Here is a 72089-nt window from a genome sequence, read left to right as displayed (position 1 = left end):
TGACATCCAGTATGTGGACAGAAAGGCAATCAAAGGGCAAGCTATAGCAGATCACCTAGCTGATGCACCTCTAGTAGATGCATATCCTTTGCTCACAGAATTTCCAGATGAGCATATCTGCCTAATTGAAGAACAGCCCCCATGGAAGCTTTATTTTGATGGCTCATACACCTCTCATGGATCAGGGGTAGGAATATTATTAGTTACACCTCAAGGAGATTACATTCCAAAAGCCTTCAAGCTACAATTCCCTAGCACCAACAATATAGCAGAATATGAAGCTCTTGTAGCAAGATTAAAGATAGCTACAGAATGGAATATCACCGAGTTACAAGTCTTTGGTGATTCCCAACTCATCATCAAACAAGTCTTAAATGAATATCAAACCAAAGATGAAAAGCTATTACCCTACAAAGAGCTAATTGATCATATGACCCAGCATTTTACAAAGCTTCAGTTTACACAAGTGCCACGAATGCAAAATAAAGCAGCAGACGCCATGGCCACTATCGGCTCGCTCTTGGAAATTCCCCAAGATACTACACAGTATGAATTTTTAGTTGAGCAGCTCCTCACACCCGCTTATGTGAATGAGGATTCAAACCGTGTTTGTATCTTGGTTGGTCCCCAATCCCCTTGGTACCATGAAATTCACACTTACCTTAACAATGGTATCATATCCCCTCACCTCACACGCACCCAACGCCAGAACCTTATTCGAAAATCATCCCTCTATGTTATCATAGCCAATACCCTATATCGTCGAGGTTATCACGATACTCTCTCCTGATGTTTAGATGAAAATGAGGCCGCGATGGAATTAAAAGAAGTACATTCTGGACTTTGCGGTGCCCACACGAGTGGTATTGTCCTAGCACGACAAATCCTTAGAGCAGGCTACTATTGGCCTACCATTGAAGAAGACTCTTGTGACTTTGTCAGAAAGTGTCTCCCATGTCAGCAGCATGCAAATCTTGTGCACGCTCCAGCACAAGATCTACAACCTATTGCACCACCTTGGCCTTTTGCTTGTTGGGGTCTTGATCTAGTTGGAACTATCACACCTCTCTCATCTAATGGACATAAATGGATAATAACAGCTACAGACTATTTCACTAAGTGGGTGGAAGCAGTCCCCCTAGTCTCAACTACAGGAGTTCAAGTCTCCAAGTTCATCTTGTACCACATTGTTTGCCGCTTCGGCATCCCATCCACCATCTTCACTGAGCACGGAGGTAACTTTGAAAATCTCAACATGGAAGAATTATGCACTTCCCTCCGCATCCATCACCGCTTTTCTAGCCCATATTTCCCACAAGGTAACGGCCAGGCAGAGGCAACTAATAAAACCCTCCTCAAAATCCTAAAGAAAGTTGTCAATGATTCCAGCCGTGATTGGCACCTTCAAATAAATCCGGCTCTATGTGCCTATCGAACTTCCTTTCGTACATCCACAGGCACAACTCCATACTCCCTAGTCTATGGTGCCAAAGCGGTATTACCTATAGAAGTTGAACTTCCCTCACTACGCATATCTTTGCGAGGGAAAATCTCAGATGAAGAATACAGAGTAGCTCAACTCACCCAGCTAGATCTCTTAGACAAGAAGAGACAACGAGCCTATGACCATCTCACAGTCTATCAAACTCGTCTCAAAAGGAATTTCAACAAGAAGGTGCTCCCACGACACTTTCAGCCAGGTGACATGGTCCTCAAAGAAAATATGAAAGTCCAAGCAGATCGAGAAAAGAAAGGCAAGTTTGAACCTACATGGCTTGGTCCCTATGTGGTTACTGCCTCCTTTGGCTCCGGAGCCTATCAATTATCTACACCAGAAGGAGAACTCTTGAATGATCCCACTAACATCATTCATCTCAAGAAGTTCTATGCTTGAAGATCTTTGGTATACCCAGCTTTTAAAAAATACAAAAAAAAAATAGTAAAGAGAAATAAGCGTCCAATGGTAAAAACTTGGCAATTCAAGCGCCTTGGATAGGTACCTTGGTGAAAACCTGGTAATTCAGGCGCCTTGTGTGCTAAAGACTAATCCATTATCTATCACTATCCTATCCCTCATCCATCCACCCACCATCTCATAAAACACCTGCTTATTCCCTTGGTGTTCCAATCAAATATCCAAAATCTGATGGAGCTTGTCAATACCTCTTGTACAGCTTGTAAATCTTGTACCAAAGCTTGTATTATACCTTATAAATCTTGTACCATACCTTGTATATATCTGAATCTTGTCCAAAGCTTGTACCATATTCCATCTTGTAAATAATCTTGTATCCTAGCCTGTATCCTATCACATGCACACACAGAATCACATTTTTCTTAAGCTTTTCACAAACCATCTACCTATCCACCTATCAACTATTATAGACATCCCATCCTTCACAAATATTTTTATCTCACAAAAAACCAAAACATGAACAAACTTGTACATTTGTAACATATCTTGGTCTGTCAGCTTGTACATCCTCTTTAGCTTAGTATCATTGTATCTATCCGACTTTCGTGTTAGTTCATCCTTAGTCAACATCTTGCACACCTCGCACACTTTGGTTAGATATTCCAATGCATCCTTTAGCTAGATCTCCTGTCACCAAAGTGTTATCCTTCTTAGTTCAGCTTGCCAGACACATCACTCATCCAGATCCATCAGCTTAGGTGCTCTCTGATAGATCCTTGCAGGATATAGTTTTCCTCAAGTCTGATCTTGGTCCGTTAGTACCTCGTCCTACCCATCTCGTTGGCAAACAGTTCTCTTTTGGATTTTCACTTTCTTTTGATTTGGGATCTTCCCTTTTGGGTCTTGAAATATCTTTTCCAAGCAATCTCCTTGTTCCCTCCTCAAGGTTGCCACGATCTTCCATATCATGGTATGCTGCGAATGGGGCAATTAGAGCGTAAGGTCTTGATCAGGTCTTTTGCTTATTTTCTTTTTTTGCTTGTGGGTTACCTAGTGTCATTTCCACGCTGCTTCTTCTGGGATTCATGTGTGATACTAGGGAAATCCTTGTGTGTTTGTTTTGAGTCAGTTTGTCAATCCTCTGGACGATTGGTAAAAAGGCTTTGATATTCTTGGTAACCCTTTCAATTAACCAACAGTCCTATAGCAAATCTAGTGCTCAACTACATGGTGGTACTTTTCTTTGAAGTATCCCCCTGCTCAAAAAGCTTCAATGGATTCCCTTCATCTCCATTATCCCCCATCTATATCCTACATCTGTCGCTCCTACCCCAGCTTATGCATCAGTATCTCTTTGAATCACTCCTCACGCTTAGCTTTAGGGATCCACAATCCTAGTCTTTGGGATCCACCAATCAAATCAATCCACCAAGTCTCATCTTTCGAGATCCACAATCCTAGTCCTAGGGATCTCCGAAACCCATCTTCTGCCAGTCTGACTCTTTGAAATCCTGTTGCATCAGCTTTATCATTCTATCATCCATCTCCCTACCATGGATTCCTTTTCTAGCGCTCTGCTCCTCCATCTCCCCCCCCCAATCCTGGAAAGTCTTAAACTTGCTTTACTATTGTGCCTCTGATTTTCCTTTATCATTCTCCTGTAGTGAGAGTTTGAGCTAATTCAGCCCCTTCTCTTCGCCAACCTGCGTCTCAGCTCGTCTCAATTTCTTGTACTTTTCAAGAAGTCGTCGAGCCTCATTTCTCTCCCCGCCGCCTTCTTGAGGGGGCATCATCTAAGTCTAGTCTCTCCTCTTCTTATTCGAGACTGGGGCAACCTTGTTGCTAAAACATCTTCCTCATGTCATCTTCATTCGAACTTCTTTGAAATAGTGTTATTTCAACACTATGTCAAAGAGGGGCAAAATGTAGACACCTAAATTTGATTACACTGCTTTGGTAATCTAATTTAGCCATCTCTAAAGGCATCATTAATTAAATTCTTATTTAATTAATCCTTTGCCATCCCTAGTTGATTAATTTAATTAATCATCTATAGTCCTAATTGATAAATCAAATAATCTATTATTTATCAATTAAATCCTTTTCTCCTATCTAATTCCAAAAATCCCCATTTATTAAATAAATCTATTTGATAAATGAAATCCTCAAATTCAAAAACCCCTAACCTATCTCTAATCTTCCATTTAGTCTAATCCACCCCATCCACCCATACTAACCAAGCTTAGCCACTAACTCACCCACCCTCATTAATGCCATCCACTTGCACATCTCTAACATCCCTAATCTAATCCTAAACCCAAGCCTAATCCACCCCCTAATGTTGTCACATTCCTTAAACAAGTTTAAGACTTTCCTAATCCAAACCAAAGTCTCCCCTCAAAAAGCCCAACCACTAAGTCATGAGTGCTCTTACAAAACATAAAAGACTCTTACAAGCCCACTCATGACTCTTACACCCATCTTCCACACTCTTCCCTCTTCCACACTCATTCCTCTTACATCCCTCTTACATACTCAACCCCACTCATCATGCCTTTAACCAACCCTTTACCCTACCCTCTCACACTCATCCTCCTTGTGACAAGTGTCACCTTCCCATTGGTGCTAAACAAGCACAATCCATGTGCTCCCCTTTGAGTGCATCTTAGCCCTCCTTAAGCCTTCATCCATCCTTGCATCTAAGCCCTCCATCCCTCTACCCCTTAGCCTATAAATTGAATCCCATCCCAAGCCATTTCATCAACAATCTTTGAGCTAAAGTTACCATGCTATTTTGAGAACCAAAGCCATCAATCTTACCCTTATAATGCCAAATTGAGAGCTCACAAAGCTACCAATTTTCCATTACCCATCTCCATTGAAGCAGCTTTTGAGCATCTTGAGCATACATCCACAGCAAAAGGACACATCTACAGAATCAAGAAAGCATGGAGTGTTTTCTCTTGTGAGGTTTGCACTTCTTGTTTGCTTTCTTTGTCTAAGCATATATGTGAATTTAGTTTTTTGGTTTGTGAATGTTTACTTTATTTGTTAATGTTCTTTGCACACTAAAATTTTTGTTCTACATTTTGGCACGCCCGGTGGGACCCCACTATGGGTCATTTAATCATCTATTTTCATCTATATGTCATTTTTTTTAACCATCTAATGTTTGTTGTTGTTTGAGTGTGTTGTGAGGGTGTTTTGCTTATTTTTACAGGTTAAAGAACGCACTTAGGAAGAACAAATACCATCTTTAAAAAAAAATTGGGTTTTCCAACTTTTTTCGCGCAGTTTTGGCGTCTGCAACCTGTTCTATCTGCGAAAATCCGCGTCTGCGCAAATCAACGTCTCCGCCACCGCCAATCCAAATCGTCGTCTGCGAAAATCCACATCTGTGCAAATCGACGTCTCTGCTTGTCACCTGTTTTCTGTGCCGCAAATCTGTTCTGTCGTCTTTGAATACTAGCGTCTCTGTATTTCAACGTCTTCGTATTTTGGCGTCTCTACTTGATAGACTGTCGTCTCTGCCTGCTTATGTTGCATTTTTGTTTTAAAATCTTTATTTCTGCACTTTGTAGCTAAAAAAAAAAAATGAGTATAAATCAAAATTTGACTTTTAGTGGTTCCGTAGGATTTAGACCATTTTAAGCATTTTTACGCGTAGAAAAAACATCAAAAAAAGTTTTAAAAAAATTTCTCATAGTTAAGCTCTCATCTTTGAAAATTTTGGCTAACTAACTAAATTGTTTTTTTTCTTGTCTCATTGCAGGTTGGAGCACATATGGAATCATTAACCATTTTTCTTGCAGGTTTTCATGTTGCTAAAAAATGAACTTGAATGTTTAACCATTTGTCTTTGAATGCATGTTGCTAAAAAAATGAACTTGAATGGTTAAACACATTTTCCATTGAATGAATGTTGCTCAAAACACACTCTTGAATGTCATGGATTAAAATCAACTTTCCTTGGAATGCATGCTTAAAACAACAAATCCAATCTTGAATGCCAAGGATCAATTAACCATTGCAATATCAAACACTTCATTTGGAGCTTCTAAAATTGAACAAAACAAATCTCTTTTTCACATGCAATCTAGGTAAAGTTTGATTTTTGGACATTTAAGAAACTTTGTTAAATTAAAATACAAATTTAAAAAAATCAATTTGAGTAGTTCCTTGGACTCACCTCTTTTCTAATCACCCATCAAATATTAACCATTGGTTGCAATCTCAGCGCCATTTATGGGGATGGGTCTACTTGAAAAATGTGTTAAATGTTCCACAATCTAACTCACTCACTTGGTCTTTGAACGTTTGCTTTAACTTTATCAAAATTCTTAAATGGCCAAAACTCTAGATTAAATCGATCACACTTAAAGTTTGGGCACTAAAATTGAACAACAACTGACGTGGAGAGCCTCCGGGCGCGCGCTTGAAATCGAATCTCACACACTTTTGCTTTGGGCTTAAAAAAAACTCACACTCAATCTTGAATGCCTTAAAGAAAATTAATCGATACTTGACGTGGAGGGCCTACGGGCACGCGAGTTTTCTTTTGTTAACCTTAACTCTTCTTATTGTTTGCATTCTTCGATCGATTTACTTTTGTTTGCGCTTCAAGTTGGAATTGAACATTGTCTCTTAAACATGAGTGCTTGCAAAGTCTAGATTAGCACACATAAGAGTCAGTTGGTAAAAGAACAATCGTGTTTTTTAGCCCAAGGTCATCCAAGTCTTCTCTCCCCTTTTCGTCTTTCGAGGCCATCTTGGGTGCATAAGATTAGGATCCAAAACCTTGTTTCTTTTTAGGAGGCTTGCTTGGGGATTTCATCACCCCTTGGACGACCTCAACTCCAGCGTTCCGGTGGAGTATAAGAATCGGGAGGTGAATCGAAAGACACCTCTCTTGGGATCAAGATTTTGTCATTCAGGCTAAGCCTCAAAGAACTTTATACCCTTGAGAAGTGAAAGAGGAGAAGTGGGTTACCGCTCCTCTCGGCTGTGTGACATCCTTTTGGTCTCATCTACGGATTTGGGCCTCACGTACCTTGCGTATATCGAGGACTCCCTAGCTAAACCAATTGTCAGCCTTGCAGAAAACCATCTAAGATGTTAATGTGTTTGGAGTGACTGATCGAAACATTTGTAGAACATACACACTCCTCGGCGTAGGTATCACATTCTGAGAACCACAAACTTCTATCTGGGTGTTCCTATCTATTGCTTGTCTTTATTTATTGAATGAATGTTTGCCAAACTTGATCAATCCTAGCTTAGGGCACACTTAGCGTAGTCACTGCCTATTTTAGAAGTTGAACAGGTTGAAGCAAAACAACCAGAATCTCCCAAAGCCAAGCAAATTCAGGAATTTATGTCGGAACAGCCCAAACCCAAACAGAAGTTTCACAAAGTCAAACTCAAGCCATCTCTAGCATACCAAGAACTTTCAGCCAAGAGAAAAGAAATAACACCAAGCCCACGAATTGCCAGACTCCACAAAGCAGAAGACAAAGCTACCGACGAAGCACTTCAAGAGGCCTGGTTAGAGCGCACCATCAAATTTAGCCAACATCCAGGAGTTAATACTGCTTATGCCTTACCAACTAGGCATGATTTCTATGATTAGACACCCTTGTTTCTCCACATCTTCTTGGATAAGCTTCACTTTAGAGTCATCTTTGTAGAAAAGCCAGCCATCTTAGGTTATCCCCTTAAGCATTATTAGCTCATCCATCTCATTTAAAATCAAACCGTCTAGCCAGCAATCGAAAATCTACACATCTAAGCTTTCAAAATTGTTGTCACCTTGCTAAAAGTTTTCCATTCCTAAAATCTTCCAAATCCACCAATCTCACCAAGGTTATCCCTTTGACAGAGCTTTGTCTAGGGTAATCTAGCTTTGTCACTTGTTATCCCTCATCACCTTTAGCTAAAGGTTGGGATCCGCAAGTGGTCAATCTTGTGTTCTTCCTAAAGGATCATCAGTCTATCCTTAAGTTGACACGATCACCACCAAGCTTGCACATAGGAAAACAGACCTTTTCTGCTTTGACAACATATCTTTGAAGTTAGAATCCCCAACCCAATCCTCCTTAGGTTTTGTCATATAGCTTTGCCTCAACCTAGGAAATCATTTGCATAGAAAAGCCTTCCCCCTTTTGCATCCATCAGCATTATTGCATCTCATCCCTAGGAGCATTTTTCATGCCACCCATCACTCGCTTAGCCAAGAAGAAAGAAACAATGGAGGCCTATCATTTGGATCGAACAGCCTCACCCCCCTTGAGCACTCAGCCATCCTTCAACCCAGAGCAAGCTATGTCATCACCTACTGACATTGAAGCTTTCATGAACCAACCAGGAAATGCAGTATTGGTAAACGCCATTATAGACAAAAACAAAGAGACAATCATGGCTAATTTTCGAAGGGACAATGTAGGAACCTTTGACTTTGGAAGACCCCCTCCATTATCAGATCCATCTCACCCGTTGTTTGGGCAGCTACCACCACCCATAGGCTCTTATGATCCAAATTATCCTCAATATATTCCAAAAGAAGAGCCTCCAGCCAATCCATATGACCCAATAGACCCAAACATACCATCATCCACCCAAGTTGAAATCTCCATGCCGCAAGCCAACCCAGCCACCACCACTCCATCCTTGGTTCATACCTCTCCGCTCCAAACCCCCTTTACCCAAAACACCTCACCGTTCACCCCCTTCACTATTGCTGCTGCTCCCCAACCCAGCCTTCCAAATCCACCTATCTCCCAAATCAGTGCTAGCATGTTTGGCCAACCTCAACAATATACAACAGGGATGCCACCCATGGGGCCAAGTAATCAACTTTTCATTGCCCCCAGCTTGTTCACCACAGCCCAAAGCACAATCCCATCATTTCCATTAGGTCTTGGGAGCTCAATACCACCAGCCACAAATCCACAAGCTACTACCTTCACTCCACAAAGCTATCAAATCCCACAAGCTACTGCGAATCTTCTACCAAGCTCCCAAGTGACCCCAGCTCCCGCCACCACTATACCAAGCTTCCAAATCCAGCCACCAAGCTATCAAACCCCATCAATTCCATTCCCAAGCTTTCAATTCCCACCAGCTCCACCACCAACTAATCCATTACCTCCTATTACCAACTACTTTTCAATGCCACTTCTAGGAGGTAATCCACCACCCCAGCCAACCACCAATTATTTGCAGATACCATCCCAAATGGGGGCACAACCCACATATATTGGTCAAACCCCACAAGCCCCCCGATCCTTTCCTCAAGCCTCACAACCATCTTGTACCTTACCTCCACAAAGCAATCCATTTATCCCACAGCCAGCTTATGTTCCTCAATCCCAACCTCAAATCCCATATCAACAGCAAGCCTCGCAGCACATGCAGCAATATGCGCCACCTCCCCCTCAACAACCTGTCATCCACCATGCAGCTGCCCAAACAATGTACAATCCCTATCAGCAAATCCCTCATAACCATCCATATTCAATGGCCCCATCCAGCACATACCTACCTCAAGGCACTCCTACATTGGGGGCACCCCAGCCATCACCTATCAATTCAGAATGGGAGCAAATGAAGACAGCTCTGAAAGCCATCCAAGAAGGGAATGATCCAAAGACATTCAAGTTTGAGAATGTGTGTCCTTACCCATTTGACAGAGCCATTACCATGACACCATTTCCCAAACACTTTGAGGTACCTAAATTTGACAAATTCAAAGGAAAAGGAGACCCTGTCACACATATCAAAGAATTTTACATGCACTGCCAGGACGTGGCATACAATGATGTCTTCCTCTTGCGCCTTTTTCCCAAAAGCTTGGCTGGACCAGCTCTTGAATGGTTTTATAGGTTCCCCTATGGCACAATTAAAAACTTTGCTGAATTATCTGAGGCATTTGTAGCCCAATATGCCCATCTTGTTGAAACAGAGCTATCAATAGTTGATCTTGTCCACACCAAGCAAAAAGGTGGAGAAAGCCTTACCGAATACCTGCAAAGATGGCAAACCCTTACCACCCGCATATCCTGCACCTTGCCAGAACGCCATGTGGTGAAAATGTTTATTGATAATGCACATCCCAGCTTGGCTCACCACATGACCATGAACTGTTTGCAGACCTATAAGGATATCAAAGAGAAAGGAATGATCCTTGAGCAAGGACTCATCAAAGATGGTGTGGTAAAAATTTACAAAGAGGCCAACCAAAATCAATCACATTCCAATGACAGGTCTAGGTATTGGAACAAAAACAAGCATGTTGCAATAGATGGGGTTACTGACACCAAACATGTGAATATTGTTGGTCCTTCTCAAAACCAGTCTAACCCACCATATCAAACAAACAACCAACAAGCTATCAATTACCAACAACGAAATAACCAAAGCTATCAAAACCACAATACAAGACCCAACTTTCAAGGGTCTAACAATCAAGCTAATGCCATCAATGTAGCTGCAGGGCAAAAGCCCAGATTCCAACCTACACCTAGAAACTATACACCCCTTGGTGAGCCATTGGATGTTATTTTTGAGAAATTGGCTAAGGAAAACCTCATCAAATTTCCTCCTACCCAGCAAATTGATCCAAGCCAATCCAAAGCTGCATGGTACAAGGACAATGAGTATTGCAAGTTCCATAGGGTAAACGGTCACACCACCCTCAGATGCATGAAACTGAAAGACTATGTGCAGGACCTCATTGATCAGAAGGAAATCATTGTTGGTGCCCAAACCTCTCCCAATGCAGGCTTACAGATTTATCAAAATGCTTTTCCTGCACACAACAACCGAAATCCTGGAAAAGCACCTATCCAAAACAACACCAACAACCGCCAGCCAAACCAACAGCATGGGAAGAACAATGACCACACTTCATCCTATATAGACTATGGTAACCTTATCGGTTGTATATCTGAGAAAGAGCCTTCTGTCAATGTTATCAATATCTGAGGACCAGACAATGAGTGTGCGGTCACCACTCGAAGAGCCCGATTTAGCATCGCAAGCCCACCAGTTTCATCAACACCATCAGCTCCATCAAAAAGCCGATACAATATCTTGGAACACCTTGGGAACATGCCAGCCCAAATATCCATTTTAGACCTTCTCCGCACTAGCCCTGTGTACAAAGACATCCTTGACAATGCTCTCATAGAATCCCGTGTCCCTTCTAATATCAATGCTACTAATTTTCGTAATCTTGTTGGACACCTTTCATCCTCATGTGCCCTATCTTTCAAACCCACCGACATACCCGCGATTGAGCCAGATCACACCCTTCCGCTTCATATAGCCATCATGGTATCCAATTTTTTCGTGAAAAGAGTAATGATAGATAATGGATCAGCCTTGAACATTTGCACCCTAAAATTCATAAAACAAGCTGGGTATACTGAGGCAGATATGATCAGTGAGGTTATCACCATCAAAGCTTATGACAACTTGGAAAGGACCACAGAAGGGACTATTTTGCTACCAATCAAGGTTGGGCCAGTCATCCAAGAGACAGTTTTCCATGTTGTTGATCTAAACCTACCATTTAACATCCTCCTCGGTCACCCATGGATTCATGCTATGAAGGCCATTCCATCCACCTACTATCAGTGCATCAAATTTCCGCATCAGAGCACTGAGGTAACCATCCATGCTGATCCAGAACCCTATGCTTACTGCAATGCGGTTGAAGCTTCATATACAAACCATTGCCCTGGAATAGACATCGACACATCCATCGCCAGCTCATCCCACACTTTTAATGACGCAGAAACCATCCTCGCCTCCACCCTATCTACCGTAAAGATCAACAAAAAAGGTTGTGGAGAATATAGTCTGTCAGATGCATTTGCTGTCGGAGCAATCCCACTTGATCCACATACCCATGGACGACCGACATATCACAAAGATAGGGAGATTCCACCTCCTCAATACAAACAGTTTGGCCCAACCACCTTTGTGTCCTCAAAAACCATTCTTCATGAAGAGCTCACTCCAGATATCAACAATTGGTTACATAAGGATGCACCTCCAAAAAATCAAGCACGCCTTGATCACTTCAGCCAAAAGTATCCCCAACAACATAAGCTCATCACTGAAAAATGGAACTATCAAGGAGGTGGACTAGGACCAGAAGAAAGGGGCATGCAATGCCCCATTGAAGCACATAATTGGGAAACGAAGTCAGGACTTGGCTTTGGCATACCCACAACTGGGGGCACCAACGTGAACTATCACGCTTTTTCGAACATCCACCGCGACCTTGTCAAAATCGAAGACATTCCTGAAGAAGTTGAAAAGAGAGCCTACGACGATATCCCAGACCAAATCTTCCTAGGAGACTCTGTTCTCCGAAAACTATCCATCCATCTCATTGACCTACCACTTGCTCATCCACAACACATAGATTGGGACCAACCAAGTGTCATACGTATTGATGAGTTCGCATCAGAGGAAGTGCTTCTAAGATTCATGGGAGCCGAAACTCCTCATAAGAAGACTAAGCCAGATTCTGCCTACATCTACAAGCTAGATCCCAAGGGGTATTTTGGAGAAAATCCCCAACCTAGTTTCGATACACCCAAAACTGGAACTAAGGTAAATCTGGGACTAGCTAAGGCAGTGAAGAGAACCCCTCAGCAAGAAAATCTAGAGCGACAAACAGAACATGAGGATTTAGTATTGCCTCCTCAAGATAATCAACTAGAGGTGTCTTCTATTCTAATAGAGGATACTAGAGAAGTCAACATTGGTTCTTCAGAGATCCCTAGAATTGTTCACACTGCCGCATCCCTATCACAAGACCAAGCTGACCTCCTCTTTGAGGTTTTACGAGAGAACATTGGCCGATTTGCATGGTCATATCAGGACATGCCAGGACTTGATCCAAAGCTTGTAGTTCATCATCTTGCAGTCGATCCAAAGATCAAGCCCGTAAGACAAAAGCTTAGAAAAATGCACCCCAAAGTGGCCTTACTAGTCAAAGCTAAACTAGAAAGAATGTTAGCTGCTAAGGTTATCCGACCTATCGACTACTCAAAATGGATCTCCAACATGGTCCCTGTCACTAAGCCTTCTGGTGACATCAGAATCTGCACTGATTTTAGAGATCTTAACAAAGCTTGTCCAAAGGATGATTTTCCCTTGCCCAACATAGATATGATTGTAGATCTTACAGCTAGACATGAAATTCTGTCCCTTATGGATGGATTTTCTGGGTATAATCAGATCAAGATTGCAGAAGAGGACCAGCATAAGACAGCATTCACTCCAACTTGGGGAACCTTTTGCTACACCATGATGCCTTTTGGCCTAAAGAATGCTGGGGCTACTTATCAAAGAGCTATGACAGCCATTTTTCATGATCTTATCCATAGCATTTTGGAGGATTAAGTGGATGATATCCTAGTCAAATCTCACACCTTCATGGATCATCTTGCTGACCTGGAGAAAGTCTTTGATAGGTTGGCCCAATATCATCTCATGCTAAATCCCAAGAAGTGTGTCTTTGGGGTCACATCTGGCAAGCTTCTAGGCTTCATAGTTTCTAAACGAGGTATAGAGATCGACCCCAAAAAGGTCAAGGCTATCTTAAACATGCCTCCTCCCCAGACACTGCGACAGCTTCGCTTTCTTCAAGGAAAACTTCAATCTGTCCGGCGCTTCATCTCCCAACTTGCAGATAAGTGTACACCATTTCCACACTTGCTAAAGAAGAATGAGAACTTCAAGTGGGATCTTTTATGTCAGCGCAGCTTCGATCAGCTCAAGCAGTATCTCACCAATCCCCCTATCTTGGTTCCACCAGTTCCTGGTCGTCCCTTGATCTTGTATATATCAGCAACACCTACTGCTCTAGGGGCACTTCTAGCACAACATGATGATTATAGCAGAGAGAGAGCCATCTACTATATCAGTAGAACCCTAGTTGGTTATGAACTCAATTACACTCCTATGGAAAAAGCTTGTTTGGCAATTGTTTTCTCAACTCAAAAGCTTCGCCACTACATGCTAAGTCATACCATCCAACTAGTCTCCAAGATTGACCCTCTCAAGTATATGCTCTCCAGAACAGCACTTACAGGCTGTTTGGCCAAATGGGTTATGCTACTAAGTGAGTTTGACATCCAGTATGTGGACAGAAAGGCAATCAAAGGGCAAGCTATAGCAGATCACCTAGCTGATGCACCTCTAGTAGATGCACCTATAGAAGTTGAACTTCCCTCACTACGCATATCTTTGCGAGGGCAAATCTCAGATGAAGAATACAAAGTAGCTCGACTCACCCAGCTAGATCTCTTAGACGAGAAGAGACAACAAGCCTATGACCATCTCACAGTCTATCAAACTCGTCTCAAAAGGAATTTCAACAAGAAGGTGCTCCCACGACACTTTTAGCCAGGTGACATGGTCCTCAAAGAAAATATGAAAGTCCAAGCAGATCGAGAAAAGAAAGGCAAGTTTGAACCTACATGGCTTGGTCCCTATGTGGTTATTGCCTCCTTTGGCTCCGGAGCCTATCAATTATCTACACCAGAAGGAGAACTCTTGAATGATCCCACTAACATCATTCATCTCAAGAAGTTCTATGCTTGAAGATCCTTGGTATACCCAGCTTTTGAAAAATACAAAAAAAAAATCGTAAAGATAAATAAGCGTCCAATGGTAAAAACTTGGCAATTCAAGCTCCTTGGATAGGTACCTTGGTGAAAACCTGGTAATTCAGGCGCCCTGTGTGCTAAAGACTAATCCATTATCTATCACTATCTTATCCCTCATCCATCCACCCACCATCCCATAAAACACCTGCTTGTTCCCTTAGTGTTCCAATCAAATATCCAAAATCTGATGGAGCTTGTCAATACCTCCTGTACAGCTTGTAAATCTTGTACCAAAGCTTGTATTATACCTTGTAAATCTTGTACCATACCTTGTATATATCTGAATCTTGTCCAAAGCTTGTACCATATTCCAGCTTGTAAATAATCTTGTATCCTAGCCTGTATCCTATCACATGCACACACAGAATCCCATTTTCCTTAAGCTTTTCACAAACCATCTACCTATCCACCTATCAACTATTATAGACATCCCATCCTTCACAAACATTTTCATCTCACAAAAAACCAAAACATGAACAAACTTGTACATTTGTAACATATCTTGGTCTGTCAGCTTGTACATCCTCTTTAGCTTAGTATCATTGTATCTATCCGACTTTCGTGTTAGTTCATCCTTGGTCAACATCTTGCACACATCGCACACTTTGGTTAGATATTCCAATGCATCCTTTAGCTAGATCTCCTGTCACCAAAGTGTTATCCTTCTTAGTTCAGTTTGCTAGACGCATCACTCATCCAGATCCATCAGCTTAGGTGCTCTCTGATAGATCTTTGCAGGATATAGCTTTCCTCATGTCTGATCTTGGTCTGTTAGTACCTCGTCCTACCCATCTCATTGGCAAACAGTTCTCTTTTGGATTTTTGCTTTCTTTTGATTTGGGATCTTCCCTTTTGGGTCTTGAAATATCTTTTCCAAGCAATCTCCTTGTTCCCTCCTCAAGGTTGCCACGATCTTCCATATCATGGTATGCTGCGAATGGGGCAATTAGAGCGTAAGGTCTTGATCAGGTCTTTTGCTTGTTTTCTTTTTCTTCTTGTGGGTTACCTAGTGTCGTTTCCACGCTGCTTCTTCTGGGATTCATGTGTGATACTGGGGCAATCCTTGTGTGTTTGTTTTGAGTCAGTTCGTTAGTCCTCTGGACGGTTGGTAAAAAGGCCTTGATGTTCTTGGTAACCCTGGCAATTAACCAACAGTCCTATAGCAAATCTAGTGCTCAACTACATGGTGGTACTTCTCTTTGAAGTATCCCCCCGCTCAAAAAGCTTCAATGGATTCCCTTCATCTCCATTATCCCCCATCCATATCCTACATCTGTTGCTCCTACCCCAGCTTATGCATCAGTATCTCTTTGAATCACTCCTCACGCTTAGCTTTAGGGATCCACAATCCTAGTCTTAGGGATCCACCAATCAAATCAATCCACCAAGCCTCATCTTTCGAGATCCACAATCCTAGTCCTAGGGATCTCCGAAACCCATCTTCCGCCAGTCTGACTCTTTGAAATCCTGTTGCATCAGCTTTATCATTCTATCATCCATCTTCGTACCATGGATTCCTTTTCTAGCGCTCCACTCCTCCATCTCCCCCCCCCCCCCCCCCCAATCCTGGAAAGTCTTAAGCTTGCTTTACTATTGTGCCTCTAATTTCCCTTTATCATTCTCCCGTAGTGAGAGTTTGAGCTAATTCAGCCCCTTCTCTTCGCCAACCTGCGTCTTAGCTCGTCTCAATTTCTTGTACTTTTCAAGAAGTCGTCGAGCCTCATTTCTCTCCCTGCCGCCTTCTTGAGGGGGCATCATCTAAGTCTAGTCTCTCCTCTTCTTATCCGAGACTGGGGCAACCTTGTTGCTAAAACATCTTCCTTGTGTCATCTTCATTCGAACTTCTTTGAAATAGTGTTGTTTCAACACTATGTCAAAGAGGGGCAAAATGTAGACACCTAAATTTTATTACACTACTTTGGTAATCTAATTTAGCCATCTCTAAAGGCATCATTAATTAAATTCTTATTTAATTAATCTTTTGCCATCCCTAGTTGATTAATTTAATTAATCATCTATAGTCCTAATTGATAAATCAAATAATCTATTATTTATCAATTAAATCCTTTTCTCCTATCTAATTCCAAAAATCCCCATTTATTAAATAAATCTATTTGATAAATGAAATCCTCAAATTCAAAAATTCCTAACCTATCTCTAATCCTCCATTTAGCCTAATCCACCCCATCCACCCATACTAACCAAGCTTAGCCACTAACTCACCCACCCTCATTAATGCCATCCACTTGCACATCTCTAACATCCCTAATCTAATCCTAAACCCAAGCCTAATCCACCCCCTAATGTTGTCACATTCCTTAAACAAGTTTAAGACTTTCCTAATCCAAACCAAAGTCTCCCCTCAAAAAGCTCAACCACTAAGTCATGAGTGCTCTTACAAAACATAAAAGACTCTTACAAGCCCACTCATGACTCTTACACCCATCTTCCACACTCTTCCCTCTTTCACACTCATTCCTCTTACATCCCTCTTACATACTCAACCCCACTCATCATGCCTTTAACCAACCCTTTACCCTACCCTCTCACACTCATTCTCCTTGTGACAAGTGTCACCTTCCCATTGGTGCTAAACAAGCACAATCCATGTGCTCCCCTTTGAGTGCATCTTAGCCCTTCTTAAGCCTTCATCCATCCTTGCATCTAAGCCCTCCATCCCTCTACCCCTTAGCCTATAAATTGAATCCCATCCCAAGCCATTTCATCAACAATCTTTGAGCTAAAGTTACCATGCTATTTTGAGAACCAAAGTCATCAATCTTACCCTTATAATGCCAAATTGAGAGCTCACAAAGCTACCAATTTGCCATTACCCATCTCCATTAAAGCAGCTGTTGAGCATCTTGAGCATAGATCCACAGCAAAAGGACACATCTACAGAATCAAGAAAGCATGGAGTGTTTTCTCTTGTGAGGTTTTCACTTCTTGTTTGCTTTCTTTGTCTAAGCATATATGTGAATTTAGTTTTTTGGTTTGTGAATGTTTACTTTATTTGTTAATGTTCTTTGCACACTAAAATTCTTTTTCTACAAATACCAGATAAACAAAGAAGATCTAACCCTAAGAAAGATTACAAAATCTGTGTTTATAGTGTAAGCATAACTTAGATAGCTTCAACCCTAAGATAAAACTCAATAGTTGCATTCAGATTTGCAGAGAATAATTATTGCAAAAATTGGAAAAGATCTTATCACAGTGCAAATTCATATGCGAGTAGATCACTTATCCACCAAATAATCTCTGGGAGGACATGAACAGCAGCCTTGAACTGAGTAGATGGATCAACAGATAGCGATGGAGTGTTCCTTTGCATTTATCAGGCTTGGGGAACGATGAAAGTGGTTGTAGGAGGTCGAAGAGATTGGATCTATCATCAAAGAGTTGCTTCCTTTGTCATCAACTTTCCAAATGAGATAGAAAAGCATAGGTGAACCGTATTGAACTATCCCCCTGTACTTTTCTAGCTCCCTGATTGGTCAGGAACTCCTTGTCCAACTTGGCAGGTGAAGCTCCTTATATATTTTGGTCAACACTAAAACTCATGATCCTATGAGTGTCAACTGTGGTCAAAACCCTTCATGTCACATTTTCTTCATAACCCTGACTTCTACAATCTTATGATCGCCTATACCTCATAGCATCGAGCCCATCCTTCATTCTCTTTACAATCCATTGACAACAACAAGTCCTACAATCTCTTGATAGAACGATGGAATGATAACACCCTTGGTGTAAGGTCGCGGTGCCATTATTCTCCCCTTGCGATCTCATGGACATGATTGATTTGACCTTTATGATCTTACGATTGTAGTCCATCATGATATCGACATCCATGGAAATAACCCTTGTGATCCTATGATAAAGGTTTAACTGTCTTTTGTCATGACCTTAGTAGGTATCCTTGCTTGTGCTTGTGACCTCATGAATCTAAGATCATACAACCAACCTTCCTCTTTGTAGCATCGGCAACCTAGGAAGTCAACCCCACAATCCTACAATCGTTGACTTTCATGGTGTCGAAACACATATCATTTTGTCTCGCAATCCTATGAGGTCTCTGATATCATGACAACTCACCACTATGCCAATCCTCTACTTTGCATCCTTGGAAGACGTCCTTGCGGCACCTACAATCTTATTTTGTTTACTGTCGTAACATCGGGCAAGACCTTTCTTTGGCTTATGATCCCTTAACTATTTGCAATGTCACGACAACCTGACCACTTGACCAACAAGAGCCTCATAGCATCTTATCACTACTTGATTCACCCGACGATCCTCCGATACATGAGCTATCGTACGATCAACACCATACCATTTTGTCGTGGCTCCGAGACTTGAAATATAACATGAAATTGAATCCTATGATGATTGGGCGGGTTTAATTATTTTGAATTCAATCCTTGGTAAGAGGGCACTTTTGGCCAACAACACCCTAATTAGCTTAGGAACTAGAAAAAAAGTAAGCATGAAAAAATACAGAAAAGAAGAGAGAAACATAGGAGAAGATGATGAAAGTGTAGATATTGGATACAATACAGTGATGCAAGCTATCAAAACAAGAACTAACAAGCTATCAGTATAGAGGCAGTACAAGCAAGCTATCGAAAGGACAGATAGTGATTAAAGTAGCATACCTATCAAACAAAAGAAAGGAAAACTACAGGTCAATTTCTTGTTGTTTTACCTTACATGTTAATCAACAAGATTGTAAAATCCTTTTGCAAGGTGGTCTTTAAGAAGACTTAGAAGTTATTATTTTGCACATTATTTGTAAATCCCTTAATTGGCTGAACATTGTTAAAGTGATATTAAATCTCTTAACAAAGTAGTATTTAATAGGATTGTGGATACTCTTGGAGGGTATTAGACACTTCTAACATAGTGTAGTCATTCAAAAGATGAAACTATTGTATATTTGTAATCAAGCACCTTTTTACTTCAATGAAGAGTTGTAGGCATCATCCCCACCGTAGTTTTTCCCTCTAACAAATGATATTTTGCGATACCAAAGTCAATGTGTTTTAAGTTTTTGTTTTATTTTTTTTATCTCATTGCTGAGATTCAACTATCGATATCTTAGATTACAAAGGATACTATCAATGAAATATATTATGTTAACTATCGATTAAAGTGAAGGTGTTTAAAAAGTGAATTATTTAAGGTATTGACACTTAAAATCATCCCTAAAGACTATATTAATTTATTAATATTGGCTGTGACATTGTAATTAATTATTAATTAATTAATTATATTGCTCACATTATTCTACTTATTTAATTAAATTATTTTAATTAAATGAGTTCATTCTCCTAAGTATTTAAATTTAATTTAAATACTCCTAGCCTTAATGTGTTAAATTAATTTAACACATGATCCTCCATCATCCCCTTTTTTAAATAAATGTTGTTTATTTAATTCTCACATCCTATTAATTCCTCTAAACCCAAGATTAAATTAAATTTTATTTAATTTAATCTTAAGCCTAGCTTATAACCATCATTTTTATCCTCTTAAGCCTACTTCTTCTCTAATCCCACTTAATCAGCTTAATCTCCTTCTTAATCCCCCTCATTAGCCTAAGAGTGTGCTCACACATGTACGAGATGGCATGCCTACACACTCCCCTTTGCACTCTTGTCTCCCACTCTTCTTCTCAAGTTTGCTCACACATGTGTGAGCAAACTTTGAATTCTTGACCATTTGCATGGCTTGCATGTCACCTTATGTGGCATCTACATGGATGCCACCTCACCAAGCCCTCCCTGAAGCCTATAAATAGAGGCCTTGTCTCAAGCATTTGCATCTCTCATTATTGCATTGTTATCATGTTGGTTTGAGATTTGAGTTTTTAGTTGAGTTTGCATACTAATTTGAGTTCTCATAGTAGCTTTCATAGTAGCTTTCATAGTGATTTTTAGATGCATACTAACCATTTGGTAGCTAGTTTAGCTTTGCATTTGCATTGTTCATCTAGTTTACTTGTGCATTCTCATTTCCATTGCATTTACATATTAGTGTAGCTTGCATACTTGGTTAGCTTTTTTTATTGCATTCCATATCAGCATTATTGAATACCTTCAAGTATGGCTTTCTCCGTAGCCATTTCTTGAGGTGTTCTTCATTCCATGTAGCTTAGGTGCATATTTCATCATTACTCACATTTGCACATCCACTCAAGAGATTCAATACTTTGTTGTGTTTGGGAGAGCACACCAAACATACCCCTCATCTTAACACACCAACAATGCCTCTCATGGGTGCCTTTGTTGAGCTGTAGAGGTGGCTAGAGGATTTGGTTTGTTGGCTGCTTAGAGTTGCAAAACTCAAGCAAGCATTAGTTAGTTAATGTTATTTCATTTTGATGAGTCTTTGATGAATATTTGGGGTTTTTAACTAATGTTTGTTTGTTGATTCGTGCTCCCAATAGGTTACATTTTCTAGCACACATTTTGGCATACTCGGTGGGACCCACATCCCTAATTTTCATTCAAAAAATTCATAATTTCTCGCCAAAATCTGCGCATTTTCGTCTATGCTAAATGCAATGTCGTTTGTGAACAGTCATCTCCGCAGATTAGCGTCTGCGTAGATTGGGGTCTCCACTCAACTCGCAAAAATTATCATTTTTTTAGTTTTTGTTCTGTCGTCTATGTTTTCCATATTGTCGTCTGCGCATAACAATCTGTCATCTTCGTTGTTCAAATTGTCGTCTCCGCTGTACACTGTCGTCTGCACTTTTAGGGGACCTGTTTTGTCATCTGCACTTTTTCGATGACCTATTATGTCGTCTACGCTTTTTCGGTGACTTATTTTGGCATCTACAATTTTTAGTTTTGTCGTCTGCGCATTCTGTCGTCTAAGCCTGCATTCTGTCGTCTACGTTTTTTTTTTTTATTATTTTAAGTATAAATCAAATTTTGACTTTTGGTGGTTCCGTAGGCATTGGGTCATTCTAAGCTTATTTACGTATAGAAAAAATAACAAAAAAAGTTAAAATAAATCTTGTCATAGTAAAGCTTTCATTTTGGTGTTTTTCTTGTGAGGCTAATCAAGTTTATTTTTTCTTGCAAATTTGAGCATTTTAAATACCTAACCATATTTTCTTGCAAGTTTTTCTTAATATTTTATTGCTCTTAAGAATTAACCTTGAAAAACTTAAAAAATAAAACCAATAGTGATTTTCATCACTAAGGAAATTTGAAGTGGTTTTTATCACTTAGACTCAAAAGCTAATGAACTTGTATGCTTTAAACACTTTTATTGAAATGGATGAATGTTAGCATAGCAAACATTTGGACTTGGTGCTTAAAATTGACATGAATGTTAGAGTAGATAACATTTGGACTTGGTGCTTAAAATGGACATGAATGCCTAGGCTAGATAACATTTGGATTTTGTGCATAAAAAGAACTCACACTATCTTGAATGCATCAAGGGACAATGGACATGTATGCCTAGGCTAGAACACATTTGAATTTAGTGCTTAAAATGAAGTCATACACTCTTGAATGCCCTAAGGTAAATTGACTTTATTTTCAACATTTTTATTTTTAGCATTTTGTTTTCGCACACTCGATTTACTTTATTGTTGACGAATCCACGTTTTTATTTATGTTGGCGACATTTCAAGTTGGAAAAAACCTTGTATGTTATAAACACGTGTGTCTTCAAAGTAGATTACAAAACCTAAAGCTTCATTAGGAAAAGAACAAGTGTCTTTTAAATCTCGAGGCCACTTACGTATTCTCTCCCCTCACGCCTTCAGGTGATCTTGCGTGCACAAAAAATAAGTGGTCTTGTTTTTCTTTTTTAGGAGGCCTACTTGGGGATTTCATCACCCCTTGGGATGACCTCAACTCTAGTGTTCTGGTGGAGTATAAAAATTGGGAGGTGAATCGAAAGACACCTCTCTTGGAAGTAAAATCTTGTCACTTTTGGCTAAGCTCCAAAGAACTTTATACCTTTGGGAAGTGAAGGAGGAGATTTGGGTTACCGTCTCCCCCTGGCTGTGTGGCAGTATATTTTTTCATCTACAGATTTGTGCCTCACGTACCTTGTGTATATTGAGGATGCCCTTTAGTTGATCCTTGTACATCCTAGTTGAAACCTCATAAGATTGTTGGTGTGTTTGACGTTCTTGAGTGTTTGAAACACACTTGCCTTGTACATATTTCCTTGTTTGATTTTGCATCTCAAATTTTAAAAATCCAAAACAATCATAAAACATAAAAATCCAAAAACATCTTAAAAGTTCAAAAATTAAAAAAATTAAAAAAAATTCAAAACAACAAATACAAGTCTTAGTTTAGGTCTTCTTAGTTAAGTTTTCCACATCAATTCCACGTCACATCTTCTTTCCATCCAAGTCATCACCCTCATACATCTCGTCTTCATCATTCAAATCATCCCTTGACGTCTTAATCATCTCCATTCATCCAAATCATTTCCTCATTTTCTTAATCATTCAATCAAATCCATAATCTTCATCCTAATCATGGTTCATAATCTACATCAAGATCCAATTCCTTCATTCAATGATTCATCCTCATGATTCTTAATCCAATCCCTTGTCAAATTCATTCCTTTCTAATCAATTCTTAATTCAATCCATTTATATCTTCATCCATAATCAATCTTTCTAATCTCATTCATTCAAGTCTTCTTCTAATTCAACTTTGCATCAAATATTCTACTTTGGACATAGGAGCATTGTCATCACCATTGGACTTTCATTGAAATCTCACATTCACTTGGTTAAGGTTTTTATCAAATCAAACCAAACCCTCATCCAATCAAATCCAATATCGAATCAAATCAAATTCAATCAAATCAATACCAAGTCCAATCCATTTCAAATCAAATCAACACAAAGTCCAAAGCTCCTAGTCCTAAGTTCATATTTCATTCATCATCAAATCTTTCATCACTCTTCGTCTAACATCCATGGATCCAAATTGGCTTAATCAAATGGTTGACGATCTTCAAAAACAATATGGAGTTCTACCTCCTGTTCAACCTGCATATCAAATCCATCCTCAACACTTCATATCCAACTTTAATCCATCTCATGTTCATTATTCTTCTACCTTTGACAAGGGAAATCCACCTCATTATCCTTCAACTACATGCAATTCCATTCATAGTCCACACAATTCCTCAACCACAAATGACCTTGCCAAGGAAATGGAGCAACTAAAGAATTATCTCTTAGCAGAAAAAGTCCACCTTCCATGCCATATGTCCTCTTCCCCCATGTTTCAAAGATCATAGTTCTCATGTCCCATCCAACTCCAACCCTCCATGCAATCCCCTATCCATAGTTACACCTTCATACAATCCTAATCCTCCAAAACCATCATCCCCACCTCGTAAGGGGTATTTCTCATCATTATTGGCTAAGTGTAAAATACAAAATGAAGAGAGCCAATCACCCAAAGTCATACTCCCCTTTCCATCTCAAGACCTTCCTCCAAAGCATGACATTATAGACTCCTATTCTCCTCTAGATCCAAGCACTTCTCCATCCCATTGTTCCCTTATCCTTCAAGATCCATTTATCCCTCCTAGTCCATCTCATGATTCCCTTCCTAATCAAGATCAAGGCATTCCATGTACCACCAATTCCACCCCCTCTCAAGAGTTAGTCTCCATAGATCCTCCACTTCATGAAGAGGTTCCTTCCACTCCATCCACTCATACTCCTCCATGTCAAGATCAAATCACTACATCTCGTGGTTTCATTCCCTCCACTCCATTATATGATTCTATTCCATCTCATGATCCACTCGTTCCCCTACATGATCCTCTTTTAAGTCAAGATCAAAGCAACCCTTCATCCGTCTTTCATGATCCCACTCCATCTCAAGATCCTATTATCCCCAATAATCCCCCTTGCGATCCAAATCCTCCACATAATCCTATCACACCTATCCAACCCACTCATGAACCCCATATACCTAGACTCACATCTTGTATTAAAAATGATAAGCATCCCATTGAAGAAATAATGTCTCAAGATGTTGGTATGCCTTCCACTTCTTCCAACTTCAAAGTTCCTCCATCCACACCCAAAGCTTCCCATCATTCACCTTCCAAATCCATTTTGGAACCTTACATCCATATTCCCATTTCTTCCTCATTTCCATCCATTCTAGGTCCTTATATTCCACAGCCAAATCCTTCATCCCTTCCTTCCATTTTGGGTCCTTACATACATCCATCCACCATATCCATGTTCTCCACTTCATCTCCTCATGCTTCTAGTAAAGATCAACAGCGGCACACATCCTTGAAATCCTTCCAACATTCACCATCCATAAGTTGTCCACCTCATTTATCTTCATGCACCCATACCATGGCTAATGGAAGCAAATTGGATGCCAAAGAAAAAGCAAATAACGCGAAAAATCCACAAAAGCCCAAGGATCAACATGTCCCCTCTAAAAGACATGTCCAAGAAAAGAAAAATCTGATCCAAATCAAAATCAAAAGGTTGCAAAGGCTAAACATCAAAAATGCAAAAAAATTGTGGATCCCAACGCTACTTAATGTAGCAATGAATCTCAAAGAAAACTTCAACATGGCATCCAATTTCGCTAATCCAAAGGTTTCCCACATTCATAAATCATCCAAGCTTCCATTTTCCAAATCCATTTTGGGTCCTTATATACCCAAATCCACCATCCTAAATTCATCGTCTCCTTTATCCATTTTGGGTCCATATATCCCAAAATTCAAACTCTCTCCTACATATCCTCCACAATTTCCTCATTTCCATCACCTGTCAAGGTGTGTGCCAATGATGATCTTTCCGCCTTCTTCATCCACCCATTCGCAAGTCTTCCAACCTAGCATCCATCAACCATGTCTTCCTCCCACCTACTCCACCCCCTTAATCCCAAATTTTTGATAGGCCATTGTCCTCCATTCCCCAATCCACTTTATCCTTCTTTCACCATCCTGCCAACATCTATGAGAAACTAGTTCAAATTCCTTGAAAATAACAAAGAAAAAAAAGGAAAAGATATCAAGGGATCCCATCCATGTAACTAGATGCTTGAGTCCTCCCTTCATTTTCCTGTCATGTATCCAATGTCTTCCAATCCCACTTATGCATCCATTCACTTATCCTCTTCCACTTGCACTCTACACTGGGGGCAAGCTCCATCCATACCACTCTTCCTTACATATCTTCCATACTTCCATCTACCGTTCATCATCCTTTTCCATCTTTGATCTTGACTTTCACTTTCCTTTCATCCATCCATATGTGCTTTCCATGTCCCTTTCTCCTTATCCACAAATTATCCTATATACGTCCATAATTCTTCCATATATTTGATCTTGACATGCTATCCCTCTCTTGCATCCCATAGTCCTTGTCATGTTCGTTCGTCCATCCTCCTTCCATACTCCTACATATTTTCATTCGCCTTTCATATGTCCTTGATCTGGGTTATCCCTTCCATTTCATCCACTTATATATCCCACATTTTATCCATATCATTATCCCTTTTTTCATACCCTCCCTCCCATATCCCTTATTCATTCCCCTTTCATGCCCATGTTCGTGATCAATACTAGAGGCACAATAACAAAAGGTTTATACATGCTTTGGAAGAAGACATGCCTTCCTATCCTCCACACGCTAGCCTTCGTACCATCTTTCCCTTTTCATGCATCCTTTCCCACCATATTGTCTTCCATTTTCCTATCCTTGGTATGGGGCATTGGGACTCCTTTGAAACATGGTCCTTGGCTCCCCATTATCCAATACCATATCCTTTCGTCCACCCATTTATTATTCCTCCATTCGGATAACTCCTCCCTTCCCATCCATTTCCCATCCCTTGGTTATCCCTTGTCATCGGTTCTAATCCATTCCACCTTCCATCAATTTTTACTTCTTCCAATCAATTCAATCAATTCATTTTTCCTCTAATCTAATCATATTCCCTTCTTCTAATCATTTCATTCAAATCGTTTCCATAATCAATTCCTTCATTTTTCCATCTATTTGCATATACCTTGATCAAATTTCTAGTCTTCCATTCAACACATTTTCCTCTAGAGAACTTTATCATTTTCTCTCTTGTATCCCCCTTCCATTCCAATTCAATTCATCCATTATCTTCTCATATCTTATCCAAATTCTTCTATTTATCTTATGACAATGAGCTTCAACCCATCAAATTGAGCTTATCAAAATAGTGATTGCAAACAAACTTACACAAATTCACACTGAGACTAAATGATTTAAGAACATTGTTCCTTTCACACCATTGCTAGTGAACAATCACAAACATTTCAATACAATTCAATCAAACAATCTATTTTTGCCTTACAGGATGAATCCTTCCTGCACAGGCTTAACAAATTCCACTATCAAAATCAAGTTCATGACAAACACGGTGGATTGAATGGCTACTTGCTCATAACGTTTTTTTGTTGATTTTATCTTTGTGTGTCAGTAATAGCCTTCCCAAGTATGCCTCGATCTTCAATATCTTGGTATCATTTGAATGGTTTAACATGATTACACGTGTCATTTTGTGATATGATCTATTTTCATGGTTCTTTAGCACATCTATGTCAATTTCAAGTTATGATTATGCATTGCTCACTAGGGGCAACGGGTTAGCACACTTTCCACCAAGATCCCTCACAAGACTTTAGGTGTGCCCAGACCTCTCTAGTGTGTATATGTCATTTGTTCCATCATGACTCTGAAACCTACATCTATTGTGTTGAGAGTCTAGTCCACGCAAAGGAATATTGTCATCTATGCTACTATAGCATTTGATGCATAACTCTTGCAATATCAAAATAAGGTGCTCTCCCATATGAAAATATTTGAATCTCATGCATTCATGTAGTTAAGTTGCATTTCAATTAAAGATTATCCACTTCACCCTGCTTCATGTCAATCTTACCACCAAGTCATGCAAGGCCTTCTTTTTTTTAGCCTTTTGGTTTCCCTTTTCCTTCCCGTGTCTATTTTCGAGAAAATGGGGCAAAATATATTCCTTTTTCACCTCATTTCCTCAAGGGGGCACCCTCCTCCCCTGTCGTCGCTTCGGCACAACTCCTAGGACTCCTACCTTCTCTGGGGCAACCTATATTTTCTTTTCTTTGATATGATATCATCCCGACATCACATCAAAGAAGGGCAAAATGTAGACACTTAAAATCATCCCTAAATACTATATTAATTTATTAATATTGCTCGTGACATTGTAATTGATTATTAATTAATTAATTATATTGCTCACATTCTTCTACTTATTTAATTAAATTATTTTAATTAAATGAGTTCATTCTCCTAAATATTTAAATTTAATTTAAATACTCCTAGCCTTAATGTGTTAAATTAATTGAACACATGATCCTCCATCATCCCCTTTTTTAAATAAATTTTGTTTATTTAATCCTCACATCCTATTAATTCCTCTGAACTCAGGATTAAATTAAATTTCATTTAATTTAATCTTAAGCCTAACCTAGAGCTTAGCCTATAACCATCATTTTCATCCTCTTAAGCCTACTTTTTCTCTAATCCCACTTAATCAGCCTAATCTCCTTCCTAATCCCCCTCATTAGCCTAAGAGTGTGCTCACGCGTGTGAGATGGCATGCCTACACACTCCCCTTTGCACTCTTGTCTCCCACTCTTCTTCTCAAGTTTGTTCACACATGTGTGAGCAAACTTTAAATTCTTGACCATTTGCATGGCTTGCATGTCACCTTATGTGGCATCTACATGGATGCCACCTCACCAAGCCCTCCCTGAAGCCTATAAATAGAAGCCTTGTCTCAAGCATTTGCATCTCTCATTATTGCATTGTTATCATGTTGGTTTGAGATTTGAGTTTTTAGTTGAGTTTGCATACTAATTTGAGTTCTCATAGTAGCTTTCATAGTAGTTTTCATAGTGATTTTTAGATACATACTAACCATTTGGTAGCTAGTTTAGCTTTGCATTTGCATTGTTCATCTAGTTTACTTGTGCATTCTCATTTCCATGTAGCTTAGATGCATATTTCATCATTACTCACATTTGCACATCCACTCAAGAGATTCAATACTTTGTTGTGTTTGGGAGAGCACACCAAACATACCTCTCATCTTAACACACCAACAAGGCCTCTCATAGGTGCCTTTGTTGAGCTGTAGAGGTGGCTGAAGGATTTGGTTTGTTGGCTGCTTAGAGTTGCAAAACTCAAGCAAGCATTAGTTAGTTAATGTTCTTTCATTTTGATGAGTCTTTGATGCATATTTGAGGTTTTTAACTAATGTTTGTTTGTTGATTCGTGCTCCCAACAGGTCACATTTTCTAACACACAACTATCAATGAAATATATTATGTTAACTATCAGTTAAAGTGAAGTGTTTAAAAAGTGAATTGTTTAAAGTATTGATATATCTCAACATAACTCTTTGTTGGTGTAAATAAGTATTCACTATTTACACTTACGTTTACTCAGGTTAATGCATCTTTTTATTATTTATTTATTAGTCACCTAGGAGTATGCATACTCTTGTGAGTTGTCATGTTGACAATGTAAGAGTTCGCACCTCTTTTATGTACATGGTATCTACAACATCTCCACTTGAGATACACCTTGTCATTCTTATCCTCTCCTCTAGAATGAAGGATAAGACGTGTGCTCAATTGTCATGCTTATCTTATCTCTTGGCTCTTTCTAGAGACATTCTAGATGCATCTTGAGAGGCCTTTATATATAGGCACTCCTAGTGTGTATATACAAAGTGATGTAGAGGACATGCTTTGATATATTGATCATACTCTTTTGGTCTACAATTGTGCTTGTGTTCGAGTTCTTCGATCTTGGGTGAATTTTTCCCTCAGACAAATTCTTACACTCTTAAAGAAATTGGGGTGAGGCTTTTTCAATCCCAGAATTAGAAAACTTTGGAAATTATATGTCAAATATCCATCCATTCAAGTATTTAAGACTTTGAAATTGGATCTAAACTAGGAAGGGGTAGTGAAAAAAAATTGAAACAAATATATCTTACCTAGAAGACTTAGTTCAGATCATTCATTGAGACACATGACCAAGTAAGGGAGGAACTTCAATTGCGGTATAAACCCAAGGAACTTCAATTGCGGTATAAACCCAACAACAAAAAGGTAGGAAATCAACATATAGAAATTGGAGAAAACCTTCAAGCACAAAGTGAGAAGATGAGGCGAGAAGAAAAACCAAGGATTTTAACATCAGGAGAAAACAAAGATGATCAATAGAGTAAAAATTTTAACAAAAGAGTCCTCTCAAGACTAGGACAATGGTAGAGCAATTTTAGTTGCCCTAGAGGTAGAAACAATTTGTTACGCAGAGGAAGCCAATGAAGAAATTGTAGACAAGAATCTTGCATTAGAAGTGGTAATCTCAAAATTAAAAGAAGAAATAGATCATGGATTCCTAGAAGAAATAAATAATAATGAAGGAGAAAGTGAAGAACCTAGGAATGAGTTTCAAAATGATGCATCTAGCCTAAATTTGGCAAAGATATACAATGACTAGGAGAATCTATTAGGAATTCAACAAGGAGAATGGGAAGGAAACCTATAGTACAATTAGTTTCCCAAGCTAGTCTGACTAAAAATCAAACCAACATCACTTTGTTATTCCACGTAGGGAAGGGGAAGTGCCTTCTCAATGAATCATGAAGATTACATGGAATACACAATCTTGAACACCCACAACAAATAGCACTTACTAAAGTGTTCACTAAAAATAATTAAATCACATATTGGACTCTTACAAGAAGCCAAACTATCAAAGGGAAAGGCAGCCAATCTAAAAAAGACACTTGGGTTATGGCAAGGAGAGTTCAATCAATCAAAAGGAACCTATGGAGGAGTACCTATTCCATTGGGATCTCAGGAAAGTAGGCTTTGAAACCTAAATCAATAACCATAACTAACAAGGTTGTTGGATGAAAATAACATAAATCTTTGAATTCTTTCTTATCAATATATACAGACCCATTTGTAATGTTGGGAAAAAAGTACGAAATTAAATCAATGAAATTTTCAACCAAATAAACAACCACAAGGTTATTCTAAGAGAAAAATTCAATACACTTCTTAATAGGAATGAAAGGGGGAGTTGTGAACTATGAGCAGATTTATGCTTTGTTGGTACCATTAGGATATATGTGGAGTCTACATGTTCCAAAAAAACACATTGAGTATTTATTTGTTAGTGTCATTTGTTTATTTTTTCTCATTGCTTGCTCTACTTTTTCTAGGTTTTGGAGCTTTTGGCTGCTTCATTGTGTCAACTTGTTCTTTTGTTCTTGGTGTTTGTGGATCTTGAGGTTTGGCCTTAGGCTCTCCATTTTTTCTTTATTGGTTGGGCTAGGTAGGATGGTTAGCATCCTTTGTTTGGGGCATCTCTTTAATTGTTCTTGGTGTTTGCAGTTGGTTTGGTCTATCTCATTGCTCTTATTGTCTACTTCAAGGTGGCTTGTATGACTATCAATCTCCTAGTGCTAGGTCTCTCGTTTGTATTGGTCTTCCTTTCCATGTGTATTATCATTGTTAGGTGTCTTGACTTCTTAAGTCTTTTTCAAGGTTTAAGTTGCCTAGAATATATGTGTGTGCTCAAGTGAAGTATAAAAGGATTAAGAGGAAAAAACAAGAATAATACATTCTTGGCCAAGGTATAAGCTTGCTAGTTTGGTGGGTTTGTGCACGCACTTAGAGATATATATGCTTGGAAATATCCCAAAACTCAAGGAACATAACAACTTGATTTCAAGTACTTTTTAAAAATGTGTATTATGAATTTTTATAAAAGTAGAATAATTAAGACAAACAAGATATTGTATATCAAGAAATATTATAATCTACTTATATGTTAATAAGGAAAAGAATGCCACCCCAAAAAACCTTTAAAGAAAGTATGCAAGATATTAAAATTGTCATGAAATTTCAAAATTATAGTCAACCCATAGCATCAAACAAAGTTGAAGTGAAATTTGAAGATTATAGTCGACCCATAAACATTAGCTATTAGTATATTAATATATAGTATAAGTTAAACTTTAAGGCCTATTTAGTTGTCAAAATTGGACAAGAATTGGCATATTGCATGAAGTAGTACTAGGACGGGGCAAGTGACCTCCCAAGAGTCTTGATAGATTGGCATTTGTTTGGATGCACAAAATTGAATTGAAATTAAAATTTAAAAAGATTTGGTATCCTTATTTGCCCCCAGACACAAAATTTGATTATCTATTTGATCTTCTATCTAAATAGGTGGGCTTTCAGCAAATTCACATTCTAACTCTAACAGGGTTTGCTGCTCGCTCTGCTCTGCAAATGTGATAGAAAGCTTGGTTTTTTGGAAGTTCTTGCCCTCCAACATTTTGCCATTCCACCTTGAGGATAATGAATACACCTACAGCTTTCTCTAGATTTCATCCTATTTAAATTCTTGAACATAAATGATTCCAACATCTCCCCAGTCATATTCTCTGATGCTTCTTTCAATGCCTCTGTCTGGTTTCTATCATGTTTGGGCTACTCACTTAAAATGATATCCTCCCCTACATAATCATCTTGTGATACCACTCTTGATCTTGATGTCTCACATGCATAATCATCTTATAATATTGCTCTTGATCTTGATGTCTCCATTTGATATTTATCTGGTAGGCTATAATTTCTCTTGCTCAAAAACCATGTCATAAATGGATACAAAGGAAGGATGACAATTGATTAAGTAAATCATTCAAATAAAAGTGGAAAAAGATAATCATTTTGATTGCATTTTATCATTAGTTTCCTTCTTCCAAGTTTCAAATAATTTGGTGTTTGTATCCTCGAGCACCTTAGTAAATCATTCAAATAAAAGTTGGAAAAGACAGTCATTTTGATTGCATGTTATCGTTAGTTTCCTCCTCCTAGGTTTCAAATAATTTGGTGTTGTTGGAGTGAGTAATTTCCACCTCAAATAAATTGTCAAAAACTAATAATAGAGGATTCTAGAAATTCCAAGAGCATTACCTGATAGGGTTAGGTAAAGTTTTAAAAGATGTTTATGTTTGGATAGTTCTAGAAAAGTCTATTTGTGCTTTGTCGACTACTGCAGATGTTTCCAAAAATAATCTAAGACCTCTATAAATAGAGGCATCATGTAATGTAATTGACATGGACAAAATGATGAAGGAAATTTAATATATTTTATTGTGCGACAGCACATTGTTTTGTGTTTCATCTATCAAATTGGTACCGGAGCTATTGTGTGTTTCTACATTTGTATCCTCAAGCACCTTCAACTTGTATAAGGCAAAAGTTATCCATTTGAGGTAAGATTCATTTTCTAGCTATAGAATCAAAAGGAGTTCAAGAATATTAAATTAAAGATGTATTATAGGGTATTCATTCAACATTCTCCACATGAAATCCTATTTTGAAAATTTGTGGATAAAGCCAAAATAAAACATAACTCAAAACTGTAAGAAATAACATTTGATTTAGTATTGTTTTCCATGGTTTCTTTAGTCAAGACAAGTTGCATTTGATATGTTATTATAACTACAAACATGGTAAGGTTTGTGTTATGCACTGTTGCCTACTCAAATAATAAACATAGGTATCGTGTGTTATTTAAAGTATATCATGTTTTAAAGTATATTATGTTATAACTTGTTTCCATTGTTGGATATATGCAATGTAAACCAATTAGAAAAGTTAAAAATAGTTTCAACATATAAACCCCAATAAGAAAGAAAACAACTCATGTTTCAATTCTACAAATTTTGTTTGCATGGACTCTTAATGAACTACTTGTTTGATTGTCCTTACACTATTGCTTTAGTGATATGGAAGCTTGTGTTGAGCCAATTACCGGATAGTATGGTTTGAAGGATTAAGAATTTTAGAATTTGATCCTTACCTTCATCTTATTTATTTTACATTATTATTAATATTAAATAAAAAATTCATACAAATGACAATATGATTAGAATATTAAATTTCTGAATATTTACTTTTGTACATGTATGGCAATCTAGGTTTTGTCCACATAAATATATAAATATAACCATACTAAGTTGATAATGTTAAGGGATTAAGCTATGGATGATGAAACATTTTTTTTCTTTTGAATGAGAAAATTCTAGATTCTTGTTATAGTTATATTGATCCATGTCAAGTTATCAAACTACTATTAAGATTCAATTGCGAAGTTGTCAAGTCAAATTCATTGGCCCTTCTATCACAATTAATGGTTGGGATGAACCCATCTCTCAAAAGAATGAATGAACACTTCGCACCTATAGATGAAATTCACAAAGGTGAAGAATTGGTTCTTCCCAAAAGATCACCCATCCCAACAAAATATTAAAATATTAAACTCTTACAATATTCAAAACTTGTACTCAACAATAAAATTTCCTCTCCAAATAAAAGAAGTCCTCCAAAATAAATCAATCCAAAAGAAAAGAATAGAAAACTACCTTAACCCTTATTTCATCTACACATATTACATGATGGAAATCTAATTTCTAATGTTAATAAATAGAAAAAAGATTTAAAAGTTAAACCACTATTTAATGTTTTATCAAAAATTTTAAAATAAAAAGTTCAAGTCATAGACATAAGAAGATTATGCATTCCTTGTTGTTTGCAATTTTGATGAAGTAACATACTCTTGAAACTGCGTGGTATTTGTAAAAATTTATACTAGATGTAAAAAGATGGACTTTCATTGATTGTAAGGAACATATGTAGATCTATTTATTTCTTTAAGATATGTGAGGAAGCCAAACCAACACAGCTACACTTAGAATGATATCTTGACTTTTATTGCTAAATTGCTAAGGTGTGTGGTAAGCTAACACTTGGGATAGACCATATTTCCATAATAGGAGATATTTTCCACATCAAACCAAATTGTGATATTGTCATCATCATTTAACTACCTGGTTTTTGAGTTAAAACTTATTGACCCATTTTTTATCTCTCATGAGAATGAATGGAACACTTTAACACTTATTGGATCTAGGTGATGCTCACATAAGTGAAGCACCAGGACTTCCTAAGAGATCACTCATTCCAAATCTACCCCAGCATAAGCACAATGGAGTTCCCTCCATGGTTAAACCTACTCTACTTGCAACCCCATTTTTCAAAACCTTCACCAAGTGGTGTCGATGTTCCTTATGAACCATTGTTTATAAAGAGATTAAGCTCATCAATTGATAAATTCAGCATCTATTAACAAAGGAACGCAGTTTGCTTCATAGGCCTTGCAAAATGTACGCAATCTATCTTTTGCGAGCTTGAGGTCTTTTTCTTCTGTGGCCGTCAATGGCTCTAGGGCTAAAGTGGTGTGATAGATAAAGCTACAAGATACCAAAATTGGCAATGTGTCATGCATCCATGGAACATTTTCGTGCTCGAGATGTTGATTCTACATTAAATTGAGAAAAGCATTTCTACAATCCATGCTCGAGATGCTGATGATTCTACATTAAATTGAGAAGAGCATTTCTACAAGCTACTTTCTTTGTCAGCTTTTTTTAATTTACAATTTTCTCCACTTCCCACCAACTGCCCATCCACAAATAGATCTACAAAAAATAAAAGATCATTACCCTTCTCATACACCATCTCCAACTCTTTATATTCAATCTTTTTGCGCTCTCTTTGACACAATTTGTAAAGCTTTGAAATTGGGTCCATCTCAAGCATCTATGGACCAACTAAGGGCTACAACAATGGTTAAAAAACCTATTAAAAGAATTACACTTGTAACCATTTTTGTAGCATCATAAAAATAATAACAATAAGAGTTTTAGAATTAGAGCATATACCTCACAAACTTTTGTAACATTCCCACTAGCACCAGTGATAGATTCCACTATATCAACAAGAACCTTTGGAGGATTTAAATGATCGCAATGCTGCTTTGGTTCATTTTCTAAGTCTGAATAAACTTATTGATCTAGAAATAATAAATATTTATTAATATTACATTGTAGGTTAGTAATAAATAAAAAGACTGAACAACAAATTATAGAAAATAATCATACCTTTTTTTGCATCTCTGATAGTTCAAAACAAAGGTATTTAAAAAGCCCATGTTGAACCGCCAGACAAGCCATATTTTCATTTTGGACATTGGCAAATCATAATTTTGTCAAAACACCACCTTCCAAATCTGAGTAAGTATTGTATAGGTAAACAGCAACCGACTGACCCAAAATGGCATCTCCCAAAAACTCATATGATTTAATCTCTTCACCCTCCTCCAAACCCAACAATTCCAACTGCGAAGAAAATTTCTTAATTATTCAAACTAGTGATTGTTCAAACTAGTCTTAGGTAATTGTTTGAACAATCACACTTCCAAATCTGAGTAAGTGTTGTATAGGTAAACAGCAACCGACTGACCCAAAATGGCATCTCCCAAAAACTCATGATTTAATCTCTTCACCCTCCTCCAAACCCCCAACAATTCCAACTGCGAAGAAAATTTCTTAATTATTCAAACTAGTGATTGTTCAAACTAGTCTTAGGTAATTGTTTGAACAATCACAAGGTAATTATGTAAATTAACAATTACCTAAGACTAGTTTGAACAATCACAAGGTAATTTTGTAAATTAACAATTACCTAAGACTAGTTTGAACAATCACAAGGTAATTAAGAAATTTTCTTTGCAGTTGAATTGTTGGTCAGTCAGTTGCTGTTTACCCATACAACACTTACCCAGATTTGTAAGGTGTTTTGACAAAATTGCAATTTGCCAATCTCTGACACCAAAATGAAAATCTGGCTTGTCTGACAGTTCAGCATGGACTTTTTAAATACCTTCGTTTTGAACAACCAAAAATGCAAAAAAATGTATGATTATTTTCTATAATTCTTTGTTCAGTCTTCTTTATTATTACTAACTTATAATGTAGTATTAATAAATATTTATTATTTCCAGATCGATAAGTTCATTCAAGTCTTCGAAAATGAACCAAAGCAGCATTGTGATCATTTAAATCCTCGAAAGGTTCTTCTTGATATAGTGGAATCTATCGCTGGTGCAATTTTCGTTGATAGTGGGAATGTTACAAAAGTTTGGGAGGTATATGCTCTAATTCTAAAACTCTTATTATTATTATTTTGACGATGCTATAAGAATGGTTATAAATGTAATTCTTTTTATAGGTTTTTGAACCACTGTTGCAGCCCTTAGTTGGTCCGGAGACGCTTGAGATGGACCCTATTTCAGAATTTTTCAGATTGTGTCAAAGAGAGCGCAAAAAAATTGAATATAAAGAGTCGGCGGTGGTGTCTGAGAAGGGTAATCATCTTTTATTTTCTGTAGATCTATCTATTTGTGGATGGGCAGTTGTTAGGAAGTGGAGAAAATTGTAAATCAAAAAAGCTGGCAAAGAAAGTAGCATGTAGAAATGCTCTTCTCAATTTAATTTACCTGTTCTAGAAGAGGTAGAGGGCAAAGAAATTGTAAATCAAAAAAGCTGGCAAAGAAAGTAGCATGTAGAAATGCTCTTCTCAATTTAATTTACCTGTTCTAGAAGAGGTAGAGGGCAAAGAGCCGTGATCTTCACATGCAAAGCTCACCTGAACAAAAATAATCATACACAAGATATAGCATATAGCATATGTGAATTTGGCAAAATTATACAAATTCAATCAAAATTTAACATAACAAATGCAGATTGGGCCAAATATACACATCCACTCAAGATTCAGGATTCACGAGATTCAGCGTAACGCATGTCAGATGGCCTATATATTTAGATCCAAATGCTACTTGGCAAAAGAATTTAAAACCATTTGTAAGAGACGGTTTGTTCACTAGTTCAGAATGCAGGGAAAACCCTACCGAGCGTTGTAAAACAAAGCTCTGGTGGGTTTGTTTAAGCCCTCCTTTCCCATCAATTTAACTCCACAATTCTCATCAATTGAAAACCTATCCGTCTTAGGACATGCAGGCCGGTAAAACCGAGGCATGTTTTTTGGAATGCAGCTTCCTCATCAGCTAGAATACAGGGATAGGGAAAAATCAAAATATTATTTGACAAAAAACTCATAATAGGATTAGCTTTAAAATGATTAAGAAGGTATTAGGCTAACTTAAGGTTTACAGAAATAAAAGCCTAACAGAAAAACTATTGAATTCAGAATCCGTATATGCCTGATTTTGGGTGTACTTAGTACAGAAAATGTTCTGAAATTTTTTGGCGCTACCGTAATCTACAAAAGTAAATCAAACATCGAAAATCCTTTTGACAGAAGAACAGTTTTTCGGACTGAAGGAAAATAAAGCAGATAGATACGAATTCCCAAATCATTCGACTGCATTCTTCACCAATCGGTCGAGTTGAGGGAGTAAATAGCAAATTCCAAATACAAGGTTCAGTTAAAAAGCATATTCAAGAAAACAACCTACTAAATTTAGCCAAAAATCTCAGTACTTTGTTAAAAAAAACCTAAAACTCCTTACCGAATTGACAGAGAGTCGAACCATAGTCTGAACTGTATTCAAGAACCCTTTGGTCACAAGAAGCGTTATCAGTAGAATCTTCGAGACTATAATCAAGAATTCCTTTGAGCCCCAAACTCCCACGTGCAGTTCAGGGTAGCTGAGGCCTCCTTCACGTTTTCTCCCGCGCAGAAATGCAAATCCGTTGTCTGTTTAACGGCCTGATGCACACAAATTCTGACCACCGCATGTTTGATCAAGGGGGACTTAAGCACCTTAATGCTCAGATCAACCAGGGGGTCGCAGCCACCAAAGAAAGATTGAAAATCGTCGTTAAAACTCTCTGGAGCTCATTCCACAGTACAAAACCTCACCATTCTCAATCTGCAAGGTTTCGGTCGATATTATATCAGGAAGCACTGGGCCTGCTGTGCCTATGCATTGTTGCAGAAGAAGAGCAGATCCAGTGACCAAATCAGAAGTCATGAGGCCGCGAATTGGACAAACCCTGGCCGCTCTCACCGAGTTTCAAACCCCGAACCTCCTGATTCCCGACGAGACTGCCAGAGACTCTGCAAACCTCTCGAATCTGTTCAGAAAGCCTTTAACAACAGATTTCCCACTATTTCTCCTTGATTCATTAAGCAAAGATTGCCATACCATTACACCTAGGAGGTCGCGCTTTCAATCCCTCCTACAAGATTCCTCAATTTATAGACTTGCAAAAAAAAACAAACCGAGATTCGCTATCAACTGAAGCTCACAAGAAGCATGCACGAATCACAACTGGCCGATGGGCCAGGTGTTTTACCGGTTGGGCTGGCTTTTTTACCGGTTGTACCGGGACCTCCGGTTACCGTGTTGAGGAGCATTGATGGAACTGGAACATGTTTAAAAGTTATGGCCGGGACCAGGTCTGTATATTCCAGAATCAGAATTAAAAGTTGTGTTTAGATACTGCATTTCCTCAATACTGCAAATCACCTCAAAAACCATTCAAAAACCATTAGTTGTTTTAAGAGACGAACAGATTTTGAGCGAAATGTCCACCTATAATAGCCTATCGGCTAATAACAAATTTCGGTATAGCAAATCCAAAATATCAAATTTGAAAATTTGATAATAGAAAATTCGAAATATCAAGGTTCTTTTTAAGGATGTCAAGGTAAGCGAGTCAAAGTCCGGATAGGAAGCTTTGTATGCTGTTGACTTCATGTACAAAACCGTTTGTGTGGCTTTATGCACAGCTTTATTTTTGAAACTGTGTTTCATATAGCATTAGTTTTGAAATTGTGCTTATCATTGGTAATTGCTCTGGTTTCTGCATAAAGCTGTAACAATCTTATAGGTTATTACTACTGGTGATATATTTTACTCCACATGCTTTTTGAACTGTTAATATAGGATAACGAGTTTGATCCTTTGATGTTTAGGATCTCTTGAACTTCTATTAATGTCTAGAGACAACTTTGTATTTTAAATCGGATACATATCTTGCTTTGAGGAATTTATCCTTGGGCATTCATCGTTGTATGTAACAAGTTTAGCTATTGGGGTGTTACAAAAATGTATCAAATTGCTGCATTATCATTAACAGAAATTCTTCAGTTGCTGTACAACTCTGGATTTACCTTTATCTATATTCAGTAAGTTTTCAATACAAGTTATCCAACAAAACACAATCATCAGCTAGTTGGGGCAAGTAAGCAACTCAGATTATAATCTTTAACCTAATTGCAGAAATTAACAAGCAGTCATTTTGATTTTAAAAGATGATCTAATTTTAGGGCATTACATAAGTAGTACATACACCTGTTGAGCACATAATTTGATCTCCCTACTGTAGCTTTTACTAAGATGATACTCATGCTTTATCTTTACTCATGTTAATGTAGATGAGTAATTTATGCAAGATTGAAGCAAAGATGAACATAGCCTCCATATACCCAACCAACACAAATTAAAAAAAACCCTTGATAAAATTAAGCCCCCAGCAAAACATAGCGGAAGACAACTCATTGACTAAAACAAATTGCTAAGGAGATGCGAAATATAAGAAATTGGCTAGCTAAAAACCTCAATACCACTACCTTTCGAAGGGCGCAAATCAAAACCTACAATACACCAAATTTGCCCAGCCTAGAGACTACCCATTACACACACATACAGGGTTCTATTCTAAAGGTATAGCATTTTACATTGATGTCGCACCGTGGATTGAATCTGCTGTCAAAGGCATAACCTACAGTGATTCACCCATTAAACGGTGCAAATAATTTCCCTGAAGTTGACGAAAGGCCAGCTCATTATATTTCACTGGTCTCTGCTTTTTTATCAGGTATAACATTCAAAAAAGCCAAGGCAAATAACAAGCTCCGTATAATAAAAATCGAAACAATAAAACATGCAGACTTGAGGAATGGGGAAACATACGAATAAAGGAAAACCAATCCTTTAATACTGGAAGAAAACCGACCCAACTCTAAAAACATACCCTAATGAAAATATCTATATTCACATCAAATTAAAAACAAAAACCAGTGAGTCAACAGATGAGACCCACACTCAAAAGTTTATGACAAGAAAGCAATAATCAAAAACAAAGTTTATGACAAGAAAGCAATAATCAAAAACTAGAAACATAAAAGGCTACAAATTACATCATTGAATTCCTGTGAAATATCAGAAAATAGCCTCAGATTTGCAGAATTAAGTCAGCATGGCCAAAGGGCCAATAAGCTCCGAAAGATGGTGTGATTTTCTGATTCATCACAGGCCATTGTAATCCTTATCACGATAAACAGATAACAGACTTGGCACCATTAATTCAAGGTCAACAAAATCACACTATAATTATAAGCTGCCCATGAGCAGATGGCTCCAGATTATACAGGATCATTTGTTATAACATGAATAGCGACACAGACGATTTTAAGAGGACAAAATAACTAACAAAATGCCCAACATCTTAGGCGTGAATGCAATTTTGCAAATCCCTGGTGAATCACAGCTGGTCCAGGTAAAGGTTTCACTTTCAAGGAATCCCAAAATAAAGGATCTACGAAAATGCTATAACAGGCCAAAATAAAGTTTCAATTTGAACAATAAAATTAAAATAAATGCCTGGGCTTTTAGAATCTATTTATCCAAGCGCCTAGTGCATCCGGCCTTAGATTTTGAACGAGTTTTACGCCGACAGCTAAAACTCCAAAATCACAAACGAATAGCTTATGCATTATGACTCACGCACCTGGATTGAAAGGTGTTACCTAAGAACATTAAACCCTGAAACTTATCGAAACTATACCTATTGAAGGGTCCTTCAAGACTTTTAAAACCTATAGCTATATTGACCACGGTAAAATCAAAAAGCTAGCATCCATACAGTGACCACTAAAAAATTTAAATTGTAACCAAATATATGTGAAGTACAATAAAACGAAACAAAAGAAAAACAAGAATTCGTGAATATACAGTGCCCTTACTCATGCCATTGATCAGATAATTGTAGTCTGATATTTTGGAAATACATGATAAGATTCAGAGAGAGAAAATCATCACCTCAATGGATTTCAACAATAGGCTCAGCAGGATCCATTGGTTTTTGCATTCTTAGGGAGCATTTATCTCATCTCCCTCATAAAATAGGTAATTTTAACATCATTGCCCTCTTGAAAGAAAACCCTAATCTGCACTGCACCATATGCCGCAGACGCAAACAAACCCTAAAACAATCTATTTGATCAAAAACTGATGACTGCGTGATTGAAAGTTTAATGACATGGATATGTTTATGTAGAAATAGAACAAGCTTTTCCTAGGGTTTGTTTGGTTACCTAGGGTTTCAATATTCCATTCAACTCGGCAAATTTTCACTCTACGAGGCCATTGCCCTAATACTTTTAAAGTGAGGCGATTTTAATCGATATTTAATGTTAATGTAGTATCTAAATGGAATCTAATCAATAGTATAAATATGTTCATAAAGTAGTTCATATAGTTTGAATAAAATGAAGCGGTGTTAAAAATGTGTGGGTGGTGATTAGGTGGATCAATATGTCATAGAATGGCTAAGTACTTATAGTTATATAGTAGTATAGAAATAAAATAATAATAATAATAACGACGATTTTTTAAGGAATGATTATTTTAAATGAATATATTATCTAATTTTAATATAATATAATTAATATATAAATTATATAATTTACCTATTTGAATATAGTTGTGACAATAGAAAGATTTGTTTGGTTATAGTTATTTAAACAAGTGTTCTGCGAGTAGCTCCAGTCCCTGTCGTCGATGGTTTAGGGGGGAGGGAAGTGTGGAATGGGGAAATGATAGCGAGCGTAGTTCTAGAATGTAGGAGGACGAGTTTAGTGTTTCTATCCCTTTTTTATCTTGTTACATGCGAAAGGCTCTAATTGGTAGTTGTATTCTAGAGGATCTGTCGTGTGGTTTTATTGCAACTTGTTTGATTGAAAATAGAGTGTTTTTCAGCATTCTCATCTATAACAATATATTGATAACGAGATTCAGCACTGCAAAAGACACTCTCATCATTGTTTTTAACAAAAAAGTAGAAATGGTTTATTAATAGGTCAATGTGCTACTAAAGCCCCCAAGATAAGGGAAAGTAGTGGTATCCTCTCAATCAATCCATAAAGCAGGTCTAAGAGAAAATAGCATCAGAACAATAGTTTTCACAAGGGAGACAAATGTAGAAGTGAAAATGAAGATATGAGAAAATTTGCATTTAAACAATTTATATATGATCATTCATATCAATGTTGCTAACTGTAATAGCATCGCAAGCATCAAGAAAAAAACAAAGGACAATATAAAGTTATAATCTAGTGTCATATGGCCATGTGGATTTAATATTGATAGGTGTGCATGTTCTACCAATCTAAGGTAGTGGCTAAATCGTAAACTAAAATGTAACATATTCAAGGGAAGTTTGAAAAAGTTTGAAAAAAAAAAACCAAGTGTCCTCCTTGATAAGATACGCATAATAGTTTACTATTTAAGTGTTGTCGTGCGAATCTAATGGTCTAAGAAAGGAGAATGTAATATTCATATTTCACACATCACTATAAACAGAAATACTTTCAACTAAAAATAGCTATGTTGAGATTATAGGAGATGTAAAAACTCTATGCATGCTTTATTCCTTCAATGAAACAATCATACGCAAAAACCATATGAACATTCATTTCTAGCCTTTCATAGAGGAAATATGACAGACAAAAATATCTAAAAGGACAAAAGCTCAACATATTAAAGTCTTCACTAGACAATTGAGAAAAGATTCGTGTCTGCTACCATACAATCAATTGAATAGTGCAGGGAGAACATATACATCACCATAACAACTCACAGCCAATGCTTCATTTCCCAAGACTGACTAATAAGCTAAATGAAAGGGAAGATAGAAGGTGCTTTGGTCAAGCACGTAGAAGAGAAAGCCATCATTTTTCGCCATGGTCAAATGGAGGCAATGTAATTTGACTACTAAATAAAATGAAATGAAAATGAATCTCCACCTATAATAGAGATTTTAGTGGAAAGTTATTTTATATTGAAATAAATAACTATTCAAATATTTATTAGGATGGATCTATCTTTATATGAGCATGTGAAGAAATTTGTAATGGCATAAAAGAGAAACATGTGTATTCTTCATAATATGAATGTAGCAACAACAGACACAATACGAGCTGCCTCTGATCAAATCTTAGCACCTTTGCGGTGTAACAAAAGTCATTAATTGAGGATCTATAAATCTATACATGTCATTGACAAGTGAAGAATTGACGGCTTTGGGGATCGTCTGTTATAGAAATGTTTAGGTATATTCTAGAACAAGTAATTAATGACCTCGAATCAAATACATTCTAGGGTCCTGACAAGCCCAAAACAAAATAAATAATTTGTGAGAACTATGAATCAAAAGAATGAAAATTAATCTAACTACTTATTAAAAGGACTCTGAGAGAAGTCAATTGGAAAATTATGGAAATACATAAAACATTTTAACACATAAAGATCTACATTGAATTGTACAAGCATAATAGACAAAAAAAACAATCGACAGGTAATATATTTGCTAACTAAACCTGCACTGTAGAAAACAAAAATAAGGCAACCAAAATTGAAATCAAGCTACATGCAAAATCATCACTTAATAAATTTTTTAAAATTATTGGAAAAAAAAAAAAAACAAACAAACAAACAAACAAATTAACAAATTCACTCACTTGAACTGTATGGAAGCACCCCAATAGAATGAAAATTCAGCTACAATCCTTAAATTGTGTCTTATGAGCATGAACACATAAAGAAAGGATACACATGATTACTATTGTTGCACATTGGAAGCAAAAATATGCTAAAATGACATATAGCAGTAAATGATGACAAGAACATCGATCCATAACAATGATTACAGATAAATGGAGGTGAGAACACTAACGCCTATCTACAACTAGCAACCAATGATAACTATGCTTTGATTGGAAGCCATTGATCATAAAAATGTAGACTAGATCTAAGTAAATTGATAATTAATTGTAAGGTCAAAAAATAGAATAAATAATATTAGCACAATTTTTTTGGGTATTTTGGTATGAGATTTTACTATCCTATATTACTGCTAAAAATAAACTGCATTGGAAAGAATTACAATGGTTATCCAAAAAAGCCTCTCTTTATTAAGATTAATGAAACTTCTCTTTATTAAGATTAATGAAGCCTCTCTTTAATTAAGGATTTCATCAAATTCTCAAACCTAAAATAAATGGAAGAACTCTACAAAAACCTAATTGTAGTTTGCATAGGTCATCGAAATTCTATTGCCATGTGCAAATTGTTGTAGAACTCACTAGAAACAAGTTAAGCATGCAATGTTGGTACAAAAACTGCCTCATTGATAAATATTGATAAGGACTCGTAATAAATGCATAGATAATAAGAAGGAAAACCCTACATTGTTTAAAACATTATGCTATGAGCATGTTCAACCAAACCTATCCCGCTTTATCTATATAAACTTTAATCTATTCACAACTTAAATGCCATAAACAAACACGGTTGAAACCAATAAGGGATTGTACAAATATAAATTGTGAGGCCTCGCCCTGACCCTTCATAGCCTTAGTTGTTATTTTATCATTTTGACACTCACGACTCGAGATGTCGAGACATTATCTGATACTTAGAACATATTATATTATTTCATGTTATGTGATGTTACTTTCAGATATATTGATGTTTGTCATTTAATGTTTTATGTATATGTATGTTGATGAAATCGGTAAATGTACGATTGATACTTTGATTTAAGAGTTTTTTTTAATGGTTAAGAATTAAGTAGGATGAAAGAAACCCTGATTTATGTATGTTTCAATTTATGTGAATTTCTTATACGTATATATGTACATGTGATTTTCGGGATTATTGATGTGTGCAATGAGTGTGCAGATATTTTAGTCAAGGAAACTGACAGAGGAACAGAACTGATCTCTATGTGCTAATTTTGGAAACCTTGTTGTTCGTAATTCACGTATTGTACTGTGAGATGTATGTATGTATCTTTCTGTGTTCAGTGAATGTTAGTGTTCGTAACTATGTTCTTTTAGTGTCGCTTGACACTCATAAATTGTTTATGTTCTTCAGTGTGCTAATTAGGGTTAGTTGTGTAACCTTTGGACCCAAGTTGGTTTAAGTTAGTGTCAGTTTGCTAATTGGGTTCTTAATCGAGGTTAATCATCCCTTAATCCGAATTAGTGCTTAATTTGCAATGTTAGAGTAGTTAGAAGGTCCTATTTTATTCCTAGATTTTGTTTGGCTCTAAACCTTTTTCCTAAGGCTTAAATCATGAAATTATTATACCCAAAGGGTATGGGTATGGGTTAGGGGTCTTTTCCAACCCCTAAGCCCCTTTTGTTGACTTTGGAGATCACTCAAAAAGTCTCATTTTACCTTTGTGCGAAAATTGCAAGTGGTTACCATGAGTTGCCTTATCTCACCTCCTTCTAGTGTTTAACCATAGTGTGGGTTGAGTTAGAAGTTTCTAGAATTGTTAGTGGGTGGGAGAAGTTATTGATCCTTTTGGGTGGTTGAGTTTGAGACTTATTTAGAGGCCTTTCTTGGACTAGTAGAGGTTGTTACCCAATCTCTACATTTAGAGAGGAGTTCTTGAAGATTGAAGCAAGGAAAGGGAAGCTCTACTCAACTTGTTCATTGCCATTACCTCTTTGTGAAGGTAGGAAATTCTCATCTCCCTTGTTCAGTTTCCATGTTTGTTTCATGTTTATGCTACCTTGTTTTTGTTTCAATGTTTGTATGTTTGTGGGTATGTTGGGAAGCTTTGCAAACCATGTTATTTTTGGATGATTTCCTTTCTTGTTTATGTTTGCAATTTTGAGATTTTTCTTGCATGGGTGTTTTGGTATTACTCACCCTTGGAGAGGGCAGAAGTGACCAATTTTGGGAAAGGTCTGCTTAGTCGGACTCCAACTAGTGTAGGGTCTCTTCTCAGGATGAGAAGAGGGAGAAAGGGTAGGGTGTTATGGGCCCCTACCTGTCAGCGCAAATTTTGTATGAATATGGTATGTTGAAATGGAAGATGGAAGTTCTTGGTATATAGCCCCGATTGGGCATCTGTTTGGTGTTGTGCTTGACTTCTCCTGGTTCAAAGACTCCACCTTTCCCTAATTTTGATTCATTATGAATCCCTTTGTGAAAACCTTGTATGAATATGCATGTTTGAATTGTTCTTGGTCATGCTTGTTGTCACCTGATCAGAATTCTGTTCCATCCATGGTTCTAATAATGTGTTGCAAGAATTGTTATGAATCCCTTGATGAGGGTCATGAAGAAAATTCAATTATATTGTTGAAATTTGGGATTGATATCCTATGTAAATTGGTATTTCAAACTTTGTTGGATCGGCAACAAAGCCGGGTTTTCTTCCTGATTCTTTCCCGCTTGAGCCCTTGAATCAGGTTTACCAATAAAAATTGGTGATTAAGTATAAAAATTTAAAATTAAAAATTAAAAAAAAAAAAATTCTCCAAGAGCAAAATGCTCTCTGGATTTTGCATGGAAGAAATAATTAAATCTACTTGTGTAACAGAGAATATTCTCTGTGATTCCTTATTTTTGTATTTAAATTCAAAATTTACAATCAATAAAAATATTATGAATAACTAAATAGACATTATACTAATACCCTAAATATCTTTCTACCTACAAAACTTTATTCTTTCAATGTTTTACTCTCTCCTTGGGCGGCTGGGGGGGGGGGGGTGACGTCACCCTGCCACCATGTCCCATCCCCCCATCCTCTCCTTAACTTTTTGGAGCGCTCACCCTTGTTTCATTTATGGTGGTCTTAATACTTTAGGCATATTGTTTGTTTTTTTTATTATTATGGGAGCTTGCGTTTCATCTTGGGCGGCCCTTGGCCTTCACCCTTGACGTGATGGGTTGGGTGGGGGAAAGCAATGCTGATGCAGAGTCAGCATGGAAGGACAACGCCTGGCCTAGGGAGAGTAGGGGTAGTTTAGAGGTGGGGGAAGATAGGTGTTAGGTTGTGTTTGTTTTAGTTAGTTTATTTTGTATTGTTAGTTGTTAATTGTTTTAGTCATAAGTTTGTTGTTAGTATAGGTTAGTGTTAGTTTGTAATAGGTGATTAGTTATGTGTTAATATAATTTGCATTAGTAATTGTGTTTTATTTTATGTTTAAATTAAGTTAGTGCTAGATTTTAGATTAGTTAGAAATAGATGTTAGTTTAGATTAAGTTAGTTAGTTTATTTTATTTTGTGTATTTGAAATTGTGTCATATTAAATGATTTAGATAGTTGTTAGTTTTAATATAGTTTTGTAATGATAATGTAGTTAGTTAGTTTTATTATTTAGTATAGTTTTTTTGTCAATGCAAATTTGGTTAGTTTAATATTAATGGTTGTTTTAGATCTTCATTGTTTCATTTTAAATATATATATATATATATATATATATATATATATATATATATATATAGTTGGGTTAAGGCTTTTAATTCAATTAAATCTTAAAGATTTGTTTTGTTATTTGTTAAATAAATTTAGCTATATTTTTTGTTAATTCATTTTTTAATAGTATTTAATTAATTTAAAGATTAGATTACGTTAGATGCAGTTAGTTTAGTTTTACAATTAATTTAGTTTTTAATCAATTTAGAAAGCCATAACATAATGATTAGTGAAAATATTAGTTAGTTTTAAGATTAATATTAAATTAGTCTTCGAATCTATATATATGTTTATATAGTTTAGTTGCTATTATAGTTTAAATTTTGTGACAATTGAATTTGGTATTTGATTTGCGATTGTATTAAAATTAAAATGATAAGTGTAGTTTGGTTATGAATTAAGTATCATGTTAAATTAATATTAATTTATAGGTTCTACCATCATTTAAATTAGTGTAACGTTAGTGCTATACTGATATGATTTTAACTAGTTTAAATGTATTATTGACTTGTATTTAGTTAGTTCTTAAATTTAGTAAGATTTTGATGGTTTATTAATATGTTAAAAAGTTGAAATGTTTAAACTTAATAAATTTTAGATATATTTATTCATCTTTAATTTTAGTCAATTGTTTTTTTTTTTTAAAGTGACTTTTCATTATCGATTAGATTGAAAATCGATAAATGTCTAAGAGATTTATAGTTGATTTTGATTAGTTACTTTCAATTAATCCAAACTCGAACACATTTACGTTGTCACTTAAATAATGGTTTCATATTGCTATAAGTTAATGTAAGAACATAAATTACAATCGATATCAACTTTATAACGAGAGTATTAATTTAACAGTATAGAAAACTTTTACCTAACTTTGAGCATAACCTTATCATCTTAGTGCTTTTTAATTAAAAAAAATTTTGGAGTGTGTTTTTGCCCTCGTAGTTTGGGCATGACATTTATAAATATTCTCCATTAATTAAAATTGATAACATCTCTAACAAGAGATGACTACCATGTTAGTTGAATAAATTTAAATAGAGTCCCCTATGTTATGTTGGAATGAATTTCATTTTCTAGCATCTTCAAGCAAAATATCACTATTGTATGTGCAATGACCAAGGCAAGTTCTAGGTCATAGCTTTATCCAATAAAAGTCACCTCCAGGACATACAGAGGCCTTAAACAAGCATAAGTATAAATTCAGAGATACCATAAAAAAAAAAATGGAGCCATGGATCCAAAATACCTTACAAGATGAAAATTATTGAAATATCTAGATAACCAAATAGATGACCACACACTAAATAATATTAAATTGGATACAATGACTGGAATTATATTTTTGACAACATTATTATGTAACTCACTATAGAGAAAATAAAAAATCGAGCAATTAATTGAATGAGAAAATGAAAACTGCTTGCATTGAAATAAATTTATTAAAATTAGTCATATCACAATCTCGACAATAGATTAATGAGATCAAGCTCTCAGCTAGAACAACTTGAATGGTGTTCAGCCCGATTCAAGTTTAGTAAGTTTTTCCTTTTTTATTAACATCTATGTAGACATAAATTGTTAAAAGTTTATTTCAAAAATGCCAACGAATCCCATGGGGATCTGTAAATTCATATATAAGTGAGTTTAAGAGAGATTCATCTAGATCCTAATGTAAGGAAACTCAGGTGCAAAAATAGCTTCCTACACTAATCTCATAAGGAAAGTATGATGTAAATCCTATTAAAATCTTCTACACTTACAGATTCAATATCATGTAAACAACAATATTGCAGCCAACCATGCATACAGAAAATAGACAGAGAAAGGAACACATAACACAAGGATTTTTCGGTGGGGAAAAACCTTTCAGTAAAATAACCCCACCCCTTCAGAACCTGCACAATGTATTATCTTCAACACGAGGTTACAATACACTTGCAATGCAAGTTCAACATCAACAACAGAACACTCCAGTAGCTACTCGCAGTACCAACAATACACCTTTTTCTGCATCGCATCTCTTCGCAACCCTAAAAATGCTTATAACATGCGCTTCACTTTAGGGCTACTCCCAAAAGGTAAATCGTATTAGGGTTTTACCATTCTCCGAGAAAATAGGAACCCCAAAAAAAAATTTGGGTCGATGCCCCAAACCCCACTATTGGGGTAGAGTGTATAGTACTCATTTATCTTGGTTGCCACATGTCTTCACCTGTCATTGAATCTTCCTAACATAGCTCTTACGTCTCATAGGAATCCGTCATAACCATTTTAGTCATGATCTCCTTACACACAATTCAAGATGTCGACACATCAACATTATTTGCAAGAAATACATTTTACAAAACAAATAATAAGAATGAGAATTATACAAGGTTGAAACACCTTATTCCTAACACCTAACACCTAAGCCCAACGACATCCACCAAATATCAAAAGGCAATTGCCCATTTGTGTGCGTCAGAGGTTTAAAATTTTTGAGATCTAAGAAAATATGAAGTATAAGATAACAATGCAAAAACTAACCTTGCATTGAGGGGCTGCAAGATACATAGCCACATGAAAATATCAAATCCATGCACATTACTTTCTGAAAATATAGTAAATTAAATAAATGAAACCATAACTCATAGAAACCTAATTGAAGATAATCTGAAACAAATTTCTATTAAACAAAAAGATCATATGTAGTGTAATTAGAAGGAATACATGGTAGCTCTGGAGGACAACAATACCTGTTTCAATAACTCTACTTTGAATAGAAGCCATTGATCATAGTCTAACAAATTGTGGCCCTCTTAAAGTTGAAAACCCCATGAAATTCACTATTTATGTCTGCAAAATGCAACATAGTATTAGAGCATCTCTTTAGCAAGACACAAAAACAAATGATTTTACATGAAAATTGAATCGAACAATCAGCAAAGCACATTCAGCTTGACAAAGATTTTTTTTCTTTAAAACACAACAATTTGAGAAACTATAAACATACAATGAAATTTATTGCAGGATCCAACCTCCCTTTTCTACGAGAGAATTTGAATGTAGACTCAATTTAAGCAAACAAATATAGGTAATAGATTGAATACCTTAATATATACATTCAAAATGTGGAAGCATCAACATGACATTTGAATCCCTGCATGTATGAAATGTAGAGGCAAAGACCTTCCACGTGAATTGTTTTCATAACGACATCTGGTAGGACATGCAATTTTCAGGAAAATAGTTGATTGGTTAAAAAAGACCACAAGCTAAAATAGCTCTAGCCAATTAGAAAATAGAAATAATACGATGAAAATTCACTAATATAATTGAACAAAGAAAACCTTAGGTGAAATGTTTCCTAGGCACAAATTTTAAGGCAGATTAATAGAAAAGAAGCACCCGATAACTTTAGTCTCCTGCCTTACGAAAACAACTAATAATTATTATTTATAAATTATAATTATTTTAATTGCTAATTTTAATTGTAATTTTACTATGTTTTAATCTTAATTTTATTTTATTAATATATTATTTAATTATATATGATCAATATACTATATACATGATATATTATATTATAATATTTTATCATTTATATCATATTATATTACTATTTATAATATGATGTTTTAAAATAATGTTTGCACAATTTAATAAATCGCACTTAAATTTTGTACACTAACATATAAAATCAATTAAGAAAATAAGACTCCAATTTACTCAATTAGAAATAAAAATAATACTCCATTATAATAAATACACTCCATTTTAGTCTTATTTTGATTTTATGAGCTATTATAAATATATAAAATATTACTTTAAAATTAGTCATTTAATTGAAATAAAACTTGGTTGTTATTAGTACTTGTAGTTAATATTAACTTTTTAGGTATGGATGAATTAGAGTGTTATACGAACCATTATAAATTTTATTTTTCATTATAAATAAATGCATTAAAATTTAAAAATATTTTTTTAATATTTTAAATGTTATTTTTCATTATAAATAAATACATTAAAATAAAATAAAATAAATATTTGAAATGTTTATTCTAATAATTTATTACAAATCTTAGTTGAGTGTTATTCCATTCAATTTTTATAAATTAGTACTATTGTGAATTAAAAAATATATTTATTTCACTTATATCATATGTATTACAATGTGTGAATGTGTGTTAGTTATACAAATAGATGCTTCTTGAACCATTTGTCCACAAGTACATCAATGAATTATACATGAAACATGTTTGAAAAAATAAAGTTTAAAAAATACAATTATGAAGAAGAATACTTTTCAACTAAAAAAATACATTAAATATAATTTTAAAAAATCATAAAACTAAACATCAATATATTTCATACATATAATAAAATTACAACTAAACTTACATACAAAATTAAAACTAATACTATTAAAGGCAAGTACTACAATTGCTTAATAGAATATATATACTATCAAACTATTAATATTAGTTATATTCAATAAAACAATGTATTAAATTAAACTAAGTTAAACAAGTGTCATAGAATGGCTAAGTACTTGCCTTATAGTTATATAGTATTCTAGAAATAAAATATAAATAATAATAATAACTTTTTAAGTAACAATTATTTTTAAATGAATAAATTATCTAATTTTAATTTAATATAATTAATATATAAATTATATAATTTACCTTTTTGAATATAGGTGTGGCAATAGAAATATTTGTTTAGTTATAATTATTTAAATAATAATAATTTATAAATTATAACTATTCTAATCCCTAATTTTAATTGTATTTTTATTATGTTTTAATGTTAATTTTATTTTATTAATATATTATTTAATTATATATGATCAATAAATTATATACATGATATATTATATTATAATATTTTTTCATTTATATCATATTATATTACTATTTATAATATGATATTTTAAAATAATGTTTGTAAAATTTAATAAAAATCATACTTAATTTTTTTACATTAACATATGAAATCAATTAAGAAAATAACATTCATATATAAGACTCCAATTCACTCAACCAATCAAAAACTAAAAAAATAATTTAGAAAAAATCTAAAGTAAAAATTTGTCATAATATTTGTTTTAAAAAAATGAAACAAAGTGAATTCTAAATAGTATATCAAAACTCATTTAATCACTTGTTAACAATAATTCAAAAAATGTCACAATAATACTTAGGCTCTCCGCAAGTGCTAATAAGAAATTTAAGTGATCTTTTTAAATATTTTGTTTGTTATTTATGTGTGAAGAGGATGTTAATATTTGATATAAGGAGTTTAAGTGTTTTTTATTCTTTTGTTTGTTATTTATGTGTGAAGAGGGTGTAATTTTCTATAATAATGATAATATTTTTAATTATGGTATTTTTATATTTAGTGAAACGTTTTCTTCGAATAATTCTATATTTTATTACTTGTATTGAAAGTTTGATTTTTAGATTAGATTGTGGCAAAGTACTTTTAGGAGATTGTTCTAAGGTAGTTTAAATAATAAAACATTTTCAACAAGAGTTTCATTGTTATAGTTGGAGTCCATGTCTAATGCAAAGATCACAAAGATTGACCGAGTTGTATAAATAAAGTGCCATCTTGAAGTTTGGAAGAAAAGTGATTACTCATATATTATATATATATGTAGTCATTAAATTGCTAGCACAACAACACAGAGAAACTATTTATTAAATTCTAATGAAACAAGAGTTCTAATAGAGCTAGAGTCCTCGCCGTATTGATTAAGTAAAATTAATAGAAACTAAGATAATGCATTTTACCATGCATTTTAAGATAATATATTTTTAAATATTGTTTAAAAAATTATAGCTTGAGAGTAATTGTACTCTAATTACATTTTAAAAATAATTTAGTTTGATTATTAAGTCATAGTTTTTAGAATTTAAATATAAAAAATAATATATAAAAAATTAAATATATTATTTACAAATTAAAAAGATTAAACCAATTCTCTATAAGGTTAAACCAAAATAATAATGTCTTAACAGTGTAAAAATGAATTTGAGAAATTAACTTAACAAAACAATAACAAAAATGAATTAATAATAATTTTATAGATATTATTTTTTATAATTTTAAATTTGACTTTTTCTAATCTTTGTTTGTCATAATTTGATTGTTTTTTAGATATCTTAATTTGAGAAGTTATTATTAATTTTCTAATTCAAGATAACATTAATAAAAATAATAGTCTTAGGTTCAACTCTACACAAACTAAATAAATAACAATAATTAATCAGGCATAATAATAATGAATCACATTATTTATTTATTTAGTAAATATATAAATTTAATTTTAATCAAAGAAAATAATACAAAATAAAAAAAATCCTTTTTATTCTACCAAATAATTTTGTTGGCCATAGTTTAGAGCTTATAAATTAAATAACGAACAAGATAATTGCTCTTGAACTTTATGCAGGGGTGTTTACTATCAAAATCTCATTCTCCAACTCAGTGAGGTTGCCTCACAAATTGCTTGTTAGTTTCATTGGTATTTCTTTTTCACAAGGCCATGTTTGATTATTTTGTTCTTAGTTCAAAATTAATTAAACCAAAATAAACTTTAAAAAAATAATAAAATCTATACATCTAGATTAGCTTTATCAATCTAAGTTAATTAATGCAACGATGAGACATGCTTGTTTTTTATTCTAAGCTTTGTAGCTCTTCCGATATTGGATAGGCTTTATACTTCTATTCAACAAAATTTCTTATTTTTTGTAGTTGATATAATATGTGTAGATATGACTACATGAATGGTCAACATGCTCTATTGGTCTATGTTTACATGGGATTTGCAATTGATGTATTGGGTTTAGAAGCATCACTCAAGCTTAAACTTAGATAATTCTCTACAAACAATTGGGTATGTGTCAAACTTTCTAGGTATAGGTCAAAACATTTTTAACCTATACTTGATACGTTAAAATTGAAGATCTCGGGACCATAAAAAAAATTGCAACTCTAGATCAGTGAATTTGAAACTCTATGAATTTGTGGCTACGTAGAAGAAGAAGAAGAAGAAGAAGGGAAATTATTGGTGGAAAGGGGATTTCATTGTTCAATCCCTCAGTTCAAAATTAACCTCGTAATGATATAAGCAAAGCATGCAAAACATGATAAATGTTAGTATTCAACTTGCTTGTCAAACCTTTGGGGATGGATCTAGGTCCACTATATCTACAAAGATGTATGAATGCTTGTATGCGTATGTAGAATATATGATGTCTATGTAGAATGTAGGATGTCTTCACAAATGAAATGGGTCTACAATCTCCAAAACAAAGATCATGGATGTATGCATGCCTGATATCTAGGATGGAGAAGGAGAGGAAAAAAGGACATGTGGATCTTCTTGCTTAATTAGGAATTCCTCTACTAATTCATCATGGAATAGTAAATCCAATGAATCAATATAATATTTTCCCTAAATGAATTTATGGATGAACAAATGAGGACTTTGAGATCTTGAATGGATGGACACCTTCAAATCTTGGAACCAAATACTTATTTTCTTGCTATAAATCACCAAAAAGAGCACTTGAATGCACAATGGACTTGATTGCTTGATCTTGTCAACGATTCCTTAAGATGTGAATGAATAGATTAATATGAAATGCATGTTATGAATGTCAAAATGAGGGGAGGAAGCATCCTTTTATAGTGATTTTGATGAGGGTCGATCGAGTCGGTGGGAAAATGAAATATCTCAAAGCCCATCAAAATTGAAAGCCTGAGTAGATTTGACATATACCAAGTAGACTAAATCATACTTTAGCTACACTCGGGAGGCACTAATTTCAAGGTGGAGTTGTATGGATCAAGAGGTGATCAATTGTTAAGAAGAAATAAAAAATAAATACAGGAAATTCATACCATAAAAGCATCTATAATCTAGGAGATCACTACAATGGGGAATTATAAGTCCTTGAGCTTCCAAATTAATGGGTGCTAACTTTTTAGGACTATAAATGACAGATTTGACGACAACAAATCCACAGATCCAGCCAAGCACCTGCATGAAAGAACCTGTTGTAGACACCTAAAAACCTTTAGAAAATAAAGTATTTTTATTTTCTGAAAAATTCTTGATGACATCATCATTTATTAATTAATTAATTATTTAATTAATTAATTTATTTTTATGCCATTAAATCCCTTCATCTTAATTAAAATATTTAATTAAGGAATCCCTCCCAAAAATGTTCAAATCTTATGTAAACATTATTTCCTTATTTATTAATTATTTAATTAATAAATTGACCAAAAAACCCAAAATAAATAAATAAATTATTTTTTGCCCAAAACTTGGCCAATTTCCTTAAGACCACTAACCTCTTCCAAAATCTTCTAATCCTTCTTTAATTTTGATTAAAGGCTAATCCCATCATTTCCTACCCCTAATCCCAACTCAAAATATTTAATTAAGATTAAATATTAATCCTCATGTTTATTAAAAAAGTTTTAATAAATATCTCCTCAACCCAAACCCTTGAAATAAATAAAACTTTATTTATTTCCTAAAAATCTAATTTATCCTCATCCTAAGAAGTTTTAGACTCTTCTAGAAAGTCTTCATCCTCATCCTAGGAAATTCTAGACTATTCTAGAAAGTCTTTATCCTTATCCAAAGTCTAGACTCTTCTAGAAGATGTCTTTAAACCTAATCCTAAACTCCTCCTAACCTTGTCACATTCCCTAAACATGGGTTAAAACTTACTAACCCAAGCCAAAGTTAACAAATATCTCCTCCTTCACCCACCCTCATTAAATGCCATCCACTTGCCTATCCCTAAGCTAATCCTAGACCATCCTAATCCATCCTCTAATCATTTGCACAAGCCTAAGCAAGCTTAAAACCCTCCTAATCAAGCCCAAGTCAAAATTGCTCTCATCTCCCTCAAAATATCTCAACCATAAAACTTTATGAAGTCCACTAGGCCATAAATGACTCTTCCAAGCCCTTTTATTGCTCTTACAAGCCATTATGAGGGTCTTTATGAAGATTTTATCCCTTGAGCCTCCTTTGTTGACTCATCCTTCCCCTTTCCTCCATCCTCTCACCCTGTGACATGTGTCACTCTCTGATTGGCTGTAAGGAAGCACAATCCATGTGCTCTCCTCTCATGCAATCTGAGCCCTCCATGAGCTTTTTCCCATCCTTGCATCCTAGCCCTTGATCCCTCAAGCCCTTTGCCTATTTAAGGAATCCTCTCCCAAGCCATTTTAACACAATCCATGAAGTAAAGTCATAATGCCATTTTAAGAAGCCATTTTACATCAAAACCATACATTCACACCCAAATTCCAACTCCATTTGAAGCCCTTTTTGAAGCATAAGCTTGAGCATACATCCTATCTATTTAGACAAAGCCACTCAACAAGAGAGCTTCTCATTGAGAGAGTCCATTAATGGCTCATATTCTCAATTGAGAGTTCATCTTAGTCTATCTTGAAGTTTATGATTTTTTTTTAGTTTGTAGAAGCTTTATTTAAATTTGGTTTCTATTAGCATACTAACATTGCTCATATACACCTATCACAGAGAAGAAAAAGATAAGAGAAGGCAAGAGTTTGGCTCTAAAATGTGCAAGAATATATTATCAGATAAAAATAATGAGCAAAAATATACAATGGATCAATCCTTATAGAAGGAGATCATAAAATCTAAAAGGAAAACCCTAAGAGGTAAATGGCATTTAAAAATTAATATTTAATTTTTAAATGGGAATGCATTTGCATAAAGTGAAATCTTGAGTAGGGAGTAAAGGTAATTTAATAAATTAAATTAAATTAATCATTTACTCTAACGACCCCTTTAAGATGAGTAATAATGTAGCTACAAACAATGCATGAAAAAACAAGGAAACTATAATGTTGAGAGCATAAATGGGTCCCAACAACATGGCTTGATAAGATATCCAACAAAATCAATTCTATGAAAACTAGAGAAATAGGGAAAACCACGTGGGAAAAACCCTACTCCAAAAAGAGATAGAAGAATGCTAAAAACAAAAGAAGGAAGGACTCATCACTAAGACCCCCCAAGGACAACTTCCTTCACCTCAAACATAGAATGCAGTTGAAGATACTGTGGAGATGAAAAAGGTTAAGTGAAGATGTCTGCAACTTGTTCAACAATGGGAATATACTCCAAGCTAAGAGCGCCATCTTGAATCAAATGCCTGATGAAGCTCAATGTGCTTGGTCCACTGATGCTCAACTAGGTTGCAGGAAATGTTTATAGCACTTTGATTGTCACACCAATGAAATGTGGAACTAGCAGGGAGAAATCCAAACTTTGTTATCAACTATTGAAGCCATCAAACCTCTTGACTAGCTAGCACAACTGTCGATTATTCTGCCTCTGTAGATAATAATGCATGAGCATGCTACTTCTTGCAAGACCATGTGATAGGACCAGAACCAAGATTAAAAACAAAGCTAGAAGTAGACCTTTGATCATTAATATCACTAGCCTTATCTAAGTCTATATAACCAACAATGTGAGGATCCCTTGATGTATAGTGAATGCCATAAAATGTGCTACCCCAAATGTATTGGAAACTACAATCGGAACAATTGTTTTGTTCTCATTGATGTCAAATCTATTAGTGAGACAATTTTCTATCTGATCTAATTGTCATGTATATTTGATTGATGAAGAGGATATGTGAAGTTGTTCATAAAAAACATCTAGAGGAAAGGCTAAGTTATGAAGATGAAACTACAAATGGACATTTGATTAGTTAGACTTTGACAAGACAAAGTGATTGTTTAAATCATGTTGATAGAGGAGAAGACACTAATGTTCAAGTCTTGAAAGTGTGAGCAAAGATAGATCACTTCTGTAGGCTTGACCAAGTAATAGAGTAAAAGACTAAGAAATTTTGATGAACATGTCGAGTGATGCTAGTATCAGCCGAGCCACAACAAGTGTCGAGAAAATTCAATGTTAACTGAGCATCGTTATCAACCAAGTTATAGTGTTGATGTCGAGCAAGAAGTTTTATAGAGACCAAGTAACTTAGTGATGATCGAGTCAGAACTTAATGTTGGTTGAGTAACAACATTTTAACATTTGTGAGGAATCATAATTTCCAGTCGACTGAGTTGATTTCTTGGGATATGGAAAACATGTTGAAGATAAGGATCGATGAGTTGGATCATTTTATTTTAGGAGATGATTAGGTAAATGACCTAAGATATGAATTCAAGGAGAGGTCTCTAGAAAAGAATAGATAAACAAAATAGAAATTAGATACCTTGTATCTAATGGATCGAATTGTAAACCCTAAGATCTACAGTGTTGATTAAGCAGAAAAATATCAGAACTTCCTATTTAAGGAGGTACATAGTCAAACTTTTAAGAGAGAGTGTGCAGTGAAGAGAAGTTGTATGCACATGAAGAATCTCTAGAGAGTTGTTACTGCTACTGTTGACTAGCGAATCTAAGAAAAAGGCTTAATTGAGTTGAGAAGAAGTAAAGGGTGATTGCTTGAAGGGTTGCCAAGTGAATATGAGATTGAGATGACAATGGAGGCCAGACAATGAATCAATATTAGGAGTTGAACAGAGATCTAAACATGGAAAGTGAATTTTACTTAACAGATCAAACCTTGTGTTACTCTCTAACCATTGTGAATATTATTTGAAATCCTTTAATCAAGGTCGACCTAACAATCATAAGGACTTAACAATCTATGTAAATCCTTTAACTGGGTAGCATTTTAATGGAATGTTCTAAATTTCTCTAACAAGGCCACTCCTAACAAGGTGATTAAATCCTTTTAACAAGGTCACATTTAATAGTGTGTATTTTAACCTTTAATAGGATTGGCTCTTAATAAGGCTCACTTTAGAAGAGTGAAAATTGGTGACATGTTGCTCACGTTTTTTCCCAAATTGGGTTTCCATGTTACATTCTATTGTTAAATGTGTGTGGATGTTATTATCATGCTTTATTGATTTAAGTTTACATTCTGCAAGTTTATCATTTTAAGAACAATGGACAGCTAGCTAATGTTGCAAATAGTTTATAGTAGAGACTAAGCAACGAACTAATAAGATATGAGATTATTTAAGTGTTTGTTTGTTCAATTGGTATATTTGGACCTTGGATAATTGATTCACCCCCTCGCAGTTATTCTAAATATTCTAACAATTGGTATCAGAGTGTTGGTGCTTGTAGAAAGAAGTTTAAAGGTAGTCAAAGCTAAAGATCATGGTGTACAAAATAGAGGTGCCAAAGTTGAACAAAGAAAATTTTGTTGCATGAAAGAAGTTGATGAGATTGCATATATCCAGTATTAATGATGATGCATTGGATTTTCTAGATAGTTCATATGTGGACATAACAATAATCCCCCTAACTTCTCAACAACTGAAAGAAAAGAAAGAGCATAATCACTCAATGTTGGAAATTGCTTCAGCCTTAAGCTATGTTGAGTTTACTGACGTGGAGGAATTTAATAATTCAAAGGAAATGTGGGATAAATTGAATACCATCTATGGAGGAGATGATAATGTCTCGAGAGCCAAATCAAAAAGTCTAAGAGGTATGTTTGATGAAATGAGAATAATAGAATGTGAGGACATAGTGCAATATTGCACAAGAATGAAAGAAGTTGTCAATGTTATTAGAGGAGCTAAAGGAAATATTGAAGATGAAACAATAATCAACAAGGTATTAAGAACTCTACTTCCTATTTATGTTATTAGGGTCTCTACAATACAAGAGCTAACATGTACACTAGGTAATGACCTAACTCTAGAAGGTGTAATTGGTAGGCTTACTACTTTTGAGATGTCAAATTTTGATAATTCACTCATGCTAGTATTGAATTTTCTTTTAAATCATAACTAGTTCTTAGCAAGAAAGGAAAGGGAAAACATGTGAAAAATGATAGTGATACTTCTAATGATGAAATTGATGAACTTGAGGCACTAATAGCTAGGAGATTTGAAAGAGGCAAAGGAAAATACAAAGGTAAATTTCTCATAATTTGGTTTTCTTGCAAAAAAGTTTGGTCATATTTCTACAAGGTGTCCTAACAAGAAGGACAATGATGAAAGAAAAGAGAGCAAGTACAAAGGAATAAGAGATGACCAAGACTTCAAGAAAAACAAAGACTATAGGAAAAAAGGTAAGAAATTTTGCTATATTATTGAAGAAGAAACTGACACTAAATCTAAAAGTAATGATGAAGAGGCAGTCTATGTTCTATGAAAGAAGATTTTGATGAAGATGAGAAAATATCTTTGATCTCTTATGTGAACAAAAGTGATAGATGGATAATTGATAGTGGTTGCTCTAATCACATGACTAGTGATAGAAGTAAATTTGAGGACATTGAACCATACAAGGGTGGTTGTGTTAATTTTGGTAATGATGTTCCATGTCTTGTAAAAGGTAAAGAGACAATTCAACTAACTGATAAAATTATAAGTGGTAATATTTACTGGGTTGAAGGACTTAACTATAACATGTTGAGTGTTTCATAGTTAAACAAATCAGGTTACAAAGTTGAATTTCATCACACAAATGCCAAAATATTTGATGTTGATAGTAAACTAATTGGAAGTGGTGATCAAACAAGAGGTAACTTGTTCTACCTAGATTTATCTCATGAGACATGTTTGTTTACACAATATGAAAATATTTGGCTATGACACAAAATGTTATGTCATGTAAACTTTGATAATTTGGCTAGCATTAGTAAAATGAAAAGAGTAAGAGGTTTTCCAAAAGGGAAGAAACCTGACAATGCTATGCATAAACAATGTTAATTGGGGAAAATGACAAAGTCTAGCTTCAAGCAAAAAATATATTCATTTGATGACATTTTGGAATTGGTTCATATTAACTTATGTAGACCTATTGGAGTTCAAAGCTACTATAGAGATAAATATTTCATTCTATTTGTTGATGACTACTCTAGAATGATGACTGTGATGTTTCTTAAAGAAAAATCTTGCACTTTTAAGCTATTTAAGTGGTATTTGGCTAGAGTTTAAAAGGAGTTAGGGAAGAGTCTAAAGTGTTTGAGATCTGACAATGGTGGTGAATTCAATTCCAATGAGTTCAACATATGTTGCAATGACAGGGGAATCAAAAGACAAATGTCTACACCTAGGACCCCTCCTTAGAGTGGAATGGATGAAAGGAGAAATAGATCAATTATGGATTGTGCTAGAACACTAATGATGGAGAAGAATATGTCACAAAAATACTAGATAAAAGTTGTAAGTGTTGAAAATAATTGATTACTTGTATATTGTCTTTGATGTTACACAAAATGTCATATCATTACCAAATAATGTATGTTGAGCTCACTTGGGAAATGAAGACAATTTCATGTGTCTCCTAAGAATTTTAGAGTTTACCTAGTTTAGAAGTCAGTGTCTACCGAGTTCACTCAAGTGACAAAGAGAAGTTCACAGAAGATTGAGTGTTAACTGAGCTCACTTGGTTAATGATGGAAATGTTAGATGGAATCGGTGTTAACCGAGCTTACTTAGTTAATAAAGGAACTTTGAGGGAAAGTAATGTTAACCGAATTCACTTAGTTAACATAGGAAAAGAATTTATGAGTTAGTATTTACCGATCAGGGTCAGCTAACGGGATTTTCTTATTTTGGCATATTAAGTTCAATAGTTTTATTTGTTGATTCCAACCGATTGAGGAGATTAATATTAATTATTCTAAGTTGTATTCAAGATGAATTGACATTGTGTATGATATAAATATAAATTCAAGTCGAGAATTGAATGTGTGGAAGAGAATAGAAGATTTGAAGATGCTTAGAGGAAGCAAATTAAAGGATAAGCAAAATATCCTTGTTGAGCTGCAAAGATACATTCGATCAGAAAGGATCAACTATACAAGCTAGAATTGAGATTTGTAATCAAAAATTAGTTGCATCATAAATTAGGTCATCTCATTATTACTCTTTAACCATTGTAGCAGTGATCAAAATCTCTTAACAGAGTTGGCTTAACAGTTATTTGTAAATCCTCTAACAAGGTGGCATTTTTAGATTGAAGTGTCTAAAGACCTTTAACAACATGCCACTCCTAACAGGGTGATTAAATCCTCTAACAAGATCACACCTAACAGTGTGTTTTGTAAACTTTAATAGGGTTGGCTCTTAACAGGGCTCACTTTGAAAGATTGAAAATCAGTAACTAGTTGCAATTGGTGGTTTTTCCCAATTTGAGTTTTCACATTAAATCTTGGCGCCACTTGTGTTCATGCTATTTAATTCACGTGTATGCAACTAATTAAAGTAAAGTTAATCATTGATAATATCTTAAGATTTGCATGTTATACATTTTTCAAGTTATAGTTACTATTTTAGTGCTTACTAAGTGCCTATGTATTTATTGAGCATTAGTATTTTCAATAAAGTTTTTGTGTTGACATCTAAGGGATCTAAGATTTATTTTTGTGGTAATGGATTCACCCCCTCCCCCACTCTTAGTTACTGCTCTTATATTTCCAACAATTGGTATCAGAGCTCTTGGTACTTGTAGAAAAGGTTTCAAGGACCTAAGCTAAAGATCAAGATGTCTTACAGAAGGGAGATCCAAAAATTCAGCACAGATAACTTCAAGGCATGACAGGAACTCATGAGGCTACACTTGGAAACCATTGGAGATTCAGGGCTAAAATATCTAGACACCAAATATGTGGCTCCTACTAGAACTACGACCATTGAATAAATTGAAGAGAAAAAGAGTCGTAACATCACGATGATCGATATTGCTTCATCTCTCAACTATGCCAAATTTGATGAGGTTGAAGATTGTGGAAGTGCTCATAAAATGTGGATCAAGATAAAAGCCATCTATGTAGGAGATGATAATGTAAGAAGAGTTAAAGCTAAAATTCTCAGAGGTCTGTTTGATCAAATGAAAATGAGAGAGGATGAAAGCATTGCAAAATATGTTGAGAGAATCAAAGCCAATGTTAGTGCTATCAAAGCCTCTAGAGGAACAATTGAAGATGTAACACTGGTAAGCAATATACTTAGAACCATTCTTCCTATCTATGCAACTAGAGTATCTACTATTCAAGAGATGAGATGTGATCCAAATAAAAAGATAACTTTGGATGCTCTAGTTGGAAGATGGACTGCACTTAAACTAGATAACTATGATAATTATACCCTTAGTTCTAGCAATCTTGATTCTGCATTTGAAGCCAAGGTATCACTCAAGAAGAAAGCTAAAAGTCTAAAAGCAAACAATCTAAAAGTGAAGAGGAAGATAGTTCTAGCAGTGATCTTGAAGCCATTAAAGCATTACTTTCAAGAAGATATCCCAAAGGCAAAGGAAGTATAAAGGTAAAATTCCTCTAATCTGTTTCTCTTGTGAAGAAGTTGGACACATTGCTGCTAGGTCCCCAAACAAAGAAGACAAAAATGAAAAGAGGCACATCAAGTACAAAGGCAATAAGTATTTCAAGAACTTCAAGGACTACAAGACAAAGGTAAGACATCTTGTTTTATGGCTAAGGATTCAAACAGTAGTGAAGATGATGAAATGGTTTACATTGTTGTAAAAGATGAATTTGATGACGAAGGAGATAAAATGACACTTATCTCTCATGTTAGCAAAAATGATACATGGATTATTGATAGTGGCTGCTCACATCATATGACAGGTGAAAAAACAAAGTTTGAACATATGGAACATTATGATGGTGGAAGTGTGAGATTTGGAAACAATGAACAATGCTACATAAAGGGAAAAGGTTGTACCTCACTAACCAATGAAATTAGATGTGATAATGCTTGTTGGGTTGAAGGATTGAAGCATAATCTACTGAGTGTGGAACAATTGAATAATATTGGATTCAAGGTAGAATTCATCAAGGGAAAGGCCAAGCTACTAGATGGAAAAGGAAATCTAGTTGGGTCTGGCAAACAAACAAAAGGTAACCTAGTCTACCTAGATCTCAGTGAAAGTTCATGTTTTATTACTCTAGTAGAAGAGAGTTAGTTATGGAATAAAAGGTTATGTCATGTGAACTTTGATACACTAATCAAGATAAGTGAGAAGAAAAGATTACAAGGTATTCCTAGTCTAAGGAAACCTAATATGGGCCTATGCAAAAATTGTCAAATTGGTAAGATGGGAAAGACAAGTTGCAGAAGCAAGGACTATCATTTTGAAAAAATCTTGGAGCTAGTTCATACAAACTTATGTGGACCTATTGGAATAGAGAGCTATAGTGGATATAAGTATTTTACTCTTTTTGTTGATGATTATTCTAGAATGATGAATGTATCTAAAAGAAAAATCTGAAGCATTTCAAAAATTGAAGTGGTACCTAGCAAGAGTAGAGAAAGAAACTGGAAAGAAACTGTAGTTTTTGAGATTAGACAGAGGTGGCAAATTCATTTCCAATGAATTCAATGAATTTTTCATTAAAAAAGGAATCAAGAGACAAGTATGAGCTCCTAGTACACCTCAGCAGAATGGTATAGTTGAAAGAAGGAACATATCCATCATGGATTGTGTAAGAACCTTGATGATAGAAAATAATTTTGCAATCAAATATTGGAAGGAAGCAATCAGTACTGCAGTGCATACCTTAAACAAAGTACAATTGAAGAAAGACTCAAATCAAACTCCTTATGAACTATGGTATTGCTACAAACCTAATGTAAGTTACTTGAAATTATTTGGTAACAAATGTTATATCTTGAAGGAATCTAGGAAAGGTAAATTTTATGTCAAAGGTGATGAAGACATATTCCTAGGATATTCTTGTAGAAGCAAAGCATATAAATGTTTGAATTTGTCAACCCATAAGATCATGAAAGTGCACATGTAAGAACTGATGAGTTTGCCGAAAAGAGTGAAGAAGAGAGCAACAAAGAACCTAAGGATTGCAAAAAGTTTGTCTATTATGAACCTGATATAATACCAAAACAAATTGGAAGTCAAGAGACTTCACCTCTCGAGTCCCCAAAATATCCAAAAGCTACCAAGTTGCAACTAGTGCAACCCAAGTCACAGTCTATTGGACCCGAGTCACAGATAGTGGGACCCAAGCTTGATACAAAAGATTTGTTGACATTATAGTCATGTTTGTTATTAGTGACACATACTTATCCAGATAGATAGTATCTACTGAGCTTATTATACAATTAACAATATTAAGCATTTCAAGCTTTACTGAGTTCTACAGTTACTACCAGGTTCAAGAAATAGTTTTAGTTTGCGTCGAGTAGTTTCCACTAGGATGATGATTAATAGTGTAAATAGGGCTTCTTAGTATTTATGAAGTTTCTCAGTGCAAACTGAGTTGTGCAGTGCTTACCAAGTTCATAGTTACAATGATAAGAATCCAGTGTTGACCAAGCCACATAGTCTCAACCAAGTGATTTAGTTTATACTAAGCTCATTGTGATAGCATTGATCGAGCTATGCAGTGTGAATCAAGTGATTCAATTTATATGTCAAGTTTCATAGTATTCACTGAGTCACTAGTGTAGATCAAGTTCATACTACTTGGAAGTGATCAGTATAGACTGAGCTTCTACATCTGCCAAATGCACGATGATGTCGAGAATTGATAGTGGACATCAAGTATCAAAACCTCACCAAGCTAGTCTTTAGAACCTGAATTCCTACAGTTGGGTCGACTTTATATATTTTGTGTAATCTTGTATTGTAGCCAACTTTGTTGATTTGTAAATTTGATTGGTATATATGTAATGTGTTGTATCACATTCAATAAGAAGTAAGTATGGAATGTAACTAGAAGAGAAGAGCATAAGTGAAAAATACAAAGGCTACAATAGTATAAGGAGCAACAAAGGTTTATATGTTACAATAAGGTCATCATTACACTCAAAGGAATCTCATTCAACAAACCAAGTTGTAGATCAGAGATCAACCACTGTTTCATCCTAACAAGTGGATCAGTTAAATCGTTTCACAAGGTAGACTTAATAGTATTTTGTAGATCTCCTTACTAAGTGCATACTGCATTGTATGTTTGTAAATCCTTTTCCAAGGTGGACCTAGCAGTCCTTATTGCTCCTAATAGGGCAGATCATTAGAAGTGATCATTGTAAGCCTTAACAAGCCAACTTTATATTGTAGTACTAAATCTTGTGGGTATCATCCCCACCCTAATTTTACTTTATATTTGGAAAGTTTTTGGGTCACCATATTGTGTGTCAAAGTGTTATGAATGTTTCAATGCTTTAAGTTTCTTATGCATGCAATTAGATCATAATTCACATGAAGGATTAATTGGTAAATAAATATTAAGTTTTATTAGTTACTAATTCACCCCTCCCCCCCAGTAACTTAGCCTATCATATATATTTCCAACAATTGGTATCAGAGTGTATGGTTCTCAGGAAAGAAGGTTAACAACTTGAGAAAAGATTAGAGACTATGGAGGTATTCAGAGTTGATAAGGCTATTGACAATGAAAAGTTGGATTTGGAATTGGCTATTGGGCAACTCAAGAAAGCAAATAAAAAACTCTCTTAATCCTTGAAAAGAAGAAAAGATCTTGCAATCCAGATGAATGATACACTCTACATTGAAGAAAGAATTGAAGACATCCATTCAAAAAGCAATTCAGTTGAAGCTAACGAGGCAATCAAAGAACTATTAGAAAATAATAGTACACTTAAAGAAGATGTAAGAAAGTTGAGAAGAGAGCAAGAAGTCCAATCAGTAAGATTATGTGAAGTCATGGAAGAAAAAAATAAGATAAAAGAAGAGATAGAAGGAAAGAATAGTGAAACTCAACACCTATCCCTTTAGCAAGCATACTTCATTGATTAGTTCACTAATGCAAATGAAGAAATCATGAATATGAGATCATAAAATGAAAGATTGTAGAATGATCTAATCACTAAAAGTAAAACCAATGAGAGGATGATGAAATCTCAAGTAGAAATGAATCAATTGAATGAGAAAAGCCATTATAGACAAAAGGAAAAAGCAGGAATTGGATATATAGAAGAAGGTGAATCATCCAAGCCAGGAGCTCAAAAGAATCAAAGACCTACTTGCAGTCACTGTGGTAAGATAGTGTTAGGATTAAACCATTGACAGAAATAACAATTACATGCAAATATAACCAACAATAGAAAAAAATAGATCACACAGAAAAGAACACGAGGCACCAAGATTTAACGTGGTTCACCCAATCCCTGGGTTATGTCTGTAGACACCTAAAAATCTTTAGAAAATAAAGTATTTTTATTTTTTGAAAAATTTCTGATGACATCATCATTTATTAATTAATTAATTTATTTATTTTTATGCCATTAAATCCCTTTATCTTAATTAAAAATATTTAATTAAGGAATCCCTCTCAAAAATATTTAAACATTATTTCCTTATTTATTAATTATTTAATTAATAAATTGACCAAAAAACCCAAAATAAATAAAAAATTTATTTTTTGCCCAAAACTTGGCCAATTTCCTTAAGATCACTAACCTCTTTCAAAATCTTCTAATCCTTCTTTAATTTCGATTAAAGGCTAATCCCATCATTTCCTACCCCTAATCCCAACTCAAAATATTTAATTAAGATTAAATATTAATCCTCATGTTTATTAAAAAAGTTTTAATAAATATCTCCTCAACCCAAACCCTTGAAATAAATTAAACTTTATTTATTTCCTAAAAATCTAATTTATCCTCATCCTAAGAAGTTCTAGACTCTTCTAGAAAGTCTTCATCCTCATCCTAGGAAGTTCTAGACTATTCTAAAAAGTCTTTATCCTCATCCAAAGTCTAGACTCTTCTAGAAGATGTCTTTAAACCTAATCCTAATCCCCTCCTAACCTTGTCACATTCCCTAAACATGGGTTAAAACTTACTAACCCAAGCCAAAGTTAACAAATATCTCCTCCTTCACCCACCCTCATTAAATGCCATCCACTTGCCTATCCCTAAGCTAATCCTAAACCATCCTAATCCATCCTCTAATCATTTGCACAATCCTAAGCAAGCTTAAAACCTTCCTAATCAAGCCCAAGTCGAAATTCCTCTCATCTTCTTCAAAATATCCCAACCATAAAACTTTATAAAGCCCACTAGGCCATAAATGACTCTTCCAAGCCCTTTTATTGCTCTTACAAGCCATTATGAGGGTCTTTATGAAGATTTTATCCCTTGAGCCTCCTTTGTTGACTCATCCTTCCCCTTTCCTCCATCCTTTCGGCTGTAAGGAAGCACAATCCATGTGCTCTCCTCTCATGCAATCTGAGCCCTCCATGAGCTTTTTCCCATCCTTGCATCTTAGCCCTCAATCCCTCAAGCCTCTTGCCTATAAATTGAATCTTTCCCCTTTGCAAAATAACACAATCCATGAAGTAAAGTCATAATGCCATTTTAAGAAGCCATTTTACATCAAAACCATACACTCACACCCAAATTCCAACTCCATTTGAAGCCCTTTTTGAAGCATAAAGCTTGAGCATACATCCTATATATTTAGACAAAGCTACTCAACAAGAGAGCTTCTCATTGAGAGAGCCCATTAATGGCTCATATTCTTAATTGAGAGCTCATCTTAGTCTATCTTGAAGTTTATGAATTTTGTTTAGTTTGTAGAAGCTTTATTTAAATTTGGTTTCTATTAGCATACTAACATTGCTCATATACATTTTGGCATGCCCGGTGGGACCTCGCATGGGTCATCTTCATTAGCTTTTTTAGTCAAGTTTTGTATGTCATTTGCTAATTTTGGCTAATTTTTCTTGTTTTTGTGATTGGTAGGATTGTATAAATTGGTTTTGTAGTCCACATGAGCATGAAGAAGACAAAGGAACTTGTAGTCTATCTCATAGTATTTGCAAATTTTTCAAGCTTATAGGTGGACAAAGCACTTGGAATTCTTCTTCCTCTTGTCTATATTCTTCTTATTCCATCTACTTCTTCTTCTTCTTCTTGTGAGAGATCTTGGCCATTTTTTTTTTAAGGAAGCAAATACACTTCTTTTTAGTGCTTAAAATGAACCCCCAAATCATACTTAAATCCATTAAAAACTAAAAATTTCCCAAAAAAAAAAAAATCTTTTAACAAATGAAACTAAACTAATCCAATCATTTGCATCCTTGCAACATCAAGGTTTTAGATGCATTCATGCAAAGTTAGGAACACTTCATTTTTGGAAATTTAAAAAGAATTTCAAGTTTCCATTTCAAAAGGTTCAAAATCAACACTAAGTGCACACTAAAATCTAAATCAAACTCAAAGCATCAATCAAGGATAAAATGAACCTCATTTGCAAATATTTTAAAGTTCTTTTAAAAATCTCATGAAAACTAAAGAGTCCTAAATGGTTGCCAAAAATTATCCCAAAAGCTTTGTTATTTGTTCCAAACAAATGTCTTGTTGCAAAATCTTGAATGTTTCTTAGGTTTTTCATGCATCAAAACAATCTAGGAATATCATTTTTGGGCTTAAAATATGCAAATTAGAACACAAAATCTTGAATGAAAACCAAAGTCCAAAGAGTCATTTTCACTTTTGATTCCAAAACAATCTTGAATGATCTAAGGTTAAAACAAAGCACTTCAAAGTTCTTAAAATAACACACAAAATCTCAATCTTGAATGCTCAAAGGAAAAAACTTGAATGTTTAATCACTTGTCTTTGAATGCATGTTGCTAAAATCACTCTTGAGTGCCATGGATTAAAATAAAATTTTTGTTTTTTATGAATGCATGATTAAAACAAAAAATCTAATCTTGAATGCCATAGATCAAATAATAAACAAATCTTCAAAGTGCAAAACTAAGACATTGAACCTAGCAGAACAAATTGTAAAAGCTATATTTGGTTGGGACTATAATACTTGGTGCAGATGTCATTACTATGGAGAATTCAAACATATTGGAATGAATTGTGTAAAACATCACATGAAGATAAGAGACACCACCATAAGAGTTTTCATTTGCATAGAACTTGGTTATCTTGCCAAGAATTATATGAACAATGGAAGAATTGAAGATGAAAAGAAGGCAAAAGTTGATAACATCGGAAAGATAATGAGACAACAATAGATTCCAAAATCTTCTGAAAATGCAAGTCTGAGCAATGATGAACATGTCACTCAAGAATTGGTTGACTTAAGCATTGCCACTTGATCTCTCATAAAGTGAACTAGAACTAGGTTTTTGTAGAGGACATATTACATCAGTTCTAGTCAGCAGAATGAAAGATCCATATTAGCATTCAAGATGTAAAGGGATCACCAAGCATTCAAGAAGATGCTAGTCATTTCCGAGTGAGGTCGGGTTGCAAGACCCTACCAAGGTCAAGAGTAACTTGTTAGTTTGTGAAAATTGAGTCATGGATGTTCCTACCGAGCATTTAATGTAGGCCAAGTGGAAAGTAATCTATCATTTGAAGCAGGCAATCATACTAGGAATTTATGGCAATCGAAAGGAAAAAAATTGATAAAAAGGCAAAATCAAATTCATTTGACACCATGGATTTTTAGGAGCTATTTGTCCATAGCAATTTCTAAGCATCTAAGCAATCTAAGCGAATTATTGTTGAAGATTTTTGTATCTTTACAAACCCTACCAAGAAAATGGTGTCCTCTAGTAGCAAGACTAAGAAAGGGTCAAAGATGTTAGTTTGAGGAGTGGATGGAAGGCACAATACTTTAAGCTTAGTCTGACTATCGCAAAAACCCTAGATCCAACTAGAGCTCAATCACAAATTCCATCCAAGGTATTGTTGATTAATAATATTCACTCACATTTTTGATGTGTTATTCAAGATATTGGAACCTTGGAAATGAATGAATCATTGAGAGAATGATGTATGAATGGTGTATTAAAATTGGAGCATCAACACCTTGAAACAAAGGGTTTGACTCACCTTCCACATATGCCACAAGATTTTTAGATTAAATGGATGAGATTTATTATTAGTTGT

General features: G+C 35.2%; 1 long non-coding RNA gene, 4 other non-coding genes and 1 pseudogene across 5 annotated transcripts; all 6 read right to left on the bottom strand.

Moving 5' to 3' along the window:
• Nucleotides 1-34444: 34444 nt before the first annotated feature.
• On the bottom strand, nt 34445-41819 carry LOC149540776 (uncharacterized). The gene is made up of 3 exons (XR_016356443.1): nt 41669-41819; nt 37188-37242; nt 34445-35006 (listed from the first exon to the last, which is right to left on the bottom strand). It is a non-coding gene; the product is annotated as an uncharacterized LOC149540776 (long non-coding RNA).
• Nucleotides 37957-38908, bottom strand: LOC149540781 (proline dehydrogenase 2, mitochondrial-like; annotated as a pseudogene).
• Nucleotides 40308-40440, bottom strand: LOC149540780 (small nucleolar RNA snoR74). Its single transcript, XR_016356576.1, has one exon. It is a non-coding gene; the product is annotated as a small nucleolar RNA snoR74 (small nucleolar RNA).
• LOC149540779 (small nucleolar RNA SNORD96 family) lies at nt 40798-40886 on the bottom strand. Its single transcript, XR_016356581.1, has one exon. It is a non-coding gene; the product is annotated as a small nucleolar RNA SNORD96 family (small nucleolar RNA).
• LOC149540778 (small nucleolar RNA Z155) lies at nt 41599-41675 on the bottom strand. Its single transcript, XR_016356589.1, has one exon. It is a non-coding gene; the product is annotated as a small nucleolar RNA Z155 (small nucleolar RNA).
• On the bottom strand, nt 41684-41780 carry LOC149540777 (small nucleolar RNA R41). Its single transcript, XR_016356586.1, has one exon. It is a non-coding gene; the product is annotated as a small nucleolar RNA R41 (small nucleolar RNA).
• Nucleotides 41820-72089: the final 30270 nt, after the last annotated feature.

This window comes from Cupressus sempervirens, chromosome 9, assembly GCF_028749045.1.
Source record: "Cupressus sempervirens isolate cs-2001-9-10 chromosome 9, ASM2874904v1, whole genome shotgun sequence".
Lineage (NCBI taxonomy): Eukaryota > Viridiplantae > Streptophyta > Pinopsida > Cupressales > Cupressaceae > Cupressus > Cupressus sempervirens.
Note: the sequence above shows the minus strand (reverse complement) of the source record. Positions and strands in the feature narration are given on the sequence as shown.